Genomic DNA, 72,089 nt, shown 5'->3' with positions numbered 1-72,089 from the left:
AAGGATACTTTATGATTTAGAACTTTGGCTTAGATGTTCCTGTTGGATGATAGTTTTTACAGATATGTATCCTGAAAGATGGGCTATGGGGCCACTTGGAAGTCACAGTGCAACATCTGAGAAATTTAAATTTCTAGTGGGCAATTTCCCTGTGCTTGGAACTTTCTAGAAATGTCCTCCACTCTGACTTAGAGGAGAAGACTTCAGATGACTCACTTTCCTGAAAAGTCCCCCAAGCGATCTTTTTAGAGGGGTTAAAACTGGTTCAATCTCCAAGCAATTACAAAACAGAGCAGCTAACTGTTTCCTGACCCTTCACTTCCCAGCCCTAAGTTTCCTTAAGCTGAAGAACAGTCATTATTTAACTTCAAACATCTCTCCACAGATCCTGTTCGACCTGCTATGTGTTTTCAGCACTTTATTTTCGTTCCAGATTTCCAGCACTTGTGACACTTTGTTTGAATTTTAATGATGGTGGAAAACTTAACACCAGTATGGCAACTGTGTTTTGCCTGTGTTTTGTTTATAACAACACCCACTGTTGCTGGATCCATCAATTATGCTGACAAGGAACCTTCCGGGGGATCATAGGAATAGGTCCTTTTAAGGTGAGAAGTCAGTATTCATTTCATTCAAATGATGGTTTAGCACGCTCCTTCATACAATGGGACTTGGAACACTCCAACAAGGAGGATCAACAAGAGGTACATAGAACATCAGTGTTGCCATTTATCCCAATGAACGTAGCACCAGTCATGTCACAGAAACAGGAGGAGATTAAGTGCTGTATGAAATAACTCCACAAAGACTGTTATATCATCACCAAATCACCCTTTATATATATATTATATATATATATATATATATATATATATATATATATGGAGAGTCCTTGACACTGATTCAGCTCCCTCAGAGTCAGCTCTCAAAGTGAACAGGATGTCAGACATTCCTGTTCTTATCTATCAGCCAGGGTTCCCATTTGGACCAGGTTAACAGCCCTAATCAGGGAATTCATATTCTATGAGGTCCATCTGACTGACCTCATTACAATCACTACACTGAATGAGTACTATCACCTTATTCTACCAGCCCCACCCCACCCAGGAAAGGCATCATTCCATATAAGAGCATGGTGCATTAAATATACAGTTTAAGGTGAGAGGGAATCATTTCCATGCCCTGTGCAGTTTATGATATCTTGGATCAGCGTTTTGTTTTGTGGCCTTTTGATGCCAGTATTAAGGTTGCCTGCTTCATGGACATAACCATCTTCAATCTGCAATGACCAATGACATAGCCAAGATTGCCTGTGACCAGGCTTTACAGTCCATACCTATACCCTATATGCATTTCACACGCATGATGATTTGATTGCAAATTACTTCAAGCTGTACTCTGTAAGTGCATAAGTGATGCAATTGCCCTTGGAAGACCTCCTGTTTATCAGATGTGAAGCAAGCATGTTGGGTCAGAAAACTGATTCTGCCTATCTGGGTGTCATCACAGCCACTTGGAGTTTGCGTTGAGGAGATGTGAGAACGTGGAAGGGATCACAGATTGCACTTGACATCATGGGTTGAAATCTCAGCTTGACAATCAGGTTTTGGAGATCAATACCATGAAGGAGGAGGTCAGGATGGCCTTGAAGGTGGTAAGCCTTGCTTCCTTACCATTTTATCTGTGCTGTTGGGTAGACTTCAACCTCTATTGATTTTATTTGTATTCCCCTACTAGACCATGACAAACTATATGTTTACAGCAGGCACCGAGGACAGAGTAACATTGGCTTAGAGAGTGATGTATGTAGCAATGGGCAGGTAAACTATGTGGCCTGGATGTTAAACAATTACAAAGATGAGGGAATGGCATATGAGGACAAAATGTCAGCCATGCCACCTATGTACTGCTGCCAGTGATGTGCAATGCTAGATTTCCAATGCATGTCCTGACACACTGTGGGCTTTGAAGGATGGTGTTGGTGTGTATGCGCTGAATAGCGAGTTGTCCTGGGAATGGTATATGGTAAGATGGGCCAGAATTAGATGAGATGGTCCTTATAGGACAGTGTTGGTATTTAATGAAGTGAGTTTGTATGACATGACAGAAAAGTTCAATAGGTCTGATGGAAGAAATCCCTTCAACAAACTCTATGCAATTTGGACTTAGCTAAATAAACCGTAAAATCAGCCCATGGTTTCCAAGTTTTATACATCTGCCAACTTTGAAATGATGTACTGTACTTCCAAGTCCAGACAATTAATTCTGTCCAAATAAAAGCAATGGCCCAATACTCAAACATCAGTGACAGAGTTACACGTCTCCCTCCATCGAAAATAAACTCACTAATGATATTACTTTCTCTCCTTTAGTCAATATTGGCATGCTACTTTAATAGTAGGCTCTTTGAAAGTCCAGATAAAACATTACCTTTAATTACTTTCTGCTTTTCAACCTGAAAGGGTGGTGGAAACAGTTTGAATAACTTTCCAAGTGGAGATCGGGTATATACTTGAAAAATAATTAAATGAAACAAGACTATGGATAAACAGCAAGGTCAAAACTAGATATGCAGTGGACACGGTGACAATGGGCCAAATGGTCTCCACCTGTGTTGGAAGGTTCTAGAATTTCTATCCTTCATCAGAATGTTTATTCTCTTATTATCATTGTGGCAAGTGCCTCAGGAGGTCTTGTACATTTAAAGCCCTGTAGAAATGCATGTTGCTGCATTGAAAAGGTATTTCTACTTCATAAGGCTAAGTAAAATATTCGACAGTGTATAACATTTTTGGGACTTTCCATCTATCCTAATTGGTTTAAAATCCAGAAGATCTCAAATTTATTTAGTTGGGTTAAGTACACAAAAGGGCCAATTATAACCAGAAATGTAAAAACAATACTGCTATTAAACTGGAAAGAGACGAGGCTTGGCATAGATGACTTATGAAGCTTTTATATTAAAAATCTCAGCTGAAGTTCTTTACTCAGGGATGCAAGCACGAATCGAGATATATATCTAAAGAGAGGCATTGGTGGGGGAAGTGAAGGAAGAGGCTAACAAATAGATATGTAATGCTGCTAGCCAATATTAGGGCACATATCACTCTCCATATTGTGAATGCCATTGTCAAAAATAGCAATAAGAATCCAGAAGCCTGCTGAGCAACTAAATATTCATATCTGCCATTTACCACAATAGAACAAAATGGTAAAAATTGACTGCTGCAAATTGTCCACTACTGCAACCTGAAGCAAAATTTAGACTGTGGTCTCTTACAATGCTTCTGCAAGCTATTGGGACAAAAATCAATGCCTTTGATTTATAAGTACAAATTAAATCAATTAGAATGAATTAGTGGTTGAAAAGAATGGGTAAAGTTAGTAACACACTGAGTTAAACTATTATTGGCAAACATAAATTTGAGATGCTGTGGGCTCAGCTTTGAATCAATTGAGGTTAAGATCAACAAGGATAATAACTTCAAGCGTTAAATCCAGATGTGTCAAAAGAATTTCAAATATATGATAAAAATCATTGCTATGATTAAATCGTCAGGATGTGCAGCCAAGCAAAACAGATTATATGAAAGATAATGTAACCCAAATATAGTGAAACAATTCCTAAGTCCTGATTCATTTGCCACATGACTAAATGGAACAATATTCCCTGTTGTTTATTTTTTTCACATTTTTAGCACTCATCAAGTTGATGGATATTAGTGCTAGCGAACGAGTGCTTGGATTACACTCCTTTTGAACACTCATTGTCTGTACTTCTTTGTTCGTCATTGAATTGGAAATCTGTCCATTTATTTTTTGAACTCTTCAGAATCTGCTCTTCACAGGGTGATGGCAATATGTCTATACTTCTGCAACTCTTAACTAATCATCTACAGGACTGATACCATTTGGATGTTCAACACAAAAGCATTGATTAGGAAACCACAAGCCCTAAACACTTGATCGGATAATCAGTCCTTATAAATTATTTTAATTGTCTTTCACAACAGCTTGTAATTATATTCCTAAACAGTTAATTTATCTTCCTACCCAAGTGGTAATGTTCCACTTTATTCCCATCTTCACCTGAGGGTAAAAGTGCCCAGTATCTGTGCTGCTCTGTCACAATTCAATGATTCCTATGTTCTCTCTGATAATGAGCACTAATCTAATCTCCCAAGAATTCATGAAAATCACCCAAACAATCCTGTGTGACAAATAAGTCACAAACCCCACACTCCTTTCTTTGAAACCAAGTCTATGACAGCTTGTATGGTATTAATAGTTTAGGCACTAGATTATGAAATGAGTTGCTTTAAGCACATACTGGGATGAAGCAATATAAAGCTTTAAGTTTCTAATAAGAATGAAACGTCAAAGAAGTTAAAGATAGTATGAAATTGAAATTTTAAAAATGTAGTAATGATTACTGGTGAATCAGAAGATTGGAAAAGTTTTTAAAGCCTACAAAAGACGACTAAACAAAGAGACGATAAATCATGAAGGCAAACTAGCAAATAATATATAAAAATAAAAAGTAAGAGCTTCTTTAAATGTAAAAAAAGGAAGAGAGGTCAGAATCAACATAGACCACTTAGAGAACAAGGTTAGGGAAATAATAATGGGGGATCAGGAAATGGCAGAGGAGTTGAGTAAATACTTTGCATCAGTCTTCATGGCACAGAACATCAATAACATACCACAAAATCGAAATAATGAAGGGAAGGGAGAGAGGAAATAAGCATAATGACTATCACTAGAGAAAAGGAACGAGGGTAACAACTGGGGCAAACGGCCAATAACTTATATGGACAGGTGCATCTGAGGATTCCAAGACTCAGGAAATGTGACATCCTTATTCAAAGAGAGGGAGAGTCAAGAATCAGGTAAATATTGATCAGTTAGCTTAGCACCTATCTTATGGAAAGTGTAAGGATCTATTAAAGGATATAATGATAGAATATCTATAAATAAAAAATTTAAACAAGGATGTATATGACTTCATGAAGGATAAATCATGCTTGACAAATTTCAGGTGGCCACAAGTAGTGTAGATAATGGGGAACTAGAAGATGTAATATATCTACATTTCCAAAAAAAGACCAGGTATTACACATAAAGCTACTTAAGATAGAAGCTGAAAATGTGTTGCTGGTTAAAGCGCAGCAGGTCAGGCAGCATCCAAGGAACAGGAAATTCGACATTTCGGGCACAAGCCCTTCATCAGGAATCCTGATGAATTTCCTGTTCCTTGGATGCTGCCTAACCTGCTGCACTTTAACCAGCAACACATTTTCAGCTCTGATCTCCAGAATCTGCAGACCTCACTTTTTACTTAAGATAGAAGCCCACATTGTTGTTGGTAGTATATTAACGTGGATAAAGGATTGGTTAACTAATAGAAGACAAAGAGTTGGAATAAAAGGGATATTTTCAGGTTTGCAACCTATCTTTAGTGAAGTACCACAGGGATCAGTGTTGAAGCCACATATTTTTATAATATAGTTTGGTTTCAGAAATGAATGTACTACTGCCAAATGTACTGAAGACAGAAATAGGTGAGAAGTTAGGTAGTGAAGATGACACAGAGGGATATAAACAAGTGCATGTGCAAAACCTTTACAGTAATATATAGTGTGGGAGAATGTGAGATTCAGTAGGAAGAATAGATGAGCTGAATATTGTTTAAATGGGGAAATACTACAGAAAGCTGTAATACAGAGGGATTTGGGGGGCCCTCATTCATGAACTACAAAAAATTAGCATCCAGGTAAAGTGGATAAAATGGAAAGTAATTGGACAGTTGGACTTTATTTCACAAGGAATGTAATATAAAAATGGGTAGGTCTTCCTAAAATTATACAAGACAGAATCAGATCATATCTGGAATATGGTGAAAAATGTTGATCCACTTATCTAGGGAAGGCTATACTGCCATTAGAGGCAATTCAGAGAAGCTCCTGTAGGCTGATCCAGAGTAGGGACGGACTGTCTAATGAGGAAACATTGAGTAGGTTGGGCCTGTTGGAGTTTATTTGACTGGGGTTAAGTAGAATGAGAGGAAACTTTATTCAAATGTACAAGATTCTTAGGGTAGATACAGAAAACGTGTTTCCTCTCAGGGAATCTAGGACTATCGGGTATCATCTCAGAATAAGGTGTCACCAATTTATCTGTAAAAGACTCCAATTTCTTTGTGGAAAATATTTGGAAAATTAATTGATATTGAATTGGCCAACAATTTTGGACAATAGAGAGTTTGGAAAAAGGATTAAGCAGCATCAGTTTCTGCAATACAGGCAGAATCTATGTAGGGCATTGATCACCAAGGAAACTGCTAATTTAATCATAAAGGATTTTCTACTCCTGCTCATTGACTGTGACTTCACCCTCAACACCATTGTCCCCTCCAGACTGATCTCAAAACTCCAAGACCTTGATCTTGGCTCCACTCTCTGTAACTGGATCCTCAGCTTCCTGACCCACAGACTGCAGTGAAGATAGGTAACTGCATGACAACACTCAACACTGGAGCCCCCCAAGCATGCATCCTCAGCCCCCTACTGTACTCCGTGTACACCCATGACTGTGTTGCAAATTCTGAACAAACACCATCTGCAAGTTCACTGATGACACCACTTTAGAAGGAGGGATATCTAACAACAACAAGTCAAAATACAGAAGGGAGGTAGAGGCAGCAGCAAAACTAAAGAACTTACCATTGACTTAAGAAAGAAAGAAGAACACTCCTCCATCCTCATCATCAGAACTGAGTTTGAGAAGGTGGAGATCATCAAGTTCCTCGGAGTGACGATAGCTGACAAACTATCTTGGACTTGCCACATAGACGCAACGGTCAAGAATAACAATCCCTATTCTTCCTCAGGAAGCTCAGGAAATTTGGCATTTCCATGAGGACCCTCACAAACTTCTAAAGATGCGCCATTGAAAGCATATTGTCCAGGTACACAATGGCCTGGTATGGCAACTGTTCTTCCTAGGATCATTAGAAACTGCAGGCTGTGTGCATGGCCCAGGCCATCACAGAAGCCAACCTTCCATTCATGGACTCCATTTACACAGCTCATAGCCACAGAAAGGCTACCAACATCATCAAAGACGCCGGTAATGATCTCCTACAACCTCTTCCATCAGGCAAAAGATACAGAAACTTAAACACATGCACCAGCAGGTTCAGGAACAGCACCTTCCCTGCTATTCGACTGATTAATGGACTCTCTAATCTCAAATAATGTTGATCTTGCTAATGTTAATCTCACCTAATGCATGCCCTGAGCAACGTAACTTATATGCCTTTGTCTAAATCTTTTTATACAATCTTTGATCCGTACATCCCTGCTTACTATAATCTGCCTGTGTTGCTCGTAAACAAAGCTTGTCACTGTACTTTGGTACATGTGACAATTAATCAATCAATCAATTCTAATCAAAACTAAAATGGATTTCTCAGATCTAGATTGGTTTGGGATATCTGGTTGGCATGGGCGGGTTGGACCAAAGAGTCTGTTTCCATGCTGTACATCTCTATGACTCTATGAGTCAAATGAAGAAAAGAATGCTATAATGAATATTTGAGCTCAAGTATCTGGCCAGTGTAATGCGCTACAAAACGTTAAAAGCTAAAACATTCTCTTCCTAAAAATTGATACATAATAGTTTCTTATAACAACTGCAAAGTCTTTATTCTTAAGAAAGGTGCAGTTTTAATTTACATTGGCACAAAGTCAGGAGCATTGACTTAAGGCAGATGTTTTTAAGGCAAAGTCATGATTGGAAGAAAGCTGTTTATGGTTTGGAAACACCTTTCATTCCATTGGTAAATCAGGTAAAATACTGCATTGTTGGATCAAGTAAAACATTTTTTGGAAGCAAACCGACATGAAATATTTAGGACATAAAATGATGAGTGCTGGATTTTAGTAAATGGTTTTAAAATTACGGTATGTTTATATATTTGAAAATCTTTTATATGCCATGCACTTTCTATTGAGAAGTACAAGTTATTTTATCTTGACATTGGATTATGTTTTGCGTTTCAATATTAAACATTGGAACTGAATATATAATCCTTTGTACTGGAAAAGCACAATCTCTACATATTAGATTTTCATCATTAGAGTTTGTGACCAATCAAATTGTTCAAATGTCAAGTTGCCCGTTGATTGAATGCTGCTTCTTTCTGTGAGTCTACTTAGTTTTTTTTCACAAAATTATTTTTAGGTGATCGGGAAAAGTTCAAAAGCTGAATTCTGGTAAAATTATTAGTTCTTTTTAAAAGAGGAACAAAGAATATTAGACGTAATTTTAATTCAATTTGTCAGGTAGGAATTCCATGGGTTATATGAGAATGCTGGTTTTAAATACTATACAATGCAATTCATTGATTTCAATGAAATATAAAAACAGGCAGAGTGTGAAAGCAGTTACCTGGATGGCTTTGGTTAAAATTGTCCCAGTCTGTGTTGTGAAAGAGTGCTATCAAGCAAGAAACATGACAAATTGTACTCATTACAAATTGTACAGATTGTAGCTTTGGTTAATATTTGAAGTATAAATGTTCTATAGTTTCATGATTAACTCAAGATAAGAGCTTTACAGGTGAAACATAAATGAATAGTAAGCCCCCCACTAACCTTAAAGGTTTGAGACCAGATCATTTAAACTTGGTAATTACCCTCCCATCACTGCTGGGGAGTGGTAGCTCACTGTAGCATGACATATAGTGGCCATTACAGGCTAGAATAAAAGTCCTGAGCACATGGATATGTCACAAGACAGAGTTATAGTTATCCTGTTAATTGATGATTGAGAGCCAGGCACATCTTGTTTTGTCATTTGCTGATGGATTCATGTTTCCTTTACTTTCTATTTGAAATGGGGTAAAAAAAAATCTCTTTTACATGAAATTCTTGTGCATTTGTGCTTCTTAGAAGCAGTGAAAAACAACAGAAGGATGCCAATTTGGTGAAGGTACACCTAAGATACATTTTACCTTTCTACTGATATCATTTTGTAACAAGGTATGTATGCAGTGATACTGTTACTTACACTAAGTCAAGGAATAGCATCTATGGACGCTTCACTGATTATCAGGATCTTGTTGTTTCTCGTTATCAAGACCAGGGATCATAACATTGGCTAACCTATGGAGATATTATATTTTTAATTACAACATGTGTCATTGACCTAACAGCCAAGAAAAAGCCTGTGGATGTATTTTCAGTGGATGTCTGGAGAGAGAGAGAGAGAGAGAGAGACAGACCTTGAAATGCCACATCTGATAAAATGTGAAGGAAGCTTTGAAACAATGAATTTAAAAGATAGAAATGCATTGCAACCTGATCTGTAATTCCTGGCAGTTACTTCAGACTGTGAACATGATGCAAGAAAAGACAGAAATCTGGGCAAGAGACATATTTTATGACTTCTGCTTTTAGGAACAGGGGTCAAAACTTTCAACCCTGGCCTGAGGTATTAATGGACGAACTTGTGCCAGTGAGCTGAGTTACCCATGTACTAACCTGAGTTTGACCATTCGTGTGCTGTGACCATCAGTCAAAGAACCATCCATTAGTCACCCCTGCATTGCAGGTAAATTTATTGATCTGCATACCAGAAGCCAGTTAACCAATGAGTTAATAAATGGAAACAGGGCCAAAGAAGGACTCTCTCATGCTGAGTACTGTCAGCCACCACAAAAAATAATGGACAAGAGAATTTCAACTAATCTGCCAAGCCAAGCCAAAAATCCTGAAATCAACAACTTAACCATCCGTGTTCATGATCTAAAAACTGAAAGAACTGCTAATACTCTAAATTAGGAACAAAATAGAAATTTCAGGAAAATCTCAGCAGATCTGGCAGCATCTGCAGAGGGAAATCAGAATTGACATTGTGGGTTGAGTGACCCTTCCTCAGAACTCAGTTGTTGCCAGACCTGCTGAGCGTTTCCAGCAATTTCTACATTTGTTAACATTCGCTATCTACTTCTCATGAATGATCCCAAGATTGTCCTGAATATCTTTTAATTTTTATCCTATTTTCCTTCTCATTTCTAAGTTCTGTGTATGTGTTATTATTTCTTTTCATGTTCAGTAAGTAATTTTTTTTGCTAACTCAAGAAAGTTTGGTTAAAGTGGCTTTTTTTTTAAACATGAATATTTATTGTCTGAGAGAAATGCATCGACGAAGGAGGGGATTCTTTCTAAATTAACTGTATTGCACCCAACTGAGGGAGCTGATGAATAAAGAAAGAAAATCAGTTCAGACCTTTTCACCAAGGAGCTTGACAACTGGGGAAATATGATGATTTGATTAAATTGGAGGCTACTCTGAAATTTAATCATAACATGGACAGTAGGCCAACAAACCTCATCCTTCCAGGACTTATTTAAACCATTGACTCTTAAGTTTTTGACTTTTCTTAATTTCTTTGCCACATGGTTATAGTGGTCTGTTACTGAGGACACTTGTAACTGTGGCCATTACTGAACAAAGAGACCTTATAGTTATATTCTATCCTAGCAATGCTGTCTCCTTCCCAGGGACAACAAACTCCAAGATATTATAGGATGCATGATTTCCTCAGGTATGGAAGCTATAGAATGAAAACCAGTATATGCTCCCAGGTCCATACCAACATGAAAGTATTTTCTCAATTTGTAGCTTATTTAAAAACAGCATAATGAAAGTGCATATTTATTTTATTCTTCTTAAAGCAGTTTACAGATCTGTGGCTATAAGTTTCTGAGTGGCTACTGAAAGATCAAAACTAAAACCTACCTCTTTGACTAAACTTTTAGTCATCTTGATAAATATCATCTTATAGAGCCAGGTGACAAATTGTCTTTGATTATGCTTATAAAATACCTTGACATTTTTTCATGTTATTTGTACTATATGAATGTATTTTGCTGTTGGAATTGTGGCTGTTGATACCTGCACACTTTCTAGGACATCAATGGAATATCGCTTTAATAAGATCAATTCATCCATCAGCATCACCATTATGCATAACCATAGGAAGTTAAAGATGCACTACAGATATTTTGTATGGATCTGGGATCATACAACAATGCAGTTCGCTGATGACACCACCATAGTCGGTCGAATCTCAAATGGCAACAAAACAGATTACAGATGGGAGGTGGAAGACCTGGAAGAATGGTACGCTGAGAACAACTTAGCTCTCAATGCCAGCAAAACCAAGGAACTCATTATTGTCTTGCAGCAGGATGTTACTCATGCCCCTTACACAATGACAGAACAGAGGTGAAACAAGTCGAAAGTGTCAAGCTCTTGGGAGTGGTCATCCACAACAAGCTTTCTTGGACTCTTCATGTGGATGCACTGGTTACAAAGGTCCAACAACGTCTCTTCTTCCTCAGGCAGCTGAGGAAATTTGGCATGATGGCGAATACCCTTGCCAACTCTTATAGGTGCACCATAGAGATCATTCTATCTAGATGTATCACTACCTGGTATGGAAACTGTACCATTCAAGATTGGAGACGGTTACAAAGAGTGGTGAACTTGGCCTGGACAATTACAAAGGCCAACCTCCCATCTATAGAATTCATCTACCAGGCCCACTGTCAAGGAAAGGCCACCAGCATTCTAAAAGGTCCATCCCACTCTGGCAATGTTTTTCTACAACCTCTACCATCAGGGAGAAGGTACAGAAGCTTGAACACATGCACCAGCTGGTTTCGCAATAGTTTCTACCCAACTGTTGTTAGAATACTGAATGGACTCACAAACTCTTAACATTTGCCTACAACTGTTTTTTGTTTTTGCCACTGTTTACCTATTATTTACTATCTATGCTACTTAACTATGTGATCTGCTTTGTTGCTCACAAGACAAAGCTTTTCACTGTGCCTCGGTACACATGAAAATGAATTCAGTTCAATTCAATTCAATTCAGTTTGTCAAGGTTCTTATGGATCTTGTTGACACTCTGTACTTATTCAGCTTTGCTTACCAAAGAACCTCCTGATCAAGTAATATTCTTCAGTGGTCAGCAAGTGAATGAGAATGGTTGAGGAACATGCAGAGGGCTTTAAATCCTATAACATGTTAGTTTCTACCATCACTTTTCAAAGTCTCTGGGAAATCTGCCATCTTTACTTGATCAGGCCTACATATGTCTCTGGACAGCAGCGGTGTGATTGACTTTAACTGCCCTCTCACTCAGTTCAAGAGCAATTAGGGATTGGCAACAAATGCTGGCATCATAATTAATGCTCACATCCAATGAATGAAGAAAAAGGTATGAATAAGTTCCTAATGGGAAGCATTCCTAATATCTGTATCAGCACCAATTATTTGACTCTGGAACCTATTAAAATATTGATATGAATGTGCAAAAATTGAGTTAATTTGACAAATATTCAATGTATGTGTACATTAACTAAATAATGTACTTTTCACAAGGTGAAGGAGAAAATCAAAGGAATATATTGCTGAGCGTAATTCCACACTTTCTAATTCATACTAAGAAAGCTGAGCACATATTCTTTGACCTGCTTTATGGGTTACAAATGGAGGGTGACAAAGGAAATCAAAAAATGAAACTGATTCCAGGTTTAAGCATTTGAATATATTATTTTAAGCAATAATTCCAGTTTTATTGAAAGAGACAATGTAGTCATTCATCCCAGACTGACAATTACTAACATATCATAAATTTTATTGCTCCAATATTAACAACTCCTGTTGTAATTTGTGATATATTATTCCAGAAATGATCAATCGTCTAGTCTAGAAGGAGCTACATACTCATTGGTGAATGTATGTTCCATCACTGCCCTAATCTCTGTTTTCCTCAGAATGATCTTTCAAGAGTCAACAGTAGGCTTGACGGATGGCATGTACGCCTAGTTCCAATAGACACTCCTCTCTTCAACCTGTGATAATTATTGTCAAGCGTATGTTGCTTGGAAAGCACTGCAGATCAGGCAGCATCCAAGGAACAGGATAATCAACTTTTCGGCCATGAGCCCTTCATCAGGAATCAATCCTGATGAAGGGCTTATGGCTGAAACATTGATTCTCCTGCTCCTCTGATGCTGCCTGACTTGAGGTATTTTCTCAGCAACACACGTTTGACAATAATTATCAAGCGGTGTGCCACAGGGATTGGTGCTGGAATCTCAACTGTTTGTGATCAATAGAATTGACTTAGATGAAGGAATGGATACTATGGTTGCCAAATTTGCTGATGAGACAACGATATATGGAAAAATAAGTTGTGAAGAGAACACAATGAGGTTACAAAAGGATATAGACAAGTTGATTAAGTAAATGTAGAATGGTGTATAATGTGAAAAAAATTGAAATTGTCCATTTTGGCAGGAAGAACAAACATGAAGAACATTATCACAATGGTGAGAGATTGCAGAGCTCTAAGTTGCAAAGGAATCCGGGTGTTCTTGCACATGCAATGTAAAAGGCTAGTAGGTACAGATACAACAAGTAATTGGGAATAGAATGTTATCATTAATCACAAGCGGAATTGAACACGGAAGTTAGAGATGTTATGGTTCACATATACAGGGCACTGGACGATCACATTTAGTGCATTGTGCATAGCATTGGTAATCATATGTAAAGGAGATATGAATACATTGAAGGCAGTTTAGAGAACAGTTATTAATACCTGGAATGGGCAGATTATCTTATGAGTAAATGTTGGTCAGATCGTGCTTTATCTACTGGATTGAAGAATAAGAGATGACTTGAGTGAAGCATAGAAAATTCTGAGTGGTCTTGATAGAATGAGTGTAGAGAGGATATTTTATTTTCTGCAAGAATTCAGAATTTTGTTTAATAATCAGGTTTTGCCCATTTAAAACAAAGATTAGATCATTCTTTTTTCTCTCAGAAGATTGTGAGTCTTTGGGACTCTTTTTCTGAAAAGGTGTGGATGTAGAACCCTTGAATATTTTTAAGGCAGAGGTCAATAGATTTTTGTCAACAGTGGGTGTGAAAGGCTGTCAGCAATAGTAAGGAATGTGGATAAGAGTTTACAATGAGCTCAGTCATCAACTTCTTGGGTAGCACAGCAGGCTCGAGAGACTGAATGGTCTGCTTCTGATTTGTATGTTTGCATATGTTCATATGTTCAAACCCTTTCCATCCCCCATTCATACCAACTTCGCCAGTCTGCCGCATGCAGAGTCTATGCTTTAGGCTTATACTCTATTCTCCTATTACTATCCTTGAAAAGGCTTACAAATATTTAAAAAACTTACTGGTTACCTTTTATTTTTCTTCCATATGCCCACATCTTGTCAACCACCTGATGAAGGAGCAGCGCTCTGGACACTAGTGCTTCCAAATAAACCTGTTGGACTATACCCTGGTGTTGTGTGATTTTTAACTTTGTACACCCCAGTCCAACACTGGCACCTCCAAATCATCCTAATTAAACTCCATCATCTGCACTATTATTTATTTATGATCTGGGAAGGAACCTAAAGACACCTATAACAATATTATTGATTTGATCTATGAAGATTATTCTTCCCGAATTTTGCTTTTTTTTAACTTGGAAAGTTGGAAATTTCTGACACAGATGAACAATATTACCTGGTATGTGCTCAAAAAATACTCTCACCACTGAAAAATGTTCCCAATAGATAAGTTATTTTAAGATCTGTTTGTAAGCATCCTCTCAAAACCAGTACGAATAAACAATGAAAACAAAGTTGCCTATTAATTTGAAAGAGTTCTATTTAATTGGCTACTCTATGCATTTTGATATAATTTTATCCTTTTCAACATCTATCACTACAAACTATTGGGGTAGAGAACCATTCCAAAAGATGGACAGCAATGGTACTAGATGAAAGTGCAACACTTCAGAACATCATGAAGCATATTCAAAGCTCCCAACACATGCCCATATTCAAAGATAGCACAAGTCTGGAAATTAGATCTTTGCTATTGTAACATTATATCTGATTCATTGAACCCCATGCACACTGTAAACTCAGACATTAAGTGCATGTTACACAATGTCCTCCTGAATGTGCATGTATGGGTTGAATTTTGCCTGCCATCCTAATTTTTTCAGCCATTTCTTTTAAAGGATTTTGTTTTTAAAGGTGTTATGAAAAAGAGCAAGCTTAAAGTGTTACTTTGTCCTCAACACTGCTTTCTTTGTCAGACTAGATTGGCTGAGATCAGTGTGTGCTGAAGCTCAGCAAATTGCAGCCTGTTCTCAATGATTAGATTCTGTCTTGCCTTAAATAGAGCCAAGATTCATAGAAGTCAAATTTCTGGAATGGTGACTGAGGAGAAAGTCTCCCAATTATCCCCTGTGACATTGACAGAAAATTCTTCAGGAACAGCATGAAAATTGTGTCTGCTATTTCTTTGGAGTTTCCACAGATCCTCAAGCAGAGTTGCAGGAGAATCCCTGTGGAAATTCAATCCCATTGTTTCTACTATTCTAGATGCTCAAAATCCTTGTCAAAGACATCTTCTCAGTCTTTAAAGGCTCACAACAGAGAATGGGAAACTTCAGCACAAAACTGTCAACTCTTGTAAGCAAACAGAATTACCAATAAAAGTAGCTGCCTGGGATTCTAAATTGTCTTGTCAACACTTTAGATTCTGAAAAAAAACAACTTAGAGGTAATCAATATGACTGCAGGCCACAAAGCCAATCATCAGTACTGTTCAAAAGGTGGAAGAACAAGAGATTAATGTGAGAGGCCAGAGCAGAACTGAACAGGCAGACAAGGACCTGAATTGATCGATTTTTCCAGCCTCATCTGAGTCCATGCACCACCTTGCAGTTTCTGCTGTGGTTTGCGCAATTGTGGCAGTAACAAGGTGGTTTGAACGGGACATAGAAAAATGAGTTATTACACGGATTCTCAATTTTATGAGCATTCAATTTTGGGCCATTGATTTGTAGTAGCCAATGGAATTTCCACCCTTTTCTTTTGGGTAGAGTGCTGACACATGAGGCAGCAGTGACATGACCATTAGGCCCATACTTTATAATGACCATCCAATTTCATTACTGTATCTCTCTGTGCTTTGCTCAAAGATGATCCTTGGCTCCTCCTGCACTGTTTTCTTGGTTTTTGTTTACTCAGTGACTTTCCACTGCCATCTCATTTACACTTCGTCAATTTTATGTTTGTATGAAACAAGCAGTCCCTGGCAATTACAATGGGCAGAGGCTGATGACATGCATGGAAGTCTTTGACATCCTTTCCCCTTACGCCAACTTTTGCAATTTTTCATCGGGAATGCTGTGTGGCATACAAACACATCCATTATGTCTGGATGTATTTCAAAGAGATGTATTATCGGAATATGCCTTGGCCACATTTTTATGTTAATTTGCATCACAGTGATCAGCTGTCATTTGGAAAATGACAACCTAAAATGAAAATGTGCTCCTGGTCTCCAGGGTTGCAAAGGTGGTTGGGATATGCATTTTTGAAACTAACCAATACAGACTCACTTGCAAAGTAATTGATTTTAGCAGATAGGGCGGGAGATTTGAGATGATTTTCCAGCACTTATAGCCCAACCCACTCCCACTTCCCTCACATCACTTCTGAGTTCTTTTTTCAAAAACCCTAGAGCTGCATCCTTTTTCAATTACAGTGGCCTCAGAGGGAGGAAATAGAGTAAATGGACAGCACCTTCAGGAGAGGCCCCATTACTTGATCTGACATTTGCAGTCACCAATTCAAATATTGCCATTGGAGGTTAGTTTAGATTGGGATCAGCATGAATTATCCAAACACCATTGTGCTATAACCATTCCAGAGGTGAAAGTTTACTTACCCGTTCACTGGAGGGTGAGATTACAAAAGAGTTCTGCTGCAGAACATAGATGAGGACCTTGATGGAGCAATATATAGGACAGTGCCAGTGGGCATGTCTGACAAGATAGTGGGTGTATTGTCTGGCCTATTGGGCGATCTCCTCTCATTAAAATAATACAAAGAACTGTGGATGTTGGAGATTTGAAGCAAAAACATAAATTGCTGGTGAAACTCAGCAACATTGCTATTTTAATTTTCTTCTTCCCTGACAACAAACCTTAAAACACTCTTCCAGCAGGCATAACTTATGTCCTGTATTCACCCCACCACTATTTGCAATAACTTTTTAATTTTCTTTTGAAGGAGGGCAATATAGTTACAAAAAGTATCACGCTTAGAATGGACAATATTGTCAACAAAATTTAACAATATGAAACTCTGGTTGGTTTTATCAGGTTGAAGTCCTCTATGTTTTAGTGGAGTGTATGTTTGAAAAATGTCAAAGGTAAATTCCACTGAATTTAACTATGTTGATAATTGTGATTCGATCCTTGACCATATGGACTAGATTCAATGGGAGTCATGTTGACTTTGACTGGAAAATGGGCAATATCAATATGATGCCAATTGTAACCCTGATTTCCCATTATGCACAATGGGAGACTGAAACAATGATGCCTAGTTTGAATCACCACCCTTTGGGGAAATTATCCCAGTGACCATCCAGGATGTACTTACAGAGAATTATAAAGTAGGTCAAGGCACTGATGCAACTTACATATTAGAATAGGGAGACATTTTGATAACTGTTGAGACATTTTGGTTAGATCTTTGAAATGAATAGTATGAAAAGGGTATTAGCAAATCAATTCTGAACTATGTTGACATTAATTATTGGAATATCAATAATAAACCACTTAAATAGTGAGTTATGATCTTCAAAATAGAATCTGAATGCTAGTTGTGTTTCTTTCCCATGTGACTATCAGTTCCTTAGCCAAGTCAACTGACATCTGTTCCAAGTAATGCAATGATCAAAACCTGCACAGTCCTTGCTCATTTGGAATGCTGCTGAACTTAAAAATGTAGTAAGTCCGAATGCAATATGATGAATATTGTTTTCTTCAGTCCAGTAAAACGTTTTTAGTCTGATCATGAATGGTATGTTCCAAGGTGCACTAAGGTGGAGTTTTCTCTCATTCACGCTAAATGTTTGGCTCAGCTTACCCAAAATCAGTTCTCAGAGTTTTAAGTACAAGTTGCATTCAGTGCAATTCAAGTTTTCACCCTCTTACTCGATATTTTGTAACGAGCTGGTCCTGATCACAAGTTGGCTACTGCCTAGCATTCGGAATTTATTTACAGACCTTCAAAGTAGGGGTAAGGGTGAACAAATTGAGCTGTCTTTTCTGGTGCAAGGATTGTAAGACATGTTTTAAAGCCTGTTGAATTTTAAAAGCCTTTTAATAAGACCCCTAATACTGCACAGATGAGTTTATTATAAATGTTAGATACATTTTTGTTAAACAAAAATATTAAGGGACATGAGCCAAAGGCCACAGATCAGAATGACCTAATGAATGATGAAATCAGCTCAAGAGGCTGAATCTACTCCTTTTTCTATATTTCTGTTCATATCAACGTAATTAGCAAATTAAAGTGTTTTTTTTAAAAAGTCATGCTCAGTCATTTAAACATTATGGTATGTCTGAAAATTAATATTTATTTAATAATTTTGGTTAATCAGAACAACCTCGTGCAAATTACTAGCATGGGAGTGCCATCTTCAGGCAAGGATGTGAGAAGAAATGAGGGACAATCTTTAATGTGCAGTAGGGATAAGAAAGAAAGGTCAATTCCAATTGGAAGGAGTTTGTGTAATATCTCTGCTGCAAAGTCAAAGGATGAATCCCGTTTTCTCCATCAGTTGTATCTCTAGGGAACTTTTACTAAAACAATGTGGAATTAATATTTAATCATTATTGATTGGAACAATCCTTGCATAGCATGCAATTTTAAACATTTAAACTCAACAGAAGCACAATCAACACAATTTATTCAATTCCAAGGCAGTGAAGAAATGATGCAGAATTCTTTGTGTTGACTTGGAAGGATCTAAGAGGCACAAAGCATGGTCCCTGATCGAGAGAACTAACTCTTGTGTGACCTAATAATTGAGCAGCACTGACAGTGGTGATTATAAAGTGTGGATCTCGATTGCTCACCAAATGTCACTATCCACAATGGGCCACTATAAAGTCACAAGACTTCCCATGATGCACTTCTAAACTGCAGAGTCATGGACTGCCTGCCCAAGAACAGATGCCTGACGATAGCTAATCACCTGGGCAGGCAGGGGATTCCTGATTTGCTGTGCTGCGACCCCCCACCTTACAGGTTCCCCTGTACACTTTGGTGAGGACCAGTCCCCTAAGACTTTGAGACAAGGCTTGTTGCATACGTAGTTGTTTGCCACATAAACTGCTGCAGTGCAGTTATGAGGTTGATATGGTGCCATACAGTAAGATGTATGTCCCATTGATTAAGTGCAGCTAAACAGGTAAGTTTCCTGGTTGTGAGTGCAGTAATAGGCACAACAAGGGAAGACAAGTTTAGGAAGGGATGCTGTGGGCATGTGAGTATCATAGAAACCCTGGAGTTTGGAAGCAGGCCATTCAAATCCATTGAGTCCATACCAACCTGCCGAAGAGCATCCCTCCCAAAATGCTGCATTTCTCATGGCCAACCCACCAAACCTGCACATCCTTGGACTGTGGGAGGAAACTGGGGCATCCAGAGGAAACTACGCGGACACCGGGAGAATGTCTGTGTGGAGTTTGCACAGTCTCCCCAGGATGGAATTGAACCTGGGTCCCTGGCACTGTGAGGTAGCAGTGCTCACTACTGAGCCATCGTGCCACCCATTAGGTGCTAAGTGAGTGAGTTCTAAGCAAGCAAACAGGCTCCCTCACAAGAAACCTGCCCTGACACCGGGAACTTAGTTAAAAGATGCTGCAAGTTGTTCTCCGTTCGAGAGAGGCCTCAATAGACATCTTGCGCAATTTTGCCTCTTCTCTCACGACAGCCCACATGTTCAGGCCTCTATAAGATCCTGCATGTCATATAATTTTGTCCTGTAGTGTTCTTACACCTGACAGACATGAAAATCAGGAAAATATAATTTTCAACAGTGGAAAAAGATTTTAAAAAGTAACAATATGTTTACTACTCTTTTATGATAAGCAAAGCACAAACAAATGGAAATACTATTAATGAATCAACATATCCGCAATGTTGTATGTGTTGTATGTATCCGCCTTGTATGTGTTGTGAAATTAAATCCTATGCTGTGAAATAATCATATTTATATTGAAGTGAATATTGCTTGTCTAATTTCTTGTTCCCATGTGTTTCTATTAGATGGTGTCTTTTGGATATGCATTTTATGCTGATTCTTGAGACTCCAAACTATAGTAAGGTAAACATAAAAAAACTTAACTTCTGAAAAGAATAGTTACCAATAAATTGTGAAATGTATTACATAAATCCTGTTTATCACTCTAACATTCCCCTGCCCCTCAACCGAGAATTCAGAGTGATACATTCTATGTGTCTATGGGTTTCATTTGGTCTTTCCTGAAAGCATGCTGTTATAGAGTCATAGAGGTAGAGATGTACAGCATGGAAACAGACCCTTTGGTCCAACACATCCACGCCAACCAGATATCCCAACCCAATCTAGTCCCACCTGCCAGCAGCTGGCCCATATCCCTCCAAACCCTTCCTATTTATATACCCATCCAAATGCCTTTTAAATGTTGCAATTGTACCAACCTCCATCACTTCCTCTGGCAGCTCATTCCATACACGTACCACCCTCTGCGTGAAAAGGTTTCCCCTTAGGTCACTTTTATATCTTTCCCCTCTCACCCTCAACCAATGCCCTCTAGTTCTGGACTCCCTCACCCCAGGGAAAAGACATTGTCTATTTATCCTACCCATGCCCCTCATAGTTTTGTAAACCTCTATAAGGTCACCCCTCAGCTTCCGCCGCTCCAGGAAAAACAGCCCCAGCCTATTCAATCTCTCTCTACAACTCAAATCATCCAACCCTGTGGCAACATCCTTGTAAATCTTTTCTGAACCCTTTCAAGTTTTACAATATTTTCCGATTATGCTATGATGTTTGTAATCAGTTTTGAAAATTAAGTGTTCAACCATATATGCTAGGACTTTTTGTGAAGATTTAACTTAAAAATTATATAAACCTGAGCAATTCAGAGATTATATGCAAGCCAGCAGAATAGATTCATAGCCATTTTTTTATTTTGATATTGTTACTCAAATATTAGTAGTCTTGAGAATTAGCTTAATGTAAATGGAAAAGTCTTTTTAAATGCAAAGTTAAAAATCACACAACTCCAGGTTATAGCCCAACAGGTTTATTTGGCAGCACACTAGCTTTCATCAGGTCAATCATCTGATGAAGGAACGGCGCACTGAAAGCTAGTGTGCTTCCAAATAAACCTGTTGGACTATAACCAGGTGTTGTGTGACTTTTAACTTTGTACACCCCAGTCCAACACTGCCATCTCCAAATCATTTTTAAATGCAATAACACAACTTAAGTCAGTCCCAAATCTTAAACATGCGAACCTTCAATACAAAAAAATAAACTTAGTTCTAGGGTCCGTAGCAGGCCTGTCAAAGTATCTTCTACCTGTTTCAGTGCAAGGGCAGATTTGTTTCACAGAACATGAGGCAGAAACTGGGCCTTTAACTGAGGTGAAGCCAACATGCAAGAAGCAGAAGTGCTTTTAAATACAATCTTCACTTCAATGAACCCTTTCTCAGCCTTATCTCTGATCGATCTTGCCTTGAGCTGGAAAGCACTTAGTGACACCTCAGTGAGATGCTGCATGCCATTCAGAGGCTGCAGGCCATTGGTGAGGGTGGCATGCACTAATTTGACTGCTGTCTTTAATGCACCATGCAGGTGGCCACTCTTCCTATAGATTTGAACATCAGCACAAAGGCTTGAAACATCATGGCACACATACTCGAGATGTACATCTCCAGACTCTCTCCAAGCATGCACAGTGACGCTTTAAAAGTTGACAGCCACAAAAGTTCTGCTGCTCCTCAGGATGATCCTATTCATTGACAGCCCCTGGGGTTCACCAGCTATATCCAACTGAGTATGGTTGGGAACAATCTATGCTTTTTGATGGAGGATCCCAGTGCTTTTCCTGACTCTATCAGTTCCTCACTTGTCACAGGTGAGACACCAGTTGAAAATCTGATGTACTGTCTTCCCAGCCCCAGTGAGGAACATGAGCTAGTGGACAGTTCAAACGAATTGGTGCATCCTCGAAGTAAATGACCGCTCCTTAGCATCTTTGTCCTCCTCCTGAGATAAGTTTGAAGGATTTCTGGGAAAGTGAAGGCAGGATTTGGAACTGTTAAGGAGGAAAGAAAGATTGAATGTATATTTGCTTAATTAATAGGCGAGAGGTGAGAGGGGTAAGATTTAAAACGGACCTAAGAGGCAATTATAATTACAACATTTGAAAGGCATCCGGATGGGTATATGAATATGAAGGGTTTAGAGGGATATGGGTCAATGCTGGCAAACGGGACAAGATTATTTCAGGATATCTGGTTGGCATGAACGAGTTGGACCGAAGGGTCTGCTTTTGTGCTGTACATCTCTATGATTCTATTTATTACATTTTAAAACAGATTTTTGATACAGTATTCAAAAATATTAAGGGGCATCTGGCAAAGTTGGGTATATGGAGTTAGGCTGCAGATCAACAAGGATCTGAATGAATGGCAGTGGCACTGAGCTCAGAGCGTGTTGGATTATTATCATCTGTTTCTCCACAGAGTTTCTCCTGACCTCAGGACATCCTAAAATGATTTACTGCTAATCAATTATCTTTGAAATGTAGTTCATGTTTCATATTGGAGGTATGGCAGCCAATTTGTTGTTATGATGCTGGTTAAGGGATCAAGACTGTCCAGAACATTAAGGATATCTCCCCTGGCCTTTTTCAGTCGAGGTCCATGGGATGTATAACATTCACTGAGAATAAAAAGCACTTCAGTTGAATGTCTTATTTGAAACATGGTGCTCCTTGAGAGCTGCAAACGTTGACTTTTGTTTTCAAGTCATGGAGTGGCTCGTGAATACACATTTTCAGATTCAGAGATAAGAATGTTGTCAACTGACGCACTGTTGACATTGGTAAAGTAGGAATCATGATTGTACATATTTTTGTATTTTAGTGGCTGACAACATGAAGCTTTCAAGAGTGAACCTTGTACACCAGGTAACTGTGTGATAGTTAATTCTGTCACCATATATCCGAGAGATTTCCTCCCATCACTCCATCTTCAATACATGGGCTTGGCAAGACTCAGTTTATCACCAGTGCCTCCTCCTCTGCAGTTGTCAATAAGGAGCTGAGTGAAGGGCCACCTCCATTTCCCTCCTTCTCCATGGTGTCCAGTGCTCTTTTCAGTCATGAAGAAAATAAGAAACATATGAATGACAGTCTTAGAATTTGTTGACTGGATGGATGGACAACATTAATGAAGGGTCATTGTGAGGAGGAATCTTGAAATTACAATAAAATGAGGGTGAGTGTGAGTGGTGGATAGTTTGACTGTAAGTGAGATTGTGCCTATGCAGCAGGGAAAGGGTGCTATTGTAAAATAAGCTAATAAATAGTGTGAAGTGTATCAGTAGGCCTGGACAGGTAGAGTGAAGGGATCGAGTTTGTGGTTAGGCACCCATCAGGATGCACTTGAATGTGCAATGGCTACTCACCTTTTCTGACCTGATTAGGTTATTAAACTTCTTCAAACTCTGTGTGCAGGACCATACCACCTGAACAAGTTCCTGCCATGCCGTTATATTCTCTGTGGTGGCTTTTTCCTCCTATCAGCAGGAAACATTTTGCAATCCATTGCAGCCTGTAGCATAAGCTATAGACAGGCATCAGCAAAGTGAGGTGATACGTTATAGTTTGTGAATCCATTTCTGCCTTTCTCTCCTCCTTGTTGCAATATTTGGCCAATCTTTTAACTTTTATCCCGGCAGAGATCTTTTTAAGAAGTCCACGTGAAATGAACTTATGAAATCATAGCCGCCCCAGCGAATTGGTTGGAAACTGAAAGGTAGATTCCAGTGTCGTGGCTGTATTTGAAAAAAGGAACAGGCAAACATGTTGCTGAATCCTCCAGGGTCCCCACATGCTGCTGGGCTCCCTGCTGCTTCGACACCAAACTTTTAAAATCCATCCTTCGACTTAAGCATCTTCTGTCAAAGAAATAGCAGTTGTAATTGTTAAATTCAGTTGGAATTGACTGTCAAATTGGTGACAATTAAGTCTGAATTTTCCTGTGCCCATAAAGCTTTGACTTGTTATCCAAAGCAGGAAAGGCATTGATATCAAAGAGGGTGCTGTGTCTCTGAAAGAAAGTAGTGCCTTAAAGATAGTAGTGCCATGTCTAGGGCCCTGGGGAGTCTGATGTTTTAGAAATGTAACTTGTTGGTAACTGCACAGAACACATCTGGCATCAGCACTTCATCAGATTTAAAGCTGTGATTTCTTCCTGTGGAATTACCTAAAGAAATGTGTATGTGTTGACAACTGCATTACCCTGGAGCAACTTAGGACCAGCATCAAATGTGAAATGAGGAGAACACTGTTAGATGTAATTTCAACTGTTGTGAACAGTTTCAGTGTTCATGCAGCTGTTATAATCTGGTACTAACCCAATATATTACATTTTGATGTAATTAAAAGATTCCTGGTGTATCCTGGATTATGCAAGGATAGGAAGACTGAAGATCAATATACTCCTTTATATCTATATATAGGAAATATGCATATATCAAACTGTAGAGTGCAATGCAGTTTATATCTATACATAATTTTTCAGTTCAGTTGTTGGATCAAATTTTGTGCAACACTGTGAAATGAAACTGTTCTGTGTCACTGATTTATTATTAAGAGATATATTGATTATCAAATAATGATTGTAACTTTATAATGTAACAGTTTGCAGCTTATTATGAAAGTATCCAGTCAGATTTTATTTGCTTGAAATGCAACTTATCCGAAGTTTCATTCCAAACATGATGTTTGTAGTTCCTCTAGAAAAGAACACCTTCACAGGAAGATAAATGTATCTGTAAGCGTTGGGTTGAATCTCCGACCTGAAAGAGCAGTGAGAGCAAAGGCAGGCGCTAATGTGGTTGAAGGCCTATGTGCTGGCTTGTTGGCATCATCTTGGCCTCTGCCATTTTTCCAGAGGGGAGTTCAGAAAGAGTAGGGCTACCTGCCTGAAAATAATAAGTTCGGCCACATTTGGAAAACTGTGTGCAGTTCTGGTTGCCACATTACCAGAAGGATGTGGATGCTTTGGACAGGGTGCACAGGGGGTTCACCAGGATGTTGCCTGTTATGGGGGTTGCTAGCTATGAAGAAAGGTTGAGTAGATTAGGATTATTTTCATTAGAAAGATGCAGATTGTGGGAGGAGACCTGATGGAGGTCTACAAAGTCATAACAGGTATAGACAGGGTTGATAGCAAGAGGCGTTTCCCAGAGTGGGGGACACAATTACTACGGGTCACGAGTTCAAGGTGAGAGGGGAAAAGTTTAAGGAAAATATGGGCAGAACGTTCTTTACACAGAGGGTGGTGGGTACCTGGAATGCATTGCCAGCAGAGGTGGTAGAGGCAGGAAAGATAGCATCATTTACGTTGTATCTAGACAGATACATGAATGGGCAGGGAGCAGAGGGATACAGATCCTTGGAAAATAGGCGACAGGTTTAGATCGATGCAGGCTTGGAGGGCCAAAGGACCTGTTCCTGTGCTGTAATTTTCTTTGTTCTTTGTTCATAACGTAAATATCAGAAGCTGACTGGAAAATTCCAGTTAGGCTGCAGAAGAGGCCCCTTGCGGTGTTGGAAATAGACCAGTTTTCAGGAGGCGGTTTCCAAGCAGCAGACTAGGCAGATTTTGGAGCCCTCAGTGATCTCCAAGTGTTCACAGTTGTAGTTGCAAGCCTTCTACAATGGCAGCCTGACAGGAGTGGAAATCTTTTATTTAGATCTCTTCAAAGCTGCTGAGATGGCACCTTAGATGGCACCCTCTTTCTCCATTATCTGCACTAGCAGGTTACAGGGCCTTCCGAGCAGGATGGCTTCCCATTTGTCTCCCACCATAGATGGCCTTAATTAGATGAAGAGCATGATTTCTGCACGCATACTGGCAATTCAGTAAAAGCATCACTTGAAGATGAATAGCCCTGACACAGTGCGGGATCAGGACCTTCATTTGACCCTGACACAGGGCTCTTTTCCAAAGGTAAAAAGTTCTGCCCATGGATTGCATTGTCGGCTACCACTATTTTTCAAATTCACCACAACTTGTTTGTTGTTGATAATGTACTGACAAAATGTACTTCAATAAACACAGCAGTTATATATACTCAAAAACTTTTTATCACTACTGCTCAGATTTGTAAATTAAATGACACTGCTTTTCTAGAATGGTATCTAACCTCAACTGTACTGAGAAGTGCAATAAAATTGATTCGACTCCATGCAACATCACAGCTCAGAAAATTTAGTCAAAAGTATTGATTGTAAGTAAGCTGTAAATTCTAAATAAAGAAAACAGGCTACTCCATTCTATATCTTCATCGAGTATGAAATTAGATTGATATTCTTGTGTAGAGTGCCTGACTTGGACTGCTTTATGATCATAATAATACCCTATGTACAGCTTTGTAGACTGGTCCTCCTCAACTAATGTACTTGTATATTCAGTATCCCATAATGGAAATTATGTTGGTTTGAAACCATATCTGCTACAATTCCCAGAAACCTCTAACTTTCATTGAAGGTTACTGCAGTTTTTCTGACAAAGTTACTCATGAATTATGAAAGGCTTCCTCACCAGCCGAACAAATTGTTTTTTTTTACCCTTGATTTTGTATTCTATTTTAATGTAAATCCCAGGATGACTCTGTTTAAAAAAAAACTTAAACCTGTAACATTTTTGCTTGCAGGTAAAAAGTCTTATTAAATCACAATACATCAACAATGCTGATAAAACAAACATGATAGAGCCCTGAGTAGTGTTGTCGAACAGAGAGACTTAGGATTTTAGGCACACAGATCTTTGAAATAAGCCTCACATGTAGACAGGGTAGTTAAGAAGGTGTTTAGTACGCATACCTTCATTGCTCAGACCACTGAGTATAGGAGTTGGGAAGTCATGTTGAGGTTGTACAGAACATTGGTGAGGCCTCTTCTGGAGTACGATGACCACTTCTGATCACTGAAATATTAAATTGAAGAAGGTTGAGAAAAGATTTATCAGGATGTTGCCAGCACTGGAGGGTTTGAGTTATAAGGATAGGGTGGATAGACTGGGACTTTTTCACTGGAGTGTAGGAAGTTGAGGGGTGAGAGACAGTTCGAGAGATTTGTAAAATCATGAGAGCCATTGATAAGATGAACAGCAAAGATCTTTTCCCTACAGTAAGGAATTCAAAACTGGGGGGATATATTTTTAAGGTGAGATGAGAAAGATTTAAAAGAACCTTGAGGGGCAACGTTTTCACACAGAGTTACAACTTTTAAAAGACATTTGGATACTTACATGTTCAGGTAAGGTTTAGATGGATATGGGTGAAATGCAGGCAAGTTTGGGAAACTTGGTCAGCATGGACTAGTTGGACTAAAGGGTCTGTCTCTGTGCTGTATGATTCTGTGACTAGTGTACAGTATGGATCTCTTAAAGGATTAAGCCTGCAACAGAAGTGATATTACAAGGAAAATTAGAGAATGATAGAAGAAAATAAACAAGTGATAAAACAAGTATCTCTGCTAATTTAAAACCAAGAGCACAAAAGTAATTGTTTCTATCTTGATTCAGGGTGAAATTGGATTGGATTGTTGTGACCAGATTCAGACGAATATCTGCCTTCATTTCCAGAATTGCCAATCTTGATGAAGTGGTGTGGAATATAACTCTCCAAACAGACAAGTCAAAGTAGATAAGATCTTGTTAAAATTCCATCTCTGAAAACTTATTGGATCTTCCTAAGTATGACTGCCTGTCTCAGATGACTTGATGCTAGATAAGTACCAGTCGTGAATAAACCATAGAGATAAGTTTAAAAAGGTAAGGGCACATGCGCATAAGAGGTTAAAGTGGTTACTCCTCTGAAGTCATAGTAGCAGACATAATGGTCCATTGCAGGTTAGGAGAGGAGACAGAATTGATAACTTTGTCAGGTCAGGGATCATGTGAGCATCAGGGTCATGGGCATGGACAGTTTCAGCTGGAAACAGGTGCTGCACCCTCAGAAATTGAAACCATTGGAGGTAATGCAAAGCAACAATCATGCTTCACCAACACCGGGCAATGACAATCTGTAACAAGAGAGAATCTAATCATTGTCCCTTCACAATGGGGTGGCACAGTAGTTAGCACTGCTGCCTCACAACCCCGGGACTTGGGTTCAATTCCAGCCTTGGGCGACTGTGCGGAGTTTGCATGTTTGCCCCATGTCTGTATAGGTTTCCTGTAGATGCTCCAGTTTCCTCCCACAATCCAAAGATGAGCAGGTTAGGTGGATTGGCCATTCTAAGAAATGCCCCATAGTGTCTAGGGATGTGCAGGTTGGGTGAGTTAGCCATGTTGAATGTGGGGTTATGGGGATACGGTTGGCATTTGTCTGGATGGAATGCTCTTTGGAAGGATAGTGCAGACCAGATAGGCTGAATGGCCTTTATCTGCATTGTCAGGATTCTATGATTCCATGACACTCAATGGCATCATGATTTGTCACCCCTACTATCAACTTCTGGGGTTTACCATTCACAGAAACTGCACTGGACTAGCCATGTAAGTGCTATTGCTACACGAGCAGGTCAGAGGCATGAAATCTTGCAGTGAGTAATTCACACCCTGACTCCTCAAAGCCTGTCCACCATCTACAAGAACACAATGAAGCACACTGGAGACAGTGTTAGATGACACTTGACCAAGAGGTGCATCTGCTCTATGAATAAATTTCCTCCTCCAGCCACCATCCTGAAAAAGGACTGCTTTAGAATAATACCTCTTCCCCCTCAGGACAATTGGCTGCCTCAGACTTACTGGCATCTGAAACCTGTCTGAATTCCTGCACAGGGAGCCAGTCTCACTTTCAATTAGGGTATACTCTTGGCTTGCTGACACAGAAAAAGCCAAGCTCATGTTTTCCATTTCCATGGTGAAAATCCATACCTTGGTCTGTGGAAAACATGAGCAGAATATTTGAGGTGAATGTTTGTTCCAAGCTGGGGAGCCCCATTTTGGCTGTTTCTAACAGCTCACAAACAGAAGTGTTTAAGCACCTGTCACAACTTTCGGTGGCCAGAACCCATGCTGTTGGCAAATGGGGGGTGTGCTCCCAAGATTGGAAGTCTAATAGGAGGCTCTTCAGCATTGACAGATCTGCAGCCCCAATGTTATGGGCAATGCTGAAGCAAAGGGAAACAGAGAGGTTTCCTCAGATGGATAGGTTCTCTGAAGAGCGTTTCAACAAACAGCGAAAATGGCACTAAAGAGACAACAGAATTTCTAGTCAGTGTGTGGTGAGTGGTTTGAAATTAACCAATTGGAGCACTTGCAGCTTCTGGGCATGCAGCTATCCAGTTATCTCCCCCTGCTCTCTGACACACCTTTTGGAATGAAATATCCCAAAGCTGGAAACATGGCAGGGGACTGGCTTGCCAATGATGATAGGAAATTGTGACCCTTCTTCCTCCAGTCTCATCTCTATGCAGTTCATAGACTCCAATGAGTAATCTGAAGATGGTCTTTGCAAAAATAAATGGGCATAATAACTAGCTTGTGAGCTTGTTGAGGATCTCATCAGAGCCAGACCTGAAGATTAATGATTCTAAGCCATTACTTTAAAAGCAGAATAAATTGCTTTTATTCAGTCCCAGAAACTGCTGGGAATAGTCTGAAGGTCAGGTGGCGTCATTGGAGGGAGAGTTAATGGTTCAAATTTTAAGACAACATATTAATATGGGGGTCACACAGGAAAGGAGGGAAAAAACGTGGGGTAGTTGAAACTTATTATTTTAATGGACTCGAAAAACACCTTCCCGTTATAGTCTCCAGCCCAGCTACAGGCCCACAGTTTCCAATAGCTTACTGCAGTTGAATTGAGACCAAATTCTTCAACTTCAGAGAAAATCGCCTCAGCATCTGGAACTGCAATTGATATAATCTGTATTTTTGAATGAAAATGTATGATCGCCCATTTTATAACAAATGTATTCATAATTGGATAATTTAAGGAGGTCTTTGAAGGATATGGGACATACAGCTCACATACATTCTTTTGCAGAATATTTTTAATAAATTTCCATATTTTATAGCGAAGGTAAATCAAAAGATCTAGGTATAGTTATTAACCATTCACAGAAGCCATTTGGTATAGAAGGCCAATGTATTATCTGCAGAGCTAATCAAGTATTAGAATGGACATTAAGGGCATTTTCAATCCACCATTAAGTTATAGAACCAACAAAACCTTTTACCAAGGTCAAGTCTTAATAAATGCGCACATTATTATTGCAGCTTCAACAGCCAAATTACACATAATAAGATTAGAGCTCATTAATAATGAACATCCTTAAATATCCTATGGTGTTAATACATTCCCAATTTATAATGGCATATGCATATGTGATAGACTGGTTTGAACCAGAGACATAGTGTGCTCAGTCATGACCTTGACTGCCATTGGAAGACCCATGTCAATGTTGTAGGCTTCCTTGCAGCAGGTGGCAAAGCTAGGTAATTGGTTCCCTCAGTGGGGGCAGTTGTCCTTGGCCATGGCCATGTAGATATGCCAACACTGCAGTTACGACTTGTAACAATGTAAATCCCATTGGCATGGCTTCTTTCAGCTTGTGCCACTTCAGTAGTTACGAAACTTAAAGCACAGCTGAACCAACCTCAATCAGTGAATGAAAATTCATGTTTTGTTGACCAGCTTGCATCCACATACATTATGGCACTCATGTTTTTAAATGAAAATTGGCTTTGGAAATATTATTTTCAGGGAATTCCATTTGTCTCTGTGCTTGCTTAGCTCAAATCCAATAATCTCATCAGTCATCAGGTAAGCTTCCCTCTGCTCTATGCCTCAGGAATCAACATATCAGTACAATACAATACAGCACAGGAACAGGACCCCCAGTCCACCAAGCCTGTGCCAATTCCTAATCTTTATTTAGAGCCGCTACTTATTGCCCATACGTGATTTCTTTCCCTCTTTTCGCCTCCCATTCACGTGTCTATCAAGATATACCTTAAACATTGCTAATGTGCCTGCTTTCTCCACCACCACTACTTATTGTGTGTGCATTATGCATTATGCATTCCAGACACCAATCACCCTCCATGTGAAAGACTTTTCCTGCACTTCTCCCCTAAGCATGCCCCCTCTCACCTTGAATCTGTGCCCTCTTGTGGTTGACCTTCAACATCCTGGTAAGCCTTCATTGCACCATCTCAGAAGCATCCACCTCCTTCTGGTAGTGTGGTGACCAGAACTGCACACAATATTCCAAATATGGTCGAACCCTAATGTTTTGTACAGCTGTAACATAACTTGCCAACTTTTCTATTCGATGCCCTGGCTGATGAAGGCAACTATGCTGCATGTCCCCCTGACCACCTTATTCACCTGTATTACCACTTTTAGGGATCTGTGGACCTGTATGCCCAGATCCTTCTACATCAATGCTTCTAAGGGTGCTGCCATTTATTGTATAATTTGCACCTGAATTTGATCTTCCAAAATGCATCACCTCACATTTGTCCAGGTTAAACTCCATCTGCCTTTTCTCTGCCCAAATCTGCAATCTATCTATATCCTGCTGTATCCTTTGACAACCCTTCTCACTATCTGCAAGTCTGCCTGTTTTGGTCTTATCTGCAAATGTACTAATCAGACCACCTATAGTTTCCTCCAGATCATTTATATATATTACAAATAACAAAGGTTCCAGCACTGATCCCGCTGGGACACCATTAGTTACTGATCTCCATTCTGAAAAGCACCCTTCCACCACTTCTCCCTGTCTTCTATGGCCAAGCCAGTTCTGTATCCATCTAGCCAGCTCACCCTGGATCCCCTTTTGTACCAGCCTGCCATGAGGTACCTCATCAAAAACTGATGAAAGTCTATGTAGACAATATTCACTGCCCTTCCCTCATCAATCATTCTTGAAAACCTCCTCAAAAACTCAAGAAAGTTGGTGAACCATGACCTTCCCTGCACAAACCCATCTTGCTTGTCACCAAACAAGTCCAAATGCATTTTAAGAAAGTGTACCTGACTTTCGACCTTATTCTTTCTTCATTAGCAAACAGAGGGACACCTTTGGACAGCTGCAGCAAACCTCTCTGAGGATCCTACAACAAACTGAAGGCAGGAATGTTTCAGAGTTTTTGCTAACTCTCTGCCTACCCTGTCCTCGGAGTCAAACTGCTGACGTTATCAGCCAGGCTAATGGGGGTTTAATTACATTTGCATCAACTCTCTTCTTAGACACAGGGCCCACTCTGGGGCGATCTGGATCTTTTCCAGACCTTCCAAACAACCTGAAAGTGAAGAGAAAGAGTTGTAACACATGAGGAATGTTAAACCTGAGAGTCTGTGTGTATATGCCTTTAAATAGTGTGTGAGGTCAGGATCTAAATCATTCCCCAGCTGACAGGACAGAATGGGGATGGGTGGCTAGCCCTTCAACAGTGAAAGGGGGTGTTAGTGTGTCCCTGATTCTGAAGGCACCCCAAGGTACTGGACTGAGATTGACTCCTGCGCCACCTAATTGATTCTGTTGACTAGTGTGTCTGTCGCAGCTGGAAGGCATCTCCTCCCCACAGAGCACAGATATCTTTAGGATGGCATCAGGACAGATATCGATTCCACAATCCCTCTTTATGGATGTTCAGCAGCTGTCTTTCAAATGAGATGTTAAACTGAGGAAGCATTGATGTTTTCAGGTGGATGTACCCGATCCCTTAAGCACTACTTTAAGAAGAATAAGGGTGGTACATCAAATTACAAAGGACCTACAGCATTGAAATAATCCATTTAGCTTAACTGGTCTATTCTGTGCTTTATGCATCATATGACCCTCCTACACACTTTGCATTTAATCCTATCAAGGAAACATACTATTCCTTTTGCTGTCATGATTGTATGCACCTTAATCTTAAATGGTAACAATACTATTTGTCCCACCTACTCCATAGCAAGGTGTTCACATCCCACATTCTCTTGTCATTAGATGGCAGGATAATTGGAGGGTGCATAAAATGCCAGAGAACCATAGCCACCCTCCTTGCCCATCATCCTGCTGTGGTTTACCCATGGAAAGGGAGTCAGTGTAAAATTTTCAGTCCACCAGATGAGGGAGTGTCTACCACCACCCACCTCTGGTAATTCTTCCTCATGGGTTTTCTTTCACCCACCCCTTGCCAGGGAATTGCCAGCCTCCCCTCATGAATTGCAACATTTAAGAGGCATTTGAATGGGTATATGAATAGGAAGGGTTTGGAGGGATATGGGGTGGGTGCTGGCAGGTGGGACTAGATTGGGTTGGACCGAAGGGTCTGTTTCCATGCTGTACATCTCTATGACTCTATGACATTATGAAACTCTGAATTTATATTTAAGTCTGGATTCTATTGGAGTCTTCTAAATGGGACTGCCTACAAAGTTTAATCACATATACCACTCCTGATACTTGAAGGTTGCCAGTCCTCTGGTTGCTCAGTATCTCCCAGACACAGGGTTTCCTTTGAGGGTTCATCTTCAAATTTTCTCAAAGGCAACCTTTTAATTTTTGGGGGTGCCATTTTGGCTTTCACTGTCAACTTGTTCGTTCTCACAAAGTCCTTTATTAGGTGGTGTGTCATATAGTAACATAATACCTTGATGTTTGGGGCACTTGGACTCACACAGAAGCAGAATCACCAATGTCCTCAATAATTATTGACTAATTATTTCATTAATTCTAAAGCTGCGACACACAATTAACTTCTTAAACAGCACAGTATTTGAATTGGCACAAGACCATAGGCATACGTTAGCAACAAAAATCTATTTCATAATACCTGACACCCACTTCAACGCACAAAAGTCCATCACTCTAAAAGCGCTTGGTGCAGTTAAAGCCAATGCGCATCTATTGTATATTCAGAAAGCTGGAATATTCTGACCAGGCGGTTACTGTATTTTTTATTGCATCTCAGATCTCAATCTCTGATTTAAATTTAACAATTGAAACACTGTTTATTTCAATTCCACTGCATGTTTCCCATATCGTCATTCCTGAACATATAAAACCATCTTAAGTTTGACATTCTACATTTATTTACAATTAATTCAGATTTCTTCAGCCAGAGAGTAGTGAGTCAATGGAATTCTCTGTCACAGAAATGGTTGAGGCCAAAACATTGAATGTTCTCAGGAAGGAGTTAGATGTTGATCTAAGGTTGAAAGGAATCAAAGGATATAAAGACCAAATGAGAACAGGGTACTAGGTTGAATGATCAGCCATTACCATATTGAAGGTAGGTAGAGCAGGCTTGAACAGCCAAGTGGCCTAGTTCTGCTTTTGAATTCCATGTTTCTATTACCTCAGCAATATTGTTTTAGCTCCTATTTTGCTCAGAATTCTTTTGTTGACAGGTTTGAAACTGTTGTTCATCTTTGCAACCTCATTGTGCCCTTTTTACCGTTCCCTCTCTTTCCACTACCCCCTTGCCCTGTCCCTTCCTTATCCCCTTGCAGACTCCCTGTTTCCGTCCCCATACCCACTCATGTAGCCTCCCTGTTATCCTATAACCACTCACCTTTCTGTTTCGCCAAACCCTCTCCCCCTCCATCCTTGGCTTGGCAAAAAGGTTGCCAGTTCTTCAATCTCACAACCTTGGCTACATGGGGGCTGGCTCCCACTTCTGGTTCATGCCCATTTCCACTCCACTCACTAACACCATGGATCATGGCCTTCTGACCCTTGCGGCTCATTTTATCACTTTCCATCACAGGCCTCCCAGCTTCCCATTTCAGACCTCCAAGTCATTGGCTTCTGCTCTCAGTGCCTTGGTTCACAGCCTCCTACCCATGCCTCTTCCCCTTGCTCCTGACTCATGGCCTCCCATTCTTGACCTCTGGTAGGTCCGTCCTTGATGACTCCCTCACTGCCAGAACGTACATGCCTTGGTCACTGATCTCCCAATCACAGGTTACTTCTCTCCCATATTTGTTGCTGATATGCTCCCTGGTAAACCTATCAGCAACAAGTATGAGAGAGACTCAGCCTGTGATTGGGTGAGCAGCGTCTCACCATCTGTTTCCATTCTATTTACAGGGGTGATGTTCCTTCCAATTGTCACCACCATGTGAGTAGATTATCTTAGATGATCTGCGACCTATCTAAGGGACAAATACACCCATCACCACATGAACTTTAAGTGCTGACTTTGTTTTGAAAGAGGGCAGAATGCAACACATTAGCTTTTAATTGAGTGAGCAAGCTGGCTCATGGAGGTAGAAACACCATTGATTTTTATGGCAGAGGTTGGTGACTTCATCCCAGTTCTATGTGGCCATGCCCTGGGATGCCAGCACAGGAAAAAAAACACATTTGAATGCCAACTCATCAGATAGTAGGTACAGAATTGCTGACATGTCCACCTCTGTCTCCATGACAGCATTCTACTTATAGCTTTGCACTTCTCCCAACAGGTGGAACTAACTGCTTAATGTTATTCTTGAGAAAAGACCCTCAACTAATCAAGCTTTCCTGATAGCTGCAAACCTTATGGGTGGAATCTTACCAAGCTCTCAGCGATGTGGGCTATGGCAAAAGCAGTGGCAGAATCAGGCAAGATGTTCATCCAGGTCCATCTTAATGATGAGACCATCTCGCCACATTTTGTTTGCTTTTCTCAAGCAACATGGAGAGATTTTCAGCAGACAGCAGTGAATTCTCAATTGATGCTCATGGTTGCTTGTTTGTTAAGCACTTTGTTAACAGCTCAACTTGCCACAGGTTGCAATCTTACCAAATGCACCATATGAGGTAGCCTTCAGGAAAACATAACATGGAAACCATAAGGAGCTTTGGCTGGGTTCAACTCACCGCTTACTCCAAACAACCTCCACGTTGGGCACCAATATCTTGGACATGGTCCTTGGGCACTTGCCACATGCACTCCACATCCATGAACATTGGCATCCAACATTGCCAACCCCTACAAACCCCTCATAGCACATCTCAAAATGTAGAGGACTCTTCTGAACTTCAATACCGTACCTCAGGACAAACACCCGGCTGATAACTGGACCAGGCTACATCGCAGGGCTCTTTACTTACTGTCATCGTGCTCATTCACCCAAAACGTTCCTCGATGCTCACAATATCTGTCTTGCATTTCCCTACCTTTTTAAATTGTGTTTTGCCCCCTTAGCCAGAGATACCAGTCTCATTTTATTACTTCGAGGAGAAAGTGAGGTCTGCAGATGCTGGAGATCAGAGCTGAAAATGTGTTGCTGGAAAAGCGCAGCAGGTCAGGCAACATCCAAGGAACAGGAGATTCGACGTTTCGGGCATAAGCCCTTCTTCAGGAATGAAGAAGGGCTTATGCCCGAAATGTCAAATCTCCTGTTGCTTGGATGCTGCCTGACCTGCTGCGCTTTTCCAGCAACACATTTTCAGCTCATTTTATTACTGCCTTGCCATGCCATTTAATGCAGAGACAAAGTCAAGAAGCTTCCCACAGTGGTCAGCGAGCCTTAATTCAGTCAAAAGGAACAACCATCGCTCAGAGAATCCCAGCACAGGAAGTTGAGGGCAGCCTCTGCAGTCAGAGTCAAGCCCCTCTGCTGATAAGGGCCAAGGAGCTGAATGATGGGCAGCACACACCCATCCTGATTCTTTCTGCCTTATTGTGAATAGTTTTAATCCTGGAATGAGAGAGAGGCAGGTATTATAGAAGATGAAAGCAGATGGCACAGCTATTCCTGTTGTCCAGGCGGAGAGGTTTCCCAAGTGAGTGAGTAAACTATGGAAGGGCCAAGCAGAGTTAGTGTTATTGGGTGCTGGAGTGGGTGAGGGCGACTGAGGAGGATGTTGCAGACATTACGGGAGCATGGCAGAGCATGAGCCTTGGTGAGAGGTGGGTCCAGTAGCAAGATAAAAGTGATGGAGAGAAGATGGTGGCACTGCTGAAGTGGGGAAGGACATTGGCCTTCTTCCTATGGTGCTGAGTATTCCTCCATAATGGCTGAATTAGCTTGAAGCTTGCTCCAGGTTGGCAAAGTCTGTTGTCTTGGCCTCCATGGAAGGCCCTTTGGGAAAAATACATGACCCTGTCCAGGAGGAGCTCCAGGACAATGCCCACAAAGTGGGGGTGCCAATACCCTCTTTCTGCCATGTCTGGGCCCAATGTCTGGATGTATGCAGGACAGCTCCAGACTGACAGGGTTTGTCTGGGTGCACCCATCAGCCTTTTAAAAATTGTCCAAGGGATTGCAGGGTATATGGTGAGTGGTGAATTGCTCCAGGAATGATGAGTGGTAAAAGGGTAAAATCCTTCGTTGTTCTTGCTGCAAAGACGGAAATGCCAGATAACGCGATGTGTTTGGGGAAGGATCATGAGAAAATATGCTCAGGTTTGTACTCATTTTTTTTTTCCAAATAAACTTGTACCTCTATCCCTCTATCTTTTTTGTGCTTTCTGGTCCAGAACTACATCCAGCTCTCATAATCACTTGCCCAACATTGATACCTCAATCAACACTCGTGAAGCAGATTATTTGTTTGTTTAATTTATTCCTGTTGGTGAGAACTTGCTGTGCACAACCTGACCTTGACTTTGGAACACATTTACTGAATTATCTCTAAGTGGTGCATAACTGGATTTTTTTTATTTGTTCTAGGTTTATGAAAATTTCTGGTAAGACGTTGTTCATTTTGTCTTATTCTGAAAAGTTAATGGTGGGCCTTCTCTGAGCACTGTTGCAATCCTTGTGGAGAGAATGCCGCTTCACGAGTTTGGGGATGTCGGGACACTGTTCCATTGATAAAAAAGGAGAGATAGCACATTTTGAAGCTGGGATGCAGTGTGTCATAGAAAAGAAGTTAGGGGTGATGGCATTCCTATGACATTGATGTTTTGATCATCTATTCACAGAAATCTGATCTTTTGGTGCTTTCAGTGGTCCATTCTTATTGTATAGTATTCCTAGGCTGCTTTTATCAAGCCGAGGTTCAAAGTTCAAGTGTGATTACATACACTTATGCGATGGTAAGATGTTAAGTTTAAAGCCAATGTGAAGACCCCGTTGTATTGGCTTAGAAACACCATAGGCAATCTCCTTTGGGATGAAGTAAATCCTATCAGCCTCCTATAGTGTCCTAGTTAGCAGTGTCAATGCAAGCTTAACCTTTTTCTTGCTGTGCAGGAAATAAACCCGATTTTTAAAATATTGTCAATGTGCAAGGCTAATCCTAATGATCCAGCAATAAATGGCTAGTGATTTGAGAAACCTGATGTGGAGGTTTACTTCATACATATTTAGCACTGTTAGTGTTCAGGTTAGGAAATCTAGTGGAATAGCAGTGTTTGAAAAGAGATTTACCAGGACAATATACCCTTCCCCAGTTCAAATCTACTGCTCTCTCAATAAAGTGATGATCAGCCTACTGGAAGATGGACATTTTTCATGGGAAGGGTGAGTCAGTATAGAAATATTTGTGAATGCCCTCTTCATTCCATTGTCTGCAATATAATCTATCTGATTTATTTGGTGGCTGTTTGTGTACTGTAATCGAGCTGGAGATTACTAAATCCAGTGAATAAATTCCAACAGGAGAAGCAAATCCCTTTAGATAATGATATTTCAGAACAACCCTTCATGTTACTAATTCTGCTAACGTCAAAATAAATGCTGGATTAAAAAAAAAGTCTTGCCTGAAATTCTATTTGTGTTAATGTTTTCAAAAACAAAATTACTGCCAATACAATATGAGCTATTCTCCACCTTTCATGAACTGTTCTATTATCAGTTGCTTAAACCAAGCAACTGTGTCCAAAGATTCCTACAAATGACTGTGGATTTTATTTTTGTTTTCGCTTCGGTTGTGAATTTACTTCTACATGAATGGACATATCTAAAGACAAAACTCCTGTAGATTATAAATTCTATTTGCTATTGTTAAGGATGTTTACTTTTTCTGTTTTGACCTGTTTCCAGTGCAGTTACCCTTTAATTTTAAGACGATATTAGTTCTTCTCTGTTTTTGGTTTGGGAGCGTGGCCCGGATAGGAGAACAGGTATAAATACAAACCGCTGCATGCTTTGTTTCACATTCGACGGTGAAGTTCGGCTTTTCTAGCTCCTCGGCTCTCTTTGCTGTATTCTCAAGCCACTAACTTGTCACTGGGAGCTGCAGATTCCTTCAAAGCTTTCCACAGCGGAGCAGCTCTGTCGCTCAGCCAGCAGGAGGGACACAGCGGCTGACAGGAAGAGCGATGTGTCAGTTTTCCCTACAATGCGATGTCGCACTCAGTATGCTAGGAGAGAAATGCTAACATTCATTACCCTCACTGATTGTTGGGTTAGACCTTCTACTTCTGACAGTTCTGAATGCTTCTTTCCCCCCCCCCCCCATACCTCTCTTCCAACTAATGTATTTTGAGGCAAAACACCCTCACCCTTTCTCCACCGTTTTGGAACTCCATTTTTAAATTCGCAAAGTTAAGTCGGAGGAATTTCTTTCATTTTCTCAGTTTATTTTTTTCTGCAGGGTGAATTCAATCTAATGTACATTAATCATATTTATATATTTAAAAAAAACTGATTTAAGCAATTTTAAACTGGACGACAAAGAATATTTAAGAAATTAGGCTGCAAGATTATTTCTTTTTTAAATGCAATATCCATGATCTGTCTCTTTCCCTTTATAAACAATGCTTTAACCTACAATTTAAATTTCCCTAGAAATAAATCCACCATGTTGACAATATGCTAATACAGGCACGAAATGAAAGCTCCACCATCCCAGATTTGTTGATAGTTTGACTGCAGACTGTCCATTTAAGCCCAGTGCCGTGTACCCGTTTTATTTGACTTATTAACAGGCAAGGGCTGCTTTATTTTTATCTTCCCCGGACTTCTGTCTCTTTGACCTTTATTTCCAGTAAAATATTTTCATACTTCCTCAATCTGCACAATGACGCTACAAGCTTTAGATGCAGTTTGGTCGCTGCGGTTTTGGTGTTTGTGAGACAAGTGAAAGGTGTCAGAGGTAGATAGTGTTAGTGATGGATAACTGTGAGGACAAGCGTCTTCCGTCCGCTACCTGGGCACAGAGTGGGCGATGCACTATGCAATGGGTTGCTGGATGGGCAGAACACGAGGGGAAACGGATGGTCAGAACATGTTATTGCCGGTGCCAAGCCTCGCTTCATGTGATCAGGAGGAAACAATAATGCTTAACGTTGACACAGGTCATGGCAATCTTGGTGCAAGGAGATTCGAGGTCAATATTTAAAGTAAAATTGGATTTATTGACATTAGATGGAAATTAGTACAGTTATTGTCCACACATTGAACCACACCTTCCACAGTTAGGAGGAGATGCTAAACTGAGTTTGCATTGCAATGAATCAACGTGGAACCAAATCTCCTAACAGCTCAGTAGCGGCAGCAAAAATGTATACACCCGACAGTCTGACCAAGCAGGGGTTGTTGTTTTTCATTAATTGTAGAAAATTTTAAAATTAAACATTTTTAAAAATTGCAGACGCTGAACATCTGAAATTAAAACAGATGAATTTTACTGCGTCTCTCCAACATGTTCTGTTTTTATCTTAACAAAAAGCGTTTTTGAATTGCAAGTATAGTTACTTATATTGTTAGTGTATGTTCCGTATCCACTCTGTTTCTCTGCTTCTATTTGGAATGCTGTTATTCCATCGCTTGTATTTGATCAATGTAGTTACTGCCAAGTAGAAACTTCTAATACATGATAGGTCATTATGTCATATTTAAAGTGCTCATTTTTTCCAAGTTGACCCCACCTCCCCCATCATTGATTCCCCCGCACCGCTGCACACAGACAATCCGCTGTGACTAGAGATCTGAGCAGCAGTAAAACAACTCATTGACTGCGTTACAAGAAAATTATGCCAGTTCAGTGTTTTGCCAAAGCTACAAAAAGTGATCATCTTTAGCACTGATGAGACCAAGTCTGCACAATTTCTTGCTAGAGGCAAGAAAATCCTCACACAGGAATAGCATATGATATTAGTGCCAGGGTAACAGCATCTTTTCTGGAGCAGTTATTACAGTCTTAGCTAATAAATTGTCTCTTCAGCCTGATTTTAATGCTGCACCATCTGAAAAGCACAAAGCTGAATTAGCTGGGAGGAAATATTGTTTTATGGGTCAAAGAAGCTAACCCTAATTCCCAAACTGACATCAAACAGATTAGACAGTATGAGATTTTTATCTCAGAAAACAGGAATATTTATGACCATGAACTGGGGAGAATTTTGGATTTAAATGTTATCAAATGATTTTGAAAAGCTTCTTTTCTGTTTTATGCTTTATAAACAGGATTTATCCAGTTTACAAAGTAAATCACTGGAGATCTTGCTAACCTAAGATTGTTTGGTCTAGATCTCACCTCACACTGATCTAACAGTATCATCACCCCCATCGTAGTCTATCCTATCTCATCCACACCTCATCATTTTCAATTTCCTTATATAGATGGTGCTAATGATACACATCGTAAACTTCTTATTAGCTACACCTAGGCAGACTCTTAAAACTACCCTTCAAGAGTCCAAAATCATTTCAACTGTCAAAGTGCAAAAATATTTTTGTAGTCCTACAATTTGAATATTTCCCTTCTGTGCTATAGAGTTAAGTAAGGTGAACAGTTGGTCATAACTCTTTGGCTCCATTGTCATTTCAGATGCAGTGTTCAAGTTCACAGCAACTGATGCTGATATAAATTCTCTGATCTCAGTTAATAGCTGGATTAGACACCTTAATACATAGCTTCTTCATTTTCTTTTCTTTCAGATTGATTTCACGGTCTCAGATGACCTTCAAACTACTTTGTCCTTGATAACTGTGACATCTTTCTACACTAGTGTGAATAAAGAAGGATTTGAATTTTATTTAAATTTTTCTTCAGTGTGCACAAAGGGAAGTTAGGGTGCTAGTGTAAGATTACACTTTTCCAATATTGCAATATATGTATGAAACTTGAAGGAGACCTGTATCTCCTTTTATTTCAAGTTCAGGTACAGATTTTGACATGATTGATGGCATAATCCATCCTCAGTGCCTCTCTGCTATTTTTCAGCTGTGTGAGATTGCATTTTAGGGGTGGCACGATGGCTCAGTGGTTAGCACTGCTGCCTCACAGTGCCAGGAACCCGGGTTTGATTCCAGCCTTAGGTGACTGTCTGTGTGGAATTTGCACATTCTCCCCGTGTCTGCGTGGGTTTCCTCTGGGTGCTCCAGTTTCCTCCCACAATTCAAAAATGTGCAGGTTAGGTGCATTGGCCTTGCTAAATTTCGCATAGTGTTCAGGGATGTGTAGATTAGTTAGGGGTAAATACAGGATGATAGGGTAGGAAATGGATCTGGGTAGATTACCCTTTGGAGGATCGGTGTGGACTTGTTGGGCTGAAGGGCCTGTTTCCACACTGTAAGGATTGTCTGAGTCCATAGCTTAAAAATGTGTTGCTGAAAAAGCGCAGCATGTCAGGCAGCATCAAAAGATAAGGAGAATTGACATTTCGGGCATAAGCCCCTGTCGATTCTCCTTCTTCTTTGATGCTGCCTGACCTGCTGTGCTTTTCCAGCAACACATTTTTAAGCTCTGATCCCCAGCATCTGCAGTCCTCACTTTCTCCTTGTCTGAGTCCATTCTTACTAATGAATCACAACCAGATTATTGCCATGTATGGCTTCTCTTCCCAATTCCATTCAATTACTTCTGACATTTGCCAAAGATCAATCCTTGACCCAGTCCCATTTCTCAATGACATGGCACCCCTTGGCAACATCATCCAAAAACAATACATAAGTTTCCACATGTCCAACAATGATAGCCGATTTCTATCCGAACACCAGTTCTCTCAATCTCCTCAATGCCTCAAGCTTTCCAGACTGCTTGTCTGACATCCAGTAATGGATGAGAAAACATGTTCTTTATTTAACCATTTGGAGGGTTGAAGCCATTGTCTTCAGTCCCCACCAGAACCTCAGCTCCCTTGTCACCTGATTTCCTATTAGTCTCTGACACCTGTCTGATGCTAAGCGAGACTGTTCACAACCTCGGTGTTATATTTGACCCTAACATGAACTGCTGAAACCTTAATTTTCATTTCAATCCCATTCCTTCATTATTTTTTGCTTTTGCTGACATATTCCCAATTAGGAGTGTCTCAATTTAAAATTCTCATGCTTGTTTTAAAAACAATGTTATTCTTTATAATCTCATTCAGCCCCAGAACTCTCTGCAATATTTGCATTAAAATTCCAGCTTTTTGAACACCCTTTTTGAATCACTTTACTACTGGTTGCTGTGTCTTCACCTGACCAGGTGCAAAGATCCAGATTCTCCTCTCTACATTTCTCTTCATTTTATTCTATTAAAATGCTCCTAAAATTTACCTCTTCAATGAAGCATTTATCAGTTGCCATAATGGCTCCTTACTTGGCTTGGTGTTAATATCATTTTTGGTAATATGCCCATGAAGCATCTTGGACATTTTATTATGTTAAAGGTGCTATATGAATGCAAGTTGTTGATAAATTTGTTGTGCAATTATATAGAGAATATCTGATTTGAATCACATTTAAACAATGACTGTCTCCGAAAATAAACTAAACCTAACCAACAGGAAATTTGCAAGTTATATAGGATAAATGACTATTCAGAGATTAGTGATTATCATTTATATTTCATAACGTTTTCCGAATAGTTTGCTAATTGACTCAGTTTACATATTCAACTTAGTCTTGGAACAAAATTGTTATTGCTGTGCAGTTCTTACAGCGTTATGGAGAATAAATCAATAGTATTTTTGCACAAAATTAAAATCTAACGGATGTTGGAAATCCTGAAATTAAAATGCCAAATGTTGGAAATACTTAGCAGATTAGGTTGCTGCCTTTTATTCTGAAGCTCAGATGTTGCTGACCCTACAGAGTATTTGTGGTATATAGTTTTTTATTTGGCATTTTCATATTTAGTCTTATAAATTCTTTAAATCCATTTTTTTAGAAGCTTTCAATTTGGATATTGTGAGGCAGAGGAAAGGATTTGTGACTGGATATTATTGTTTGTAATATTAATTTCCATTGATATAATTGGTTCATTAACCTTTTTAAAACAGATTGGCTGTTTTATGCAGAAATTAACCAATGGACAGAGGAATATCATACAAATGAATTAAGCATTTGTGCACTAATAATACAAAAATATATTTAGAAGCATTAATAACTTATCAATGATTGCGTGAGTGTTGCAGTGTGAAAAATATCATCATAAAAGATGATGTTTTCATTTGAAAAAACATTTTAAACATTGCATTTGATAGTATTTTTCTTCAGGAAATGTGTGTACAATTAATACTTTTGCCTATATGATGAATGTTGAACATTATATGCCTTGAATTGAGAGAAACACACTCAATCATGCAGCTACCAGTCTTTCATTTAGAAGAATTAAAAGATCCTTGTGCAAATATTACTTCATGTGGAATTTTGATATGAAAATCTTGTCAAGATTTCACTTTAAAACTTGCTGGCATTGTGCCACATTTTATATTTACCATCTCTATCATTGTTTTTGTAGAAAAAGAAAAATACCCACAGGGCTTGCTGGTGGGGAAAGCTACAATACAATACACACAAAGAACAAGGAAATGCTGGTTCACAACACTAAAATGAATCTCTCTTCATGGATTTCAGATAACACTAGTTATGATCAAAACAGAATGATAACACCTGTTCTCAATTCGATAAATGCTAATGAAAACAAGTAGGATGTGTATCATTCCTTTAGCCGTGTAACTGACTGGGGCATTGAAATGCTGAAGATGCTGTTAAGAAGCTCAGATTGGTCACGTGGGATGCGATACACTCCTTAGCAAGTTTGCCAGATTTCTTTTGTGGCATGCTGTGCTCTCTACCGGTGCAGCAGACAATTCTGAGCATCAGTGACAGGCTCGAAGAGTACAGGTAGATTTGCTGCCTGTAGCAGTCCAGCCATGAAAGCCCAGGGCTATGAGGGTCGATCTAATTGAGCAGCACTTTACTTAAAAGTAGGCTATAACGTTTTTTATGAAGCTAGTCATGTAATGTATGTTCTTTACTAAGTTCATTAATTCTTAAAAATATAAATCAGTGACAAAACATTTAATAGCTTTCTGCAGTATTAGAATGTCCCTCTTAATGCATTTTTTTCAAGTAAGTATATTCCAATGTAGATTGTGATCAGAGAGGATTAAATATTTCTCTCATTTTGTAGATATTGTAATCCTGATGCGCTTTTTGTATAATCTATTTTCCAAAACATCTGCATTGATTTAAGCAATTCTGTCAAAATATTGGTAAGATGAATAGTACAATTATTTATGTGCCTAAACCACAGCAACTTCAGGCCAGGAGCAAATGTACAGGTAAACTTGCATATTATCAAATTGCTGACCAAAATGTGCCACTGCACCTTTACTAAGCTGTCTGCCTCACCACTGAAATACATTCAAAAGTGCAATGTTGCTGTACTTACACAGTGAATATGAAGTATACTTGTCATAAAAATTTTTTTTTTATTTCAACTGTAAACGCCCTTTTAAATTTGTGGTAAATGTCAATTACTGCCAATAAGCCTCACTGGCATTGAAAATGAATTATTACAAGCTGGAATATCACTTGTATTAATTGTTGGTGATTCAAAAGATGTCAAATGTAAAATGTAATAAATATTTAATTCTTTTTTCCATATAAATTCCATCTCTTATTTGTCTTTCTGTACCTGATTTGGCATTGAATTGATCCACTCAAATTTACACACCCTTTTCAGTCTGTTCATTTCACCATTAATTTCACAGTTCTTCAATCTGATTGGTCAATGAGGTACACAAACCACAGATGCTTCATTCACTGAGTTATTACCATCTCACATTTTCAATAACTTCCTCTGCAAAACATTTAAAATGCTAAACATGAAAGGAAAAGTCTTGTAATTTATTTTTCCCACCATCACTAAAACTACCAATTTCCATGTCCATTTCATCACCTGACATTGCTGGTATCTCATCTCTATACATAGAGATGGGTATCCCAATACAATCCTTGCTGATCTCCCACATTCTAACCATCATAACCTTCAGTTCACTCAAAACTTTGCTGCTCATACTTTGACTCATAGCAAGTCCTGTTCACCTGTCACTCATATGGTCATTTGCCTATATTGGCTCCTAGTTCAGTAATGTCTTCATTTTAAAATTCTCATTTTTGTTTTTAAATCCTTCATGGTCTCATCCCTCATGATACCTTTCAGCCCCTATGATTTATCTTTATTCTCCAATTCTGGCCACTTGAGCATTCCCAATTTTGGTTTTTCTAACATTGATAACTGCACTTTCAGATACCCAAGCTCTAATTTAGAATTATTTCCCTAAACCTCTCTGCCTTTCAACCTCAACTTCCTCCTTTACGCCACTCCATAAGACCTGCCTCTTTCACCAAACTTATGTTCCTCATTGTTAGACTTTGTTTTATTATGTTCCAGTAAAGAACCTTTTGATGTTTCACTTCATTAAAGTTGCCATTTAATACAAATTATTGTTGTAATGGCAGGATTAATTTGATGCCCTACCACAACAAAATAAGGTTTATTATCCTTCATTAAAGGCATTAAAAAAGTGAGAAAGACTAAGAGTTTCTTTTGTGCAGTCTTACTCATATTACTTGCCTTTTTCCAAATAACATGCTAATAAGTGTCTCCAGAGAAATAATTTTGGAATGCTGATAGTTCCAGGAGATCAAAAAAAGGGCTGTTTAAGAAGTCAGATTGCTCTCTGATCACCTCATCCTTGAGTTTGAAATACCAGTGCTGATAAGGTATTCAGTGAGATAAGAGAACATGACCTCTATTAACCATTGGACCAAACTCTTTGCCATTCCAATTCTGGGGAAAAGTTGTTTATAACTGTAATTTTAAGAGAGCCAACAGGTTATTGTGTTAATGGCATGCTAATTATATTGTTAAAGTGAAGGATAGGTGTAGGGCATTAGTAAATATCTTGAGCACATATAAAGATGGATAACTGGGACATAGGATGTTGGTTAGGAAGGTGATAAACATGTGATGTGAATTCTATAGGGTTTCTGGACTTGTATCTTGTACCTCACTGTCTTTGAATTATACATTAATCCAATTGGACTGGTTGAGGTTTGAAACTTGATTTTGAAATTGACTATCTTTCATGCTACGGAGACTGATCTTGCAGCCTGAGTTCCTGGGAGGCATATGAACCAACAATTGTCATTTACATGACCTAGACTCTGGCACTGGAAGCACTTGGGGTGGGTTGCCCCCTGCCTGACTTTTGGATCCTTTTTAATAATCGGGATCAGATCTTTTTCTACCTGGCTTCTCTTTCCTATCCAGCTTGTCTCTCTTAGCTCTCTCTGGTACATAAAGGTTTCTAGATCCTTGTCAACCTACATTTTTGGGTCAATGCGTTTATTGAGTCATCAGTCTGCGCAGCTGCCTGTCTGGTCACTCTCTGTTACTTGATATGAGTTTAAATTGGAATTGATAGAGTCATTGAAATCTTTGAGAAGAATGACCTCAAAGGATTTTGTAGGTGGCTCTCTTCATTATGGTTCTTCCTCTTTCTTTTCCTTTTCTTGGAATTGTATTTCCGATCTACATTACTTTAATTTTGATTGATTTATTTCATATTTCTCAACTTCTGCTTCTAGATGTTTCACCAACTATTTTGCAATTTCTGTTTCTCTGGCCTTGGACAAAACTCCATTTCTAAGTACCTCACTACACATTTCAATGCTTTTTGGGACACAATGTTTTTCTAAATTACTTCATCCTGTTCTATGAGAGCATTGATGTCTAATATGACCCTCTTAGCAATAGAATATTAAATAACTAAGACAACTTTTCTTTGCATTTTAAAAAATAGCTTTTGAAGGAACTATTTATTTACCCCCACTCCAATTTCTTCAAAGTCTGTGAGAAGTAACTCAGAACATCAGCTCCCAACCTTTTTACAATCAAGTGAGAAGAAATGAATCAGCTTCCCTTTTTTCAAACTCCTAGGTTGTTCACAATAAGTATTTCAGTCCTTTTTCATAACAAGACTATACCCCAGTCCAAATAAAAATTGAAGGAGAAATTTTATTGTCTGTTAACCCTGAGACAAAGATTAAAGATGCAACATCAAACCTGCTTACACACAGGTACAAAGATAAAAAGGGATAACTTTCCACACAAGAGGGAGATAAAAGGAATCTACAATTTAAAATCATTATGGTCTTCCTGAGATGTAAAAGATTTAACGTTTGACTACAATCATTTAACTAATGAAAGTGAGGACTGCAGATACTGGAGTTCAGAGTTGAGAGTGCAGTGTTGAAAAAGCACAGCAGGTCAGGCAGCATCTGAGGAGCAGGAGAATCAATGTTTCGGGCATAAGCTGGATTCGCCTGCTCCTTGGATGCTGCCTGGCCTGCTGTGCTTTTCCAGCACCACACTCTAGACAATCGTTTAACTGATGTCTTGTATCCTCACCAGTAGTGAATACTCCTGTTTTCTTTAAGATTTTGACGTCTGGGATGTTTCCGTCCAATTTGTTTTGTCTTCAGGTGCTTTGTTCTTCAATACATACACAGAGAGAGAGAGATTTCTCCAGTTCTACAGTCACAGATCTATCTCCCTAGATCTGTCAAACATAAGCTCCTGAAATGCAAATTGGTTTGCATACTTGTATGACCTTGCCTGATAATCATAAGTGATTACTTTCAACTCCAATATGTGAAACCTATTGCACAAAGATACGAGATGATGGTTTCGTCATACCTGACTGGATGGATTCGTGTCAGTGTCTTTTGACAAAAATGTTAATTTCAATTCAGATGATTTTGTTTGTTAATGCTGGTTTCATGAGATTTGGTGAACAATGTGTGGTCAGCTGACAGTCATGGCCATTTTAGGATAGTCCTTTTCTCCTTTTTAAAACTACTTCAGTACATAAGAGTCTAAGGTATGAAAATAGGATGATGGAATTCAAAACACAAAGTCCATATTTTGCCACAATGTCTGACCGGTGATTTTCCTCAGGGATTAGTGTTGGGGCCTTTGCTCTGTGTAGTATATGTGAAGATTTAGAATTGAATATAGGAGGCTGATCAGTAACTTCTTGGATCATTCATAAATGGTTGAGGTGCTAAAGAGTGAGGAGGATAGTCTTAGATTACAGGATGATATAGATGGGCTGAACAGTGGAAATTGGAATTCAATCTGGATAAGAATGAAATGATGCACTAAAGCAGGTCAAACTAAGCATTTGAGTGATAGAACCTTGGGAAGCACTGAGGATCAAAGGGACCTTGGTGTGTAAGTACCTTAAATTAGCAGGACATGGAGTTAAAGTGGTTAGGAAGGCGTATGGGAGACCTGCCTTTATTAGCTGAGGCAAAGAGTTTAAGAGCAGAGAGGTTATGCTGAAACTGTATAAAATGTTGATTGGGACACTACAAGGATATTGTGTACAGTTCTGGAATTCAAATTATAGAAGGGGTATGATTTCACTAGCAAAGGCGCAGTGAAGATTTACCTGGATGTTTCCAGGCTAGAGCATTTTAGTCGTGAAGAGAGGTTGGATAAACTAGGGTTGTATAAAATTATGAGGGCATAGATAGGGTGGACATGAAGGAACTTTTCTGCTTGGTGAAGGGATCAATGACTAGGAGGCACAGATTTAAGGTAAGCACAGGACGTTTAGAGGGGACGTGAGGATTTTCTTTTCACCTGGAGGGAGGCGAGAGCCTGGAACTCTCTGCCTGTAAGACTGGTAGAGGCAGAAATCTTCATGACATTTAACAAGGTAAGGACAGGAAAGATTTCTGGCTATAACAGGCTGCTCCTTTTTTGAGGTATTTTAGGTGTTGAAGGTGGTTTCCTCGAATTCCAGGAGCAGCAATGACTGTTTTATATGCTGTTGCCTTCTTTTGGAATTTTGGAGAAAAGAACGTCAAAACAACAGCACTTTTAAAAGGGAGAGGAACAGACAAAAGCAGCTCATGGTTTGTGCAGGAGAGAGAGAGAGAGAGACAAATAAAGAAACTCACACTGCTAACTGACACAGCAATGAACCTGCACAGTTACTGCCTTTGCTGTTTGAGTTCATATATTGCTGAATATCGGTGTGCGTCTGGGAAAATTAACAAAATGTGAAATTTACAACTGATCTTGGAGGTCACAGCACAGAAACATGCAAATGAATATTTTAAGCATGGCCTTACAGTAAGTCTGCAGTAGTGTGTAGAGTGGGTTCTTTCTTGTTTGTATGTTTTATTGAGATATGTCTCTTGATTAAACATAAAAATATAAGCCATAAGTATTAATTTAACCTGGAGCAATTTTTTTGCAGAGGAATATGACAGCACTGTTTTCTGGGTCTGTAAATTGAAAGAAGCAAAAGTGGCCCTTAGTAGAGTGACATGCTCTTCTTGTCGGATGTGGGAGTTTAAGGAGAGTTTATATGTTACTGAGGATTATATCTGCAATAAATGCCATTGGTTGTGAATCCTATCAAATCAAATGATTGGTTGGAGAGACAGTTAGAGGCAATGAGGAATTTATAAGAGCAAGGGGATGTGATGGATGGCATTTATCGAAGGGAGAAAAGTCACAGATGCAGTCACTTAAATGGGTTAACTCCAGGAAAGGTAAGAGAGGTAGGCAGGTAATGCATGAGTCTTCTGTGGCTACCCCCATTTCAAACAAATATGCTGTTTTGAAAATGTAGGGGGTGATGGATTTTCAGGGGAATGTAGCACGAACAGTCAAATTTCGGGTATCAAGACTGGCTCTAATGTAATGAGGGGTACGTCGGGTTCAAAGAGATTGATTGTGTTAGGGACTCTCTAGTCTGAGGTACAGACAGATGTTTCCGTGGACAGCAGCAAAAAATGAGAATGGTGTGTTGTTTCCCTGGTGCCAGGATCAAGGATGTCTCAGAGAGGGTGCAAGATGTTCTCAAGAGTGAGAGGGTTCAGCAGGAGGTCATTGTACACATTGGAACCAGCAACATAGGAAGGGAAAAGGATGAGATTCTGAAGGTAGAATATAGAGAGCTAGGCATGAATTTAAAAAAGATATTCTCAAGGGTAGTAATATCTGGATTACTTCTGTTGCTGCTACTTCTGGAGGGTAGGAATAGAAGGATAGAGCAGATGAGTGCATGGCTGAGGAGCTGGTATATGGGAGAAGGATTCACATTTTTGGATCATTGGAATCTCTTCTGGGGTAGAAGTGACCTGTACAAGAAGGACGGATTGCACCTGAATTGGAAGGGGACTAATATACTGGCAGGGAGATTTGCTAGAGCTGCTTGGGAGGACATGAACTAGTAAGCTCAGGGAGTGGAACCCAGGGAGATAGTGAGGAAAGAGATCAATTAGAGACTGGTACAGTTGAGAAAATAAGTGAGTCAAACAGTCAGTGTAGGCAGGGACAAAGCAGAGAACAAGATAAAACTGATAAATTAAACTGCATTTATTTCAATGCAAGAGGCCTAACAGGGAAGGCAGATGAATTCAGGGCATGGATAGAAACATGGGACTGGAATATTATAGCAATTACAGAAATGTGGCTCAGGGATGGATAGGACTGGCAGCTTAATGTCCCAGGATACAAATGCTACAGGAAGGACAGATAAAGAGGCAAGAGAGGAGGGGGAGTGGTGTTTTGATAAATGATGGCATTACAGGTGTACCAAGGGAGGATATTCCCGGAAATACATCCAAGGGTGTTATTTGAGTTGGACTGAGAAATAAGAATGGGATGATCACCTTTTTGGGATTGTATTATAAACCTAATAGTCAGTGGGAAATTGAAAAACAAATTTATAAGGAGATTTCAGTTATCTGTAAGAATAATAGGGTGTTTATGGTAGAGGATTTTAACTTTCCAAACATAGACTGGGACTGCTGTAGTGTTAAGGGTTTAGATGGAGAGGAATTTGTTAAGAATATATAAGAAAATTTTCTGATTCACTATGTGATGTACCTCCTAGAATACGTGCAAAACATTACCTGCTCTTGGGAAATAAGGCAGGGCAGGTGACTAAGATGTCAGTGAGGGAGCACTTTGGGGACATCGACCATAATTCTATTAATTTTTAAATAGTGATGTAAAAGTGAGTTTTGAGAAGATTTGTAACTCAGGTTGAGTTTTGGATGTAGGTTTGCTTCTGAGCTGCAAGATTCATTTCTAGATGTTTTGTTATCTTACTAACTTCAGTGGGCCTCAGGTGAAGCAACGTTGAAAATTCCTGCTTTTTATTTATATGTTTGGGTTTTTTGGGGTTGGTGATGTCATTTCCTGTGGTGATGTTATTTCCTGTGGTGAAGTCACTTCCTGTTCCTTTTCTCAGGGGGTGGTAGATGGGGTCTAACTCGATGTGTTTGATGATAGAGTTCCGGTTGGAATACCATGCTTCTAGGAATTCTCGTGCGTACCTTTGTTTGGCTTGTCCTAGGATGGATGTGTTGTCCCAGTAGAAGTGATGTCCTTCCTCATTTGTATGTGAAGATATATGTGAGAGAGGTTCATGTCTTTTTGTGGCTAGTTGGTGTTCACGTATCCTGGTGGCTAGTTTTTTGTCTGTTTGTCCATCCAATCAAACTCTGGATCCACTACATGGATGACACCTTTGTCATCACTAAACAAAACAAGTTAGGGGAACCCTTCAAGTCCATTAATAATACCTTTACTGGCATAAAATTCACTGAAGAGGAGGAAAACAACAACAAACTGCCACTTCTAGGTGTCACAGTAGAGCGAACAACCAGCGTGTACAGATAAATAAGACATACAGACCAAATATTGAACTACAGAAGCAATCATCAAAACACCCACAAACGAAGCTGCATCAGAACATTATTTCAATGAGTCAACACACACTGCAGCACACAGAAACTATGCAGAGCAGAGGAAAATCATTTATACCGTGTATTCAAAAAGAATGGGTTCCGAATGAACACAGTCTGCTGATTTCTCAGCAACAAACCCAAACAAGCAGACAAAACACATCCAGAAACCTTAGCCACTCTCCCCTACATCAGAGACATCTTGGAAATGACTGCCAGACTACTCAGACCTCTTGGCATCATGGTAGTCCACAAACCCACTAACACACTAAAACAGCAGCTAATGAACTTGAAAGACCCTATCCAGACAATGAGCAAAACTAATGTCATTTACAAAATACCTTGCAAGGACTGTAATAAAATACATTGGACAAACAGGCAGAAAACCAGCCACAAGGATACATGAACACCAACTAGCCACAAAAAGACATGACCCTCTCTCACATGTATCTTCACATATGGATGAAGAAGGACACCACTTCTACTGGGACAACACATCCATCCTAGGACAAGACAAACAAAGACACACACGAGAATTCCTAGAAGCATGGCATTCCAACCGGAACTCTATCAACAAACACATCGAGTTAGACCCCATCTACCACCCCCTGAGATAAGGAACAGGAAGTGACTTCACCACAGGAAATAACATCAGTACAGGAAATTACATTGCCAACCCAAAGAAACCCAAACATAAAAACAGAAAGCAGGAATTTTCAGCATTATTTCACCTGAGGCCCACTGAAGATGTTACCTAGTAAGGTAATGAAACGTCTGGAAATGAACCTTGCAGCTCAGAAGCCAACCTACATCCGAAAGTGATAGAAAAGGATAGACCAGAACGAACAGGTGAAGTTCTAAATTGGAGAAAGGTTAATTTTGATCAGATGAGGCAAGAACTTCCTAAAGCTGATTGGGGCAGATGTGTGCAGGTAAAGGGACGGCTGGAAAATCCGAAGCCTTGAGAGTCCAGAGACAGTATATTCCTGTATGGATAAAAGGAAAGGCTGGTAGATGTAGGATATGCTGGAAGACTAAAGAAATTGACGGTTTGGTTAAGAAAACAAAGGAAGCATATGTGAATCCTTAGAAGAATATAAAGGCAGTAGGAGTATACTTGAGAGGGAAATCAGGAGGGCAAAACGGGGAAATGAGATAACTTTGGCAAATAGAATTAAGGAGAATCTAAAGGATTTTTACTAACATATTAAAGACAAAAGGGTAAGTAGGGAGCAAATAAGGCCTCTCAAACATCAGTAAAGCAGCCTTTGTATGGAGCCACAGGAAATGGGGGAGATACTAAACAAGTACTTTGCATCAGTGTTTACTGTGGAAAAGGACATGGAAGATATAGAATGTAGGGAAATAGATCTTGAAACATGTCCATATTACAGAGAAGGAGGTGCTGGATGAATTGAAACGCATAAACGTGAATAAATTCCTCAGACTTGATCAGGTGCACCCTAGAACTCTGTGGGAAGCCAGGGAAATGATTCCTGGGCCCCTTGCTGAGATATTTGTATCATCAATAGTCACAGGCGAGATGCCGGAAGACTGGAGGTTGGCTAACGTGGTGCCACTGTTTTAAAAAGGTGGTAAGGACAAGCCAGGGAACTATAGACCAGTGAGCCTGACCTCGGTGGTGGGCAAGTTGTTGGAGGGAATCCTAAGGGACAGGATGTACATGTATTTGGAAAGGCAAGGACTGATTAGGGATAGTCAACATGACTTTGTGCATGGAAAATCATGTCTCACAAACTTGATTGAGTTATTTGAAGAAGTAACAAAGAGGATTGATGAGGACAGAGCAGTGAACGTGATCTATATGGACTTCAGTAAGGCATTCGACATGGGAGACTGATTAGAAAGGTTAGATCTCATGGAATACAGGGAGAACTAGCCATTTGGATACAGAACTGATTCAAAGGTAAAAGACAGAAGGTGGTTGTGGAAAGTTATTTTTCAGACTGGAGACCCGTGACCAGTGGAGTGCCACAAGGATCGGTGCTGGGTGCACTTCTTTTCATCATTTATATAGATGATTTGGGTATGAGCATAAGAGGTATAGTTAGTAAGTTTACAGATGACACCAAAATTGGAGGTGTAGTGGACAGTGAAGAAGGTTACCTCAGATTACAATGGGATCTTGATCAGATGGGCCAATGGGCTGAGAAGTGGCGGATGAAGTTTAATTCAGATAAATGCGAGGTGCTGCATTTTGGGAAAGCAAATCTTAGCAGGACTTATCCACTTAATGGTAAGGTCCTAGGGAGTGTTACTGAACAAAGAGACCTAGGAGTGCAGGTTCATAACTCTTTGAAAGTGGAGTCACAGCTAGATAGGATAGTGAAGATGATGTTTGGTATGCTTTCCTTTATTGGTCAGAGTATTGAGTACAGGTGTTGGGAGGTCATGTTGGGGCTGTACAGGACATTGGTTAGGCCACGTTTGTAACATTGCATGCAATTCTGTTCTCCTTCCTATTGAAGGATGCTGTGAAATTTGAAAGGGTTCAGAAAAGGTCGACAAGAATGTGCCAGGGTTGGAGGATTTGAACAGGGAGATGTTGAACAGACTGGGGTTGTTTTTCCTGGAGTGTCGGAGGCTGAGGCGTGACCTTATAGAGGTTTATAAAATCATGAGGGGCATGAATAGGATAAATAGACAAAGTCTTGTCACTGGGGTGGGCGTGTCCAGAACTAGAGGGCATAGGTTTAGAGTGAGAGGGGAAAGATAAAGAAGAGAGCTCAGGGCAACGTTTTCACGCAGAGGGTGGTATGTGTATGGAATGAGCTGTCCGAGGAAGTGGTAGAGGCTAGTACAATCACAACATTTAAAAGGCATCCGGATGGGTATATGAATAGGGAGGGTTTGGAGGGATATGGTGATGGCAGGTGGGACTAGATTGAGTTGGGATATCTGGTGGGCATGGACGAGTTGGACCAAAGGGTTTGATTTTGTACTGTACATCTCTATGACTCTAAGTATTCAGATGTGCACTTGTATTGTCAAAGCATGCAAATCTATGGGCCAAGTGCTGGAACATTAAAATGGTTAGGTGTTTGTTTTTGATCAATGTAGACTTGATTCCCCAAATGACCTTTTACTGTGCTGTAGATCTGTATGACACAATGACAATAGTTGTGTTTATTTCAGATCAGTAGTACATTATTACCAGCAGGCTCGAGTGAGAAATTCTGATGGATGCAGACTAGGCAGAAAGAGTGCAGATTTTACACAACACATGCCATATACCATGTTGCCAGATGAATCACTGAGATATTTGAGATCTATTGTTTTAGCATGTTACGTAGATAAGTGACAGTGTCACAGAGATCTATTGTTTTAGCATGTTACGTAGATAAGTGACAGTGTCACAGAGATAGGCACAACTAGAAAAATGAAAAACAAAATGAAATCTACATGCAGTTCACCCCTCACTGTCCTTTATTCTCCATATAATGTATTTTCACTTGTACTGTGCAGAACTCAAAATATTAATACATGGTGCGATCACTGTATCATCTCATGTCACGCTATGATGCTGGATAGTTGAAACCAGTCATTGTACAAGTTGCAATCAAGTTGTGTAGGCTCCCCATCCAGTGCTATTTTTAATCTTTAAATTAAAGAGTTACCACTTCATTAAAAATTTCACACTTTACTAACTGACATTAACAAGTCACCAAAAGTGATATAATTAGTATTTTTTGTTGCAAAGAGAAAGCAGTAGTCAAATGTGCAGTATTGGCACTTCACACATTATAGCATAATTTTTTCACACATAGCACTTTAAATGTAAATCAGACTGTTATACGGACTGTAATTCTCCAAGATATTGTTTATTTTTCATTTCCAGAACTCTGGTCATTAGTTTGTTTTTCCTTTGACTTTGCTTTTTAAAAAAATCTTCAAGAATAATTACCCAAACATAAATTTTGTTGTATTTTTAATATTGGACCAAAATTTCTGGTAAAGGTAACCACCATTCATTGTGCTCAAAGCTGCCTGCTAATTATTTGTGACTTCTTAGCTGCAACCTACAGTCATTGGATATCTGATTCAGTGTGACACCAGATGACAGGGGATCTGCTACCTGTGTGAATAGCACAAGCAATAAAATTTGCCCTCGGTTATCAAGTTGAAGAATCATCACTGAAATGTACAGGCACCTTGTACTGGAAGGAAAATCTCCCTTATGCAGATGCAGGTGGCAGAATCGTTGGCAAATATTTATAGATGTTGGGGGCTTGAGGTAGGTTCAATTACAAGCAGTTATTGGTGGAACATCCATGAATCTAGTACACCAGCGCATGGATAGCGTTAATTGCCAACGTCCTTTTACCCCAGTGCAGGGGAGTCCAAAACTAGATGGCATAGGTATAAGGTATAAAAGGGACCTAAGGGGCAACCTTATCACGCAGAGGGTGGTGCATGTATGGAATGAGCTGCCAGAGGAAGTGGTGGAGCCTGTTACAATTGCAGCATGATGTGGAGGCGCTGGTGTTGGACTGGGTGGGCAAAGTTAAAAATCACAAAACACCAGGTTTTAGTCCAAAAGGTTTATTTGCCAGTATAAGCCGAGAGAGGATTACCTGATGAAGGAGCAGTACTCCGAAATCTTGTACTTCCAAATAAGCTTGTTGAACTATAACCTGGTGTCTGTGATTTTTAACATTTAAAAGGCCTATGGAAAGGGTATGTGAATAGGAAGTGTTTAGAGGAATATGGGCCAAGTGCTGGTAAATGGGATGAGCTTGATTTAGGGTATCTGGTCAGCATTGACAGGTTAGGTCAAAGGGTCTGTTTGTGTGCTGTACAAATTGCTGCTTCTATCTGACTCTATGACTAGTAAGAATGAGGATATCCCATGTACCAATATACTGTCAATGGTGTAATGCCTACATCACTTTCTGCTTCCTCCTCCTCATCTCCTAATTCCTTCAAATTTTTCAAACCAGTGAGTCTGATTCAAGATGTAAAGAAATCATGGAGGGTGGACAATCTCATGATATGGCAGCTGCTGAGGAATTTTGAACACAAAAACAAGTCTGTCTTTGATTGGTCAAAAGCTGCACCTTGGTGACAAGGTCACCCTTGCAATTGATGAACGCAACTCAGTGATTTATGGGGATCTGCATTGCTACATGTTTAGTTGATGACATCTTGCATTATTGTGAAACCAGCACAGCTACAAACATTAGGGCTCATCCTTTCTGTGCAATGTCATGACGGTGGACAATAAGTGCCAATCCAAGCAAAGTGGTTATCAATCACCTGACTTATCCACTTGTAGCCTGGCAACTATGAAATATGGCAGACATCTCTAGCAAAGCTCTGGAAGGATCCAGAGGCAAAAGGGTTGAGGGTAGTGGTGACTTTAACTGGGATAAAAAAAAATAGACGTGAGGTTCAGTTTGCAACAGGATATGTTTAGGTAGGCAGAATGTGGCTGCCTCCTTGAACCTCCTCAAACACTGTTATTCTGGATGTCGATAAAGGTTATCCTGAGTAGAGTGACAAGGATCTCTTTTCCAGAATGCAGGAAAAAAAACACTGACATCTGTGAGCACCTCACAGTCGCTATTGGCAAAGTGAAGCACTTTCCTGATAAAGGGATCTGGCACGAAACATCGATTTCCCTGCTCCTCAGCTGCTGCCTGATCTGCCTTTCCAGCAACATACTCTCAACTCTGATCTCCAGCATCTGCAGACCTCACTGTCACCAAAGTGAAGCACTCACCTGCCTTTCTGGACCATATCCTTGGGAATATAGTTCGAGACCACAGTGTGAATAGCAGTTCCTGGCTTACCATCCCTAAAGTACTGTGTTGCTGGAGTTTATCCAGCACCAGTATTGTCAATGTCCCAGAATTCTGCCAGCACTTGATTCCATGAGCTGGGTGCCATCAAGGGCAATTGCATAATTAATGACACTTGACACAGAGAAAAGTTGACATGGGTTATGACAGACACCATAAATCCAACCAAAAAGAAACACTTTCCAAACCTTTAAAAAGTCTTCAGACTCTAGCTTGATGTCTACCAGTGTATCCAAATATCCTCCAGATCACCACAAGATAACAACAGAAGTGGTGAAAGGAATGAATGTTTAAAGTTGTAGATGTGGTTGCCAGTCAATGGGGTGCCTCATTCTGGATGGAGTTAAACTTGTTGAATGTTGTTGTGCTGGACCTATCCATACAAGAGGTCAAAATTCCACTAAAACCTTAACTTGTGGCTTATAGATAGTGAACAGGCTTTGGGGAATCAAGACGTGAGCTACAGACCGCAGAACACTCAGCCTCTGACCTACTCTTGTAGTCACAGTATTTATATGGCTGGCCTTGTTCAGTTTCTGGTCCACAGTAAATTCTAGGATATTGTGAGTGGGGGATTCAGTGACAGTAATGTCATCAAACATCGAGGAGCGATCATTAAATTCTTTCCTGCAGGAGATGGTCATTGTTTGGGATGGTCTGGGTGAATGTTACTTGATACTTAACAACACAAGCCTAAATGCTGGTCAACTAATATTGCATCTGGAAACAGATTTCTCCAGTACCTAACAAGTTGTTAATGGTGTTGAACATTGTACAATATTCAGTGAAACTTCCCATTTCAGACCATATGATAGGTAAAGATTCATTGATGAAGCAGTTGAGGAGAAGTGAGCATAGGTCACTACCCCAGGGAACTCTGGGAATGATGGCCTGCAAATGAGATGAATCACCTCCAGCAACCACAACCATTTGGAGGAATCCTTCCAGACTGTGCTGCTGCCTTTGCCAATGGGAAAGGAGATACATACCCAGGATGATTGTGAATAGTGCTGGATATTACATTCAGCCCAGCAAGGACATCGTAAGCTCACTCTCTTCACGCAGGGATGAGTGGGAATTCCATATCAGCAGCCAGCCGCCCCAGAGGTGTGTCATAACATGTCCAAACAAGTTGATTTAAAACATAACTAAAGTTAACATGGTGAGTTGGGTGTGAATAGGATTTCTGTATTTAATAGAACTTTCAGGAGGAAATATGGATCCAGTCTTCAGCGTGTATTCTTTGGTAACTGGGACATCCTTCCTCTGAAGATAGTATCACACCTTCCTTCCTAACTACCTTGTCTTAAAAACTTACTTGCTCTCTCTTAATACCTCCCTAAACATTCTAAGACCTTCTTGTCCAGATACCCTGGACCAATGTTTTCTTCTCAGGGGCTTGGGACCAGTTCACTCTCTGTTCACTCCAAAATTTTAAAATGTCAAACGCACAAAACCAGATCATAGAGACAATGTTGGGTTGTTGGTTCATTTGTCTGTGGAACAACCCTTCAACTTTTGGCACAGGCCCCAAATGTTAATGGCAGGACCAACAGGGGTGTGTGTATATCATTGCCATTTCTGGTGTCTTGGAAGTGCCAACCAGTTTGACTTTCTGCAACAGAAACGTTGATACAACCGTATGACTGGTGAGACTATTTCAGAGGCCATTTAGGATCATTGCTGGCACATATGGGCCTGACCATGTAAAGGATGTCAGATGTCCTTCCCTAAAGGACATTGATGAACCAGATGGATTTTTACCCCAATTAACAATGGTTACTGTTACAGGTCTTAATTTAATGCCAGTTTCTCATGTTCATTACATTTAAATTTCATGACTGCAATGGTCGAATTTGCACCCATGTTCCCAGACCATTAATATGGACCTCTGGTTTGCTAGGCCACTGACATTAACTATGTCACTGTTTCTCCCCATCTGAGATTTAAAGTAGCACAGTGGAACCAGCATCAATGTTGACCTGATATCTCCAGAATAAAGATTGCAACTCCTAACACCTGAAGTGTAGATGAAACCTCTGAGCGTAGATGTTGTGATCAAATCCAAAAAAGTAGTAAAGTATCTTTGAGCAATAAGTGAGTACTTATTGCTATACCCCCTGTTAACCATTGCAGTGCTCTCACCTTTCATTTCAATAAGCTCCAGAAAGCTCAGCCAAGTGGAGCCAATGATCATTTACAAAATCATGCCCAGAGGGAAAACCAGTAAAGAAACAATCAAACCTGGTAGTGAAAGTACTGTCATACTGAAGTTCTATTTTCAGCTATATAATACAATTCTGATCAGTTTGTATCATTTTCAAGTCCATGTTTTTTCCTTCTGCTTTTCCAATGGATTTGTAAGTAGCAGCCGCGCACAATAGATTTGTCATGTTGAAGCTGACTTCCCAACATGCTTGCATTTTTTCCGCTCATCCTCCCCCACAACTCACACCCCCACAATATACACTTCACATCACATTCTGGTGGCCCTGACCGGTACGTATTGAAGGGTGGAGAAAGTGAGGACTGCAGATGCTGGAGATCGGAGTCGAAGAGTGTGGTGCTGGAAAAGCACAGCAGGTCAGGCAGCATCCGAAGAGCAGGAGAATTGACGTTTCAGGCATAAGCACTTCATCAGCCCTTCATATTGAAGGGTGCCTCCCAACCTATCCAGGCACCTGAAGTCCATCTTCATCATGTCCCCTTTATCTCTTATTGAACAATGTGGATGAATATTGCCATTTTTCATGCCAGGAAACATCTCCTATTTCACTGTAGGCATACAGTTTGCTACTGACAAAAATGTTGACTTAGTTTCTGTGGATTCAATATGGATTTGTCATTCCCTAAACTTAATATCATGAGAGAGGCCCTCAATTACAGAGAAGTGAAATGAAGTGAGAATAAATTCCATCTTCATCCACTTGTTTTATGCTTGGCAGAGTGCAAAGCACTATCATTTACAAAGCTGGTTATAATTACAGGAAGGTTCTGGGAGGGGGGGGGGTGTTCAAAAAATCAAAATTAATTTTTATTCTTTCCTGATGTGTCAGATGTGCATTATTTCTGGAGTCAGAACCTTGAAAATAACGGGTATAATTTCTGTTTGACAGTTACAAGATTTTGACTTTGGAGCTGTTCCATGAAAGCTTGTCAGCATTAATTTTTAAGGTGAAATTCCCCATTTATAATTGTATGTTGTTTTTCTCATTTTTAGCAAACATGATGGATCTGTTTAATTTAATGCTCTTAATTTGATCAACATTAATCTTGGATGTCCAGGAAAGCCTTCTTCAGCAAAATGTGAGGGATTATGATTGCATCATTTTTCAGTCTGCAGTCTTTGTATGTGAACTCATCATATTCTCAGGGTGAGAAGGCTTAAGGTCTACCTCAACAGATATAATTAGGTCTAGTTCATTACCAGTGATAAAATCAGTATTCAGGAAATGCTACATACAGTAAACCCAATTAAGTGCATACTTGTTAAAGATCAACTCCTTTAAGTCTATGGATTTTTAACAATTCATATCCTCCTGTGTATTTCCAATGCATTAAATACATGAGAATTATTTTAAATGTAGAAAATTACAGTGCTGACACAATGCAGCATCAAATTAATCATCCCAATGCCATCTTCAAAAGTGCCAATCCATTCATTACTTGCTTGAACATAGTTAAAAATTACGCACTACTAGGTTACGGTCCAATACGTTTATTTGGAAGCACTAGCTTTTGGAGTGCTGCTCCTTCATCAGGTGGTTCCTGATGAAGGAGCAGCGCTCCGAAAGCTAGTGCTTCCAAGTAAACCTGTTGGACTATAACGTGGTATTGTGTGATTTTTAACTTTATATACCCCAGTCCAAAACCAGCATCTCCAAATTATTACTTGAACATGTCAGTTTAACACATTATCTTTCAACAAGCCAGAACCTTTTGATTACATTTTCACTAGAGTGGGTAGGCAAGATGGAATGGAGCTCCTGCCGTTGTTAAGGGTGTGGAGGGTTTGCTGACTACATCAGCAGGATCTCATTTCAATTGATGTTTACAAAATTTAATTTAGTACTCTATAACTTTGAAGTCAGGCCAGTGAACAAGAGTTCTAAACCTCCTTGGTCAGCGCTTTCCAAACCCATGACATCCACCCCACTTCCTGGTTTTCTTGCTTTGAGTTGGCCATAGTTTTTTCCTCAGCTTCTGTACTTTTGTAAACGTGCTTTCCAACTGCATATCCAGTAAAGTTATGATGGTGGTACACACGTCTATGTTACTCCTGGCACCCTTCTCCTATATTCCCTTTTTAAAACCTGGATATATGATTTAGATTACTTACAGTGTGCCCAACAAGTCCACACCGACCCTCCGAAGAGCAACCCACCCATACCCATTCCCCTACATTTGCCCCTTCACCTAACACTACGGGCAATTTAGCATGGCCAATTCACCTAATCTGCACAGTTTTGTTTTGGACCGTGGGAGGAAACCGAAGCACCCGGAGGAAACCCACGCAGACACGGGGAGAATGTGCAAACTCCACACAGACACTTGTCTGAGGTGGGAATTGAAACCGGGTCTCTGGCATTGTGAGGCAGCAGTGCTAACCACTGTGCCACCATGCCGCCTATGTATCTATGTATCTAAGTTGAATTAAAATGGTACAATATAATGTGTAATCATGCTTCCTATATCACAGTTCAGGGGTTGATTCTTTTGACTAACATGCTTTATAAAGAAAAATAAACAATCATGACCATGGATCAGAATCCCAAAGTACTATGGACATTTTTAACATGTAATTCCAAACTGTTTTTTTAAAACAAAGACTGATACAGCCAAAAGTGGCTGCAAATGTAAATCAGTTGGCTGCCTGGAGAAAAAGACTCAAGTAATATCATATAATATCCCACTTAAGGATGCAAAAGGAACTTCAAACAACATGGTGGCTCAGTGGTTAGCACTGCTGTCTCATAGCACCAGGGACCCAGGTTCAATTCCAGCTTTCGGTGACTGTCTGTGTCTGCGTGGGTTTCCTCCGGGTGCTCCTGTTTCCTCCCACAGTCCAAAGATGTACAGGTCAGGTGAATTGGCCATGCTAAATTGCCCATAGTGTTAGGTGCTATAGCTAGAGGGAAATGGGTCTGGGTGGGTTTCTCTTCGGAGGGTTGGTGTGGACTGGTTGGGCCAAAGGGCTTGTTTCCACACTGTAGGGAATCTAATTTAATCTATAACACTCTAAAGGAGAAAAGATACATTTCATAAATGATTTGACGTTCATCTCTTGTGAACACAACCATAATGAGAGGCTTAATAGCAAGCCTATGGTTTTTATCCCAAAATGTTGACACACTTTATGTTCTTTCCTTTGACAAATGCACAAAGACAGAGGTTAGAAAATACAGTTTCAACTCTACTGGAGTGTGCTTGTGAGACTGACCTCTTGAGTGTGTGCTATTAGGACTAAAGTTCTCGTGGTCTAAGATACATGTATGTATAAGCTTGGGTTTCAGCATTAGTAAACATTTAGAGTTATCCCATAGTCTCTCCTACAATGCTGGTAAATATATTCTATCACTCTGAGTGTTAGAAGTCAGTGAGCTAGCAATCCTGTCAAAAGAAACAGAACAACAAAAGGACTATCTCACTCCACAAGCTTGAATACAGTCACAGTCTAAAGGAATCAGAACAACAGAACCTTAATCTAACTGTAACAGTAAAAACCCTGAAATTAATTGTTATTGGTTGTTATTGGTAACTTTCATTGCAATGACTGCAAAATTCAACTATCTGCTCTTTGAGAACAACTCAGAGATTCAACCCTTGTTTCTAATCTGTGTACATTGTGTGTTGTGTTACCAGTTCTTCTCACATTAATTAAACTCACCCTTTGTTAACTGAAGAAAGCCTGTTTAAATTGAGTCTTTTTAAAACACAAGTTGATTTGGGAATGAGAGAAGGTTTACCCACAAGAGGAAGGATCTGTTTTACATTTATCTTGTTGTGACCAACTGAGGATGTGGGTGAATAAAGAAGTGGGTGAGCTCAATCCTCTTCATCCTGCGTTTAACAATGTGCAGTACACCACATGGAACCACAGCCAACTGGGGAATCCCATCTAACCTTTGGGTGCAGAAAATTGGTGGCTCACCCAGAATCTGGGCGTAACAAATCTCCACTGACGCAAGTGTACAAACTAAATAGACTAAGCGCATCTGAAACTGTAACAAAAGAAAGTTTAAGCAATCAAATAGTTTTAAAAAAAATTAAATTCCTATGTGGAATTTCTCTATCACTGCTAAGATTTTACTATTGAAAGCAACCTCTCTAAATGAAGTAATCCATAGAAGATTTAGGCACAATCTCTCTTCTAGCTCAATTAGTTGTTTATATACTTTTGTAAATCCTCAGTAAGCATTTTCATTGTGACCTGACTCACAGATTGAGCCCATTTCAGTTTCAGTTTCTAGTAACTGGCCTCAGCTTTCCTAAAAGTGGACCAAAACATTAATGTAGGCCTTGGAAGCTGCATTTCATTTTGGTCAGTAGGGACAAACAGAAGTTTCCTCAGCCACTATTCCCTCTCAACTCAAACTGTTTCTTGATAGCAATTGGGTTGTAACTTATGTATTTTAAAAATTGCTCCATGGCCTCTATCCAGGAAGCACAATCTAATGCCCTTTGTGAACTATTCCTTGCTACTTTACTGGTATGACTTTCTGTCTCCAGTATCATGCTTGATAAGGACTTTGACAACCCTGCAGTCCAGGATTCTGGTTAACAAGATACATCAGTGGTTTGCCATTTCCTTATATGGATGGCTTACCAAGAATTTCCTGCCTTTCCCATCTGCAGTGGTATTGGTTGGAAGGAATGATAAGTTGCGAATTAAACTGGAGTGCCACTGGAATCCAGATTTCTGGCTTTGAGACATGGACGCTACCAGTAAAAGCTCCTTACATTTCTTACTATGATTCATGACATACTTTATTGATTGTAAAGAGCTTTGAAATTTTTGGTGGTTGTGAAAAACGCTATATAAATACAAATTGTTTTAAGATATGTTCTCTACTTCAGTGAACAGTTCCCAAAAAAAGTACAATCAATCACGGTCCTTTAAAATGACTTAAAAATATGCATTGTGATCCATCTCAGGCCAGGAAGCTGAAAGTAATCAATGAATCCCAACACAGTTCATCAGATGGCCCCATCTTAATTTTTGCAGCAACAAACACCACAAATCTTAATTCAAACAAAGTGACATTGGCATTACATTGTTAAGTGAAACAAATACTTGGAGGTGAATCTTACCTTGTTTGTGGATCTGAGGCAACTAGCATGTAGCAAGACCCAATGAGATTTCTAATTGTAATGTACCACACTTGCTTCAGCAACTACCTACCCAGCTCTCAGGCATCCATTAGGTCTGATTGTAGCTCTATCTTACCAGGCACAGAACAAGTTGCCACTTAACAGATATCATCTAAAAGACTGGCATCGTTAAAAGGCTGATGTACATCCAGACAAGCACTGGAAGTACGGCATTGCCATTCAGTAGACTACAGTTGGACAGATCCCCAAGCCGATGACTGACCATTAGTCTGTATCCATGATGGTTGGCACTGAGACTCCCAGCCAGACCTTGACTGGACTGAGAACTAACCCCCAATCATTTTCCAAAATGGCCGTTTAGTTGAGTAAAGGTGCTGAACAGGCAGCTTCCACAGATTGTAGGTGTTAGCTTGACACCTATGTGTGCCATTCCTAAAAATGACATATGCTCATGTCCTGCACAAGTCCATAATGACAAATATGACAGGAGCCTGTTTTTGTGACTACACAAACAAACATGCCAAAATGTAGTATTGGTAGTATTTGGCTCTGGCTGAAATGCCAATGCATTAATAGTCATATCATGGCAAGGCATGGATGCAGTGGTCGTGCAATAAATATTAAGGGAGCAAACAATAGGAGAGCAAGCAAGCAGCCTGATGTGCATCCTGGTCACATCCATCAATTGGTGTCTGTCCCTGTGTGCAACATAACCTAGCAGCAGCCTTTCAATATTAGTTCCTGCTATGCCTGTAACCCAAGTCTGTGCTTTGTAAGCAGTCTGCAAGTGTATTGGAGAGGTGCCATGAAAATTATGAGGGGTTGGCAAATGTCAGATGCCAATGCCTGTGGAGGTAGGTTGTGTGTATTACCCTGAGATAATGCTTGGAGGTTGTTCACTGCCAGTGGCAAGCTAACATTACCAGGTCCCAGCTCTGACTTCCGTGTTGAGAATTCTCAGCAACTAGCTTGTTTGGGTACAGTTGTTGATAGGAGGTTGAATATAAATGAGGTGAGGTGTGGTGTGAATAAGGCATTTTAACAAGCTACAATCCTCTTAATTGTCAACTCACTGTTGCCTCATGCTTAGCAAATGTCTACAAGACTCATCAAGATGCCCATGACATTGAGATTGGTCTGTTGAATGTCTCATGTAACCAATAGGTGACTCTCCTCAGAACTTGAGACATGGCTGCCTGCTTGCTGCTCATGTAAAGGCACATGGAGGAAGTGTGGATAAAAGCAAATTACTGCAGATGCTGGAATCTGAAACCAAAAGAGAAAATGCTGGAAAATCTCAGCAGGCCTGGCAGCATCTGTAAGGGAAGAAAAGAGCTGACGTTTCGAGTCTAACTGACCCTTTGTCAAAGCTTTGACAAAGGGTCAGTTAGACACGAAACGTCAGCTCTTTTCTCTCCTTACAGATGCTGCCAGACCTGCTGAGATTTTCCAGCATTTTCACTTTTGGTTGGAGGAAGTGTGGGATTGTTGCAACACACTGTTATACAGCAAGCTGTACAACCCCTTGACTGAGGACTGCTGAGCTACCAGGCAAACTGCCTGGTTGTACGAATAGGTAAGGCAAGGATGCTGCTATCATGCAGATAGGCACTTAGTGAGCAAGCGCTAAGAAAACAAGCAAGCAGCAGCCCTGAGTCCAATCCTTGAGCTATGTGCTTGTCTGTGTGCACAGTGTTCATTCTGCAGCCTTCCAATGGTAGGTGCCGGTGCTCCCTACAATGCAAGTGTGTACTTCCAGAGCACCCTGCCAGTGTATTGAAGAAGTGCCACAATCATTGTAAGCAGTTGGCAGAATAACAATACCTTTAGACAAGGAATGCAGAAGGCTGCTGATTGGAAGCAAAATCTTGGTGGCTTGGAACAAACAGTGCGATGCATCTGCCAGGTACCTGCTCTGGTTTCCACATCGAGTTTTCTTGACATCCAGCTTGTTTGTGGATAAGATAGAAAGCTGAGTATTTGTAAGGGGAGGTTGGCTGCCAATGAGGCTTTTAACAAGCAATAATCCCCATTAATTAGAAACTCACTTCTGCCTAATGAGAAGCTCACCTTGCTGCCTGTAGAAAGGATAACAGGTAGTGGTGGACACTCCTGACTTCGAGGTGGTCGTTTGTCACACATCTCACTGTAACCCCCATCATTCAGATCCCTATTTAACCCCATCTGATGTTTTGTCTTGTGGGTGAATTCAGACATAAAGAGCACTGTTTTGAAATTACGAATTGCTGTTTTAGAATAAAGGTGAGGAAACTTTTTTTCTCTCAGAGGATTATACAACATTGAAACTCTGCCTTAAAAGGGTCACTGAATATTCTTGCAAAAGTGTATAGATTCCTATCAGATAAGAATCAAAAAACAAGCTAGACATCAAGAAAATTCAGCATGGAAACCAGAGCATGTACCTGGCAGATTCATCTTGCTATTTGTTCCAAACCACCAGGATGTTGCTTTCAATAAAACTGCAGCTGACAGCTCATGCCTTGTCTTGTCAGACAAGGTATTCAGGGTTATTGATGGTAGATAGGGATGTGCTTTTAGAAATTACAAACAGGTTAGCTATAACCTTATTGAATTGTGGAACAGACACAAGAAGCTAGATGACCTATTACTGATCCTGGTTTGTACCTTTCAACGCTTTAATTTAGAGTTGGAAGCAAAATCAGAAATTGCTGGAAAAGCTCAGCAGGTCTGGCAGCATCTGTGGAGAAGAATCCAAGTTAATGTTTTGAGTCAAGTAACCCTTCCTTAGAACTGTGTTGGAGTTGAAAACATCAGCCTATAGCGAGCAAATAAGTCAAATTCTATATCTTTCACGTGGACTCACAAGATTTCTAAATTTGGGGTGATAACTTCATACATTTCCATTTGTTCTTTTGTGAAAATTACAAAGCTATGGCCTTAGTCATTTCTGCTTATACAGCATATTCAAATATCTAATTATAAATATTCTTTAGAGGTTGTATGAGGTGAAAAGACATGCTGACCCTGTTGAAGTTTTGAATCAAGCTTCATACCTTTAGTTTCAATGGTATACAAAACTCAGGAGATTGCAGGGATCATAAGGCATTGGGACGTCCCTAACAAATAGATGATTTTTGCTGCCTGATAATGATATCGAACCTTACCACAATTTTTCTTTTATGTGGAGAAATGCTTTTTTCACGGTCATAAGTCACATGACACCAGTTATAATCCAACAGGCTTATTTGAAATCATCAGCTTTCGGAATGCTGTGTCTTCATCAGGTGAAGTGTGATTTCAAATAAGCCTGTTGGACTATAACCTGGTGTCATGTGACTTCTGACCTTGTCCACCCCCATCCAATTCCGACACCTCCAAATCATAATTTCTTTCACAATAGTGGTCGATTCATGGCAAAATTCCCAATGTGTCTTTATTTATTTATTTAGTGGGATGTGTTCATCGCTGGCTCGATTAGCATTTATTGCCTGTCCTAGCTGCCCTTGAGAAGGTGGTGGTGAGCTGCCTCCTTCAACTGCTGAAGTACATCTTGCTGTGGGTTGACCCACACTACCTCTTAGGGGCAGAATTCCAGGATTTTGACCTAGAGGTATTGAAGGAATGGTGATAGATTTCCAACTCAGGATAGTGAGTGGCTTTGAGGGGAACTTGAAGGTGGTGGTATTCCCAAAAATCTACTGACCTTGTCATTCTGGATGGAAGTGGTCATGTGTTTGGAAAGTGTTGTCTGAGGATCTTTGGTGAATAATAGTTAACACAACTGCTACTGAGTGGGTGCTTATGGATGCAATACTAATCAAACAGACTGCTTTGTCCCAGATGGTGTCAACTTTCTTGAGTGTTGTTGGGACAGTATTCATCCAGGCAAGAGGGGAGTATTCTATCACACTCCTTACTTGTACCTTGTAGATGGTGGACAAGTTTTCAGGAGTCAGGAAGTGGGTTACTTGCTGCAGTATTCCAAGCCTCTGACCTGCTCTTGTAACCACTGTGTTTATGTGGTGAGTCCACTTGAGCTTCTGATCGATGATAACTCGCAGGATGTTAACATGGGGGATTCAGAGATGGTAATACCATTGGATGGCAAGGGGCAGTGGTTAGATAGTCTCTTATTGGAGATGGTCATAGCCTAGCATTTGTGTGATACAAATGTTACTTGCCACTTGTCAGCCCAAGCCTGTATATAGTCCAGACCTTATTGCATTTGGACACAGACTGCTTCAGTGTCTGAAGAACATTAGAAGGATGAATGAAGAATGTTGGTACTCCGAGGGATCTGATTTTAGACTAAGTAACAAATCAGAACCTAGCTTCTTCTCTAAAAGAAATTTAGGCAAGAAACCCTGTTATTTGTATTGCACAATTTATGGTCACAGAAATGTCATATGATTGTACTAAATTAATGTTGCCAACAATAATGTCTGCAGTACTAACATTTTATTTATAAACCTAAGATAGTATCACAAATATTTCAAAAGATCCACTTAAGTAAACAAAATGGGGCTGTAATCAAAGTGCCACTTGTATTATTTTGAGAGCATTTATGAGGTACTACTCCAAAACAATTTTTTAAAGTGGAAGGCATTGAGATTCTTTTGTCTGTCGTACTGAGTAGTTTAAGTCATTGTTTGGAAGAGAAAGAGGTTTGCTGCATTCCGAGTAGATAAATCTCTTTTTAAAGAAATGCCTTTGTCACCATTACACATAGGTCATTGTGTCAAAGTGCATAATCACTGTTACCTCACTTTGAACTTTCAATCAGCTGAACATAAATGTTTTCTAGAGTGAATACCATAAAATCTCGCCATGTAATTTATTTTAAAGTACTGCAGTTTCATGTTACTTCAAGAAAAGAGTACCTAATTAGTTCTCAAATTTAGCAGCAGTGCAAATGTTAAGTGTATCTTTAAGAAGGTGTAAATTTATATGTTTGTTTTACGGTACCATGCAGCAACTTCAACACATGCTCAAATAATAGTACCTGGGAGTGAAATAGTGAAATGCTCAATCAGGTAGAGAACAGCATTAGTGCTGTTTTTGTTTTGTCCCAGACTCCAAAGTAGGGCCAGGTTTTGATGTGCTAAGGTCTAAACTATGTCAAGCTTAAGAGGCCCAACAGCTTTACTCAAAGAAAAGCATTATTCTAACAGAAAGGGCAATGAAAATAGAAATGTCGAAGCTTGATAATTGCATGCATACATAGGCGAAGACAGTGAAAAAGCTAAACTAAGCCATGTAACTTCCAATCAGCTTATCTGTATTCTGAAATACTTTCAAATGAAAAGACTTTATGATTTCTGAGTTAGTATATATGAAAGCCTTTAAATACAGCGACTCAAGAGCAATTACATAGATCAGCACAAATTTAATGGAAACAACCTGCAAACCATTTAAAATATTTTCTTTTGTGATTTTTGGATAGTGAAGTAACTGATGTTGCCCTCAAATAATGAGCTCTGAAAGTTTGTCATTCTCTATACATATATTGCTGAGTAGAGAGCGTTTCCAGCAACATTGTTGTCTGCAGTTTATCCTTGATGACCTTCAGTCACAAAAATGACCTTTCTTCACAAATGTTTGTTACCATTAGATTCTAAGGGAGCTGTTATATTGCTTCTAGATCAGGGAAATCCAACTGAATATTACCTTGAATGATAACTTGATACAGTTCCTGATGGCACAAGCATTCTATCTCTGAATAATTTTCCTGGGTATAAACATGAAAGCACCTGTACTTTATTTCTTTAATGAGGTTAATAATAATATCATCAGGATAAT

Source organism: Hemiscyllium ocellatum, chromosome 8 (assembly GCF_020745735.1).
Source record: "Hemiscyllium ocellatum isolate sHemOce1 chromosome 8, sHemOce1.pat.X.cur, whole genome shotgun sequence".
NCBI classification, from domain to species: Eukaryota; Metazoa; Chordata; class Chondrichthyes; order Orectolobiformes; family Hemiscylliidae; genus Hemiscyllium; species Hemiscyllium ocellatum.
Note: the sequence above shows the minus strand (reverse complement) of the source record.